This window comes from Xenopus laevis, chromosome 4S (assembly GCF_017654675.1).
Source record: "Xenopus laevis strain J_2021 chromosome 4S, Xenopus_laevis_v10.1, whole genome shotgun sequence".
In the NCBI taxonomy this organism is placed as follows: domain Eukaryota; kingdom Metazoa; phylum Chordata; class Amphibia; order Anura; family Pipidae; genus Xenopus; species Xenopus laevis.
In genome coordinates this window covers 92,775,303-92,829,761 of record NC_054378.1, presented here as the reverse complement: position 1 = coordinate 92,829,761, position 54,459 = coordinate 92,775,303, and the positions used below count along the sequence as shown (strand labels likewise).

At 38.7% G+C, this 54,459-nt stretch overlaps 2 protein-coding genes across 4 annotated transcripts; one reads left to right on the top strand and one right to left on the bottom strand.

The window, feature by feature from the left end:
* Positions 1-3,136: 3,136 nt before the first annotated feature.
* edem3.S (ER degradation enhancer, mannosidase alpha-like 3 S homeolog) lies at positions 3,137-32,907 on the bottom strand. Of its 2 annotated transcripts, XM_041561576.1 has the most exons (21): positions 32,529-32,907; positions 22,826-22,871; positions 21,935-22,035; positions 21,085-21,124; positions 20,190-20,302; positions 18,238-18,391; positions 17,053-17,187; positions 16,818-16,923; positions 16,593-16,690; positions 16,080-16,205; positions 15,472-15,555; positions 14,602-14,685; positions 13,072-13,196; positions 12,265-12,430; positions 11,900-12,054; positions 10,821-10,974; positions 9,930-10,124; positions 8,807-8,972; positions 8,291-8,476; positions 6,547-6,561; positions 3,137-3,980 (listed from the first exon to the last, which is right to left on the bottom strand). In XM_041561576.1, exons 1-21 carry the CDS (start codon positions 32,642-32,644, stop codon positions 3,592-3,594), a joined length of 2,754 nt encoding a protein of 917 aa, XP_041417510.1. In that variant the 5' UTR covers positions 32,645-32,907; the 3' UTR covers positions 3,137-3,591. The 2 variants fall into 2 exon arrangements, with proteins under 2 accessions (XP_041417510.1, XP_018116600.1); XM_018261111.2 differs by lacking the exon at positions 6,547-6,561 and having other exon boundaries at positions 32,529-32,904.
* Positions 32,908-39,277: 6,370 nt separating this feature from the next.
* On the top strand, positions 39,278-49,074 carry rnf2.S (ring finger protein 2 S homeolog). 2 transcript variants are annotated; one of them, XM_018261114.2, is made up of 7 exons: positions 39,278-39,431; positions 42,568-42,656; positions 42,746-42,906; positions 43,985-44,200; positions 45,151-45,423; positions 45,911-46,082; positions 47,512-49,074. In XM_018261114.2, the coding sequence occupies exons 2-7, from the start codon at positions 42,570-42,572 to the stop codon at positions 47,611-47,613; spliced, it is 1,011 nt and encodes a 336-aa protein (XP_018116603.1). In that variant the 5' UTR covers positions 39,278-39,431; positions 42,568-42,569; the 3' UTR covers positions 47,614-49,074. The 2 variants fall into 2 exon arrangements, with proteins under 2 accessions (XP_018116603.1, XP_041417509.1); XM_041561575.1 differs by having other exon boundaries at positions 39,306-39,465.
* The last annotated feature ends 5,385 nt before the right edge of the window (positions 49,075-54,459 follow it).

The window sequence follows — 54,459 nt, the reverse complement described above, 5'->3', positions numbered from 1 at the left end:
CAATAAAACATTACCTTTCCACTACAAAGTGGCAAAGTACAAAGCCAAAGTGTGTTTAAAGCATCCGAGTCACTGGGTAGTAGCAGTTGTGTGATCTACAACATGGCACATCTTAAGGAACAGTAAATTATAATGAATAAAATATAATGTACGGGTTTTCCTGCACTGGTAAAACAGAAGCACTCCTACAGTTACAGTATATAGTAGTATATCAATATGTTGCCGTGTTGGGGAAGCCATTCAGAAGAGAAAAGGCTCTGGTTACATTGCAGATACGCTCTCTGTGGAATAAAATGGTGTTATACAGAGCTTATCTGATGTCTGCTTTTTAACCTGTGTCATTTAGCCACACTTCATATTAGGGATGCACCGAATCCACTATTTTGGATTCGGCCGAACCCCCAAATCCTTTGTGAAAGATTCGGCCGAACACCGAACAGAATCCAACCCCTAATTTGCATATGCAAATCAGTGAGGGGGACTGAAAAATATTTTTTTACTTCCTTGTTTTGCGATGAAAAGTCAAGATTTTAAGGATTTGGTTCAGCCAGGCACAAGGATTTGGCCGAATCCAAATCCTGCTGAAAATGGCTGAATACCGAACCGATTCCTGGATTTGGTGCATCCATACTTCATATGCCTCCATTTGTACACAACAGCTTGTTTATATACATCAAAGCTCATCTGAAGCAAACGGGTCACATTTAGCAGTGCAGGGCAACGGTCCATTACATGTATTACTTTAAAATACTGTTTGTACGTGTTACTGTTCATTTAGGACTTTTAAAAGAATGGCAGAAATGATAAAATATCAGACTTGTTTATTTTCTTTGGAACACAATATGGGACAATTTGAGGATAAGCAAAAAGAAAGGTCCATTTGTCATGATTCACACCAACAGCCTGACTTGTTTTATACAAACACATTACAAGTGATAGAGGTAGTATTGAGACCAGTAATGAACTTCAATTCACAGTAACGTACCCTCAGAACTACAGCTATAGGCTCCTAATAATCAACATGGAGTTCCCCATGTCCAGCACACACAGCTGCTGCTCTTGCTTTAACTGCACCAACACGCAGCACCAACACGCAGCAGCACCAACACGCAGCAGCACCAACACGCAGCAGCACCAACACGCAGCAGCACCAACACGCAGCACTCAGTACATGAACATTGGGAGACTTGCACATTTCTTCCAAATCTTTTAGTCTTTCCGTCTGTCCAATTACATTGGAGATGAGAGAATAACCAATAAAACAAAGCAATTTGGTTAAAGAGAGCAGGAAAGGTAAGCCAATCTCAATTGTACAGTTACCAGCTGAACGTGAACATATAGATACAAACCTGTACAAAGGCACGTGCACTTACTCTGAACCTGGCTATTCCATCAATAAAATACAATGTTTTGTCCCATGAAAAATATTATAAAAGGGCAGTGACAAATAAAAAGTATTTCCCTTAAAGGGGTTGTTCACCTTTGAGTTAACCTTTAGTATGATGCAGAGATTGAGACAATTATGAGACAATTTGCAATTGGTTTTATTTTTTTTCTATTATTTCTGGTTTTTGAGTTATTCAGCTTTTTATTCAGCACTTTGCTATTTCAGCAATCTGGTTGCTAGGGTTCAAATTACCCTAGCAACCACGCACTGATTTGAATAAGAGACAGGAATATGAATAGGACAGGACCCGAATAGAAAGACGCGTAATAAAAGTAGCACATTTGTAGCCTTACAGAGCATTTGTTTTTCGATGGAAAGAATCAGAAGAAAATGGAAAATAATTTAAAAAAACTATACAAAATATATAATGAAGACCAATTGAAAAGTTGCTTACAACTGGCCATTCTACAACATACTAAAATTAACTGAAAGGTGAACCACCCCTTTAATTCAAATAAATTTAGAATGTTCCCCTTTTCTTTCTCAGTTTGGAGGTAAATTTACACAATAAGCACTTTTGTAGATTACTGTACACATATGTAGGATTCATGTGGTGGAGCCAATAAATGAATTTACAATAGAAGTAAAAAGTAGACCCCTTATCGTGATTAAAAAAAAACAAAAAAACAGGTTAAAAATAATTCAAAATAACTGAACCTTAACTGAAGCTCTAATAGCAGCAGACTGGGCAAGGTCAGGCAATGCTTGGTAATGGCGACCATTTCTGGTGACAATTCTGGAAGCTTCTGGGTGAAGTTGGCTTGAAGGGGGTGCGGGGGAAATCAATAAATAAGATTAAAGAATAAAATAAAGCAATAACATATAAATAACAATCATGCTGGCAGAATGTAATGAGAGTTCAAATTCAACCAAGAAGGAGTCCCTTTAATAACCACACATATTCCCAAGGCAGCTCATCCATGTCATAGAGTGTCATAAATAGAATACAGGTATGGGACCTGTTATCCAGAATGCTCGGGACCTGGGGGTTTTTCGGATAACTGATCTTTCTGTTATTTGGATCTTTTTGTACCTTAAGTCTACTAGAAAACTATTTAAATATTAAATAAGCCCACCAGGGTTGTTTTGCCTCCAAAAAGGATTAATTATATCTTAGTTTTGGAGCAAGTACAAGGTACTGTTTTATTATTACAGAGAAAAGGGAAATCATTTAAAAAATGTGAATTATTTGGATAAAATGGAGTCTATGGGAGACAACCTTCCTGTAATTCGGAACTTTTTGGATAACAGATTTCCAGATAATGGATCCCATACTTGTACCAAAAAATGATACTTTCCTTAGGGTCACTTGAAACAAATGTTTGATTACTTATAATAAAACCTAAAAACGTGCTTATGGCAAAGTCGAACATTGGATTTCATAATATAATTATAAAGACTTGCCCTGGTTTTACGTTATATCTTGTCTGCTCAAGTATTTCAATGTAGGAAATATGGCTTGACAAAGGAAGAAAGAGAAAAAAAAAAAGATGGTGTGTGTATTGCAGATTTAACTTGGATAAACTCGGCAGTAAACTGGCTGGTTTCTTGTAAAGGCTTTCATAAACATTTTTAAAAGAAAAACAGATTTGTCCAAAAATATTCATTTTTTTTATACATCCTGGACAGAAACACGTCTTGTTTAAAAAGAACAAAAAAAGAAACGTGGAAACGTTAAGATTACAGTTGACTAAAGAATGACTCAAAAACATTTCTCGACCGTGACCAGGAAGTCGGATGTTGATCTATTAAGATCTTCTAACTAAAAAATAATTTGAACCCGATTCAATAAATAAACTATTTTACCTCATTTTTTAGAGTATTAATGTTGATAAATTTGGAGAATCTCTAGGGCATTCGCCTCCCTAACCTCAAGATGTTCTTCATAGAGACTCGAGAAAAATAGAATTGATATATTTGTTCCTATTTTCTACTAACATTCCACACGGGATCCAAGAAAACATAAGGAGACAGACATGCCTTGGGTGTTGTGGAACCGCTGCAAATGTACAGCAAACGTTGTTAAATATTATCCTTCACAAATGCTGTTCATGAAGTGTGTAAACCTTTCAGAAAGGGCTGGACGCCTTTACGTGGTAGAGAAGAACAGATGGAGTCTTTATAAAAAAAACAAAAACGTTTGGTCATAGTTCATCCTTCTCCATCATTTCAAAGGCCTCAATGTCCTCTTTCCAGTTGGCCAATACCGACTCCATTGGCCGAACATCTTCCCGTTTCTCCTCTGTGGGGTCTTTAGAGTTTTCTGGTGGGGTCTGAAAATTGTCTTTAGGGCTGTGTGCAGACTCTTCAGTCGTATGTTCATGACTTGCTGGTTTAATGTCACTTTCTGAAGCTCGGTCACCACCAGATGGCGAGTCAGAACTTGGCACCTCTGGCTGAGAAACAGACATTTTTTTCTTATGCACTAGAATAAGTTCTGAAATTTCTTCTGGGGTCATAAAAAGATCGTCCAATGCCTGTTTCTGGGAATCATTTTCCACTGGCTTATGTTCTCCACTTTCACTTTCTAAATCTGTATAAAGGAAAGGACACACATCTCAATACAAGAACGTTCCTGTCCTTCTGTCATCGTTACGTTATATTTAAAGTTTTTTAGCAATAGAATAGCTTTTTTTAGCAATAATGGGAGCTTATCTGCAGGGTCAAACAGAAGCTTTAGAAACAACCAGAGCCAAAGGATCTGCTGTAATGACATATTGGCCGGGGAGTAGGGGAACTGCTAAACTACTGCCTGAAAATCTGTTTACACATTAAGGGGCAGATTTATCAAGGGTCGAATTGAAAATTAGAATTTTTGTATATTTAATTTAGAATTCGAATTTAAGTTTTTTTTATGGCCAAAACTGTCAAATTTGACTAGGGAATTTTTAAAATACAATTCAAGTTTTTTTTTAATAAAATTACATTTTTGAAATTTATCATACATTCGCCATCTTAAACCTGCTAAATTGCTGTTTTAGCCTATGTAGGACGTCCTGGGATCAATTTGGAGTTGTTTGCAGCCTTCCTGACATTTCAGGTTTTTTTCGGAGAAAAAACTCGAATTGAATTCGTTTTGAGTTTGTGGGTCGAGCCTATTCACCAGAGTTTGATTTTTTAAATAAATTTCAACTGGTCGAATTTTGAGTTCATGGGAGTTTTAAATAACTCCCATGAACTCGAAACTCGACCCTTGATAAAATCTGCCCCTAAGTAAAAGTTGAGTTTGGGTTGATTTTTTTGGGCTGCTTGTAATGAAATGAATTTGTAGCTTAGTCAAGTGAAACATTTTGCCTAGCAAAAACAGATGAAAAACGAATGATACAAATCTTAGTAAATCATTCCAAAATCTTCATTTTAGAAAACGCTTATGCTTATACTGAAATTCTCACAATGACTTGGTGTATTATCAAAAACAACAGGGAATTTAGATTTTTAGCTGCAGTTATTTTACACTTCTGTGAGTAAATATTGCACGTTTCTGTATGTTAAATATTCTAAAAACCACGTGCACATTGAAGTACATGGCACAAATGTAAATGGTTGTTGTGAACAAATCAGGGCCCTGCAAAAGGATAGGGTTCCATTAGCACATGGAGTTGGGGAGTGCTAGCTCTTGCACATGGAGTTGGGAGTGCTAGCTCTTACACATGGAGTTGGGAGTGCTAGTGCCAGGATCACATAAGTGGGAGTATAGAATTCTGCCCATAAATCTGTCAGGGGGCCCAAGTGTGAGTGATATACCAGGCACGAGAATGAAAGCAAAGGATAAAACTAGGGATGCACCGAATCCAGGATTCGGGTAGGGATTCGGGTAGGATTCGGCCTTTTTCAGCAGGATTCGGCCGAATCCTTCTGCCCGGCCTGAACCAAATCTGAATCCTAATTTCAAATTGTGACTTTTCGTCACAAAACAAGGAAGTAGAAAAATTTTCCCCTTCCAACCCCTAATTTGTATATATTCGGATTTGGTTCAGCCGAATCCAAAATAGTGGATACGGTGCATCCCTAAATAAAACAATGCCCCCGCTTCCTGCCCTGTTCCAGAACTGCATGTTCTATACAACTGTATTGTGCAAGGAACTGTGTTTATGTTGTGTACAATGATGACAAACATCAATTTCTCTCAGTTGTCGAATTAGCAAGTCATTAACACAGGTATGGGATCCGTTATCCGGAAACCCGGTATCCAGAAAGCTCCAAAGTATAGAAAGGTCGTCTGCCATAGACTCTATTTAAATCAAACAATCCAAATGATTAAAAGTGATTTAAATGATTTTCTAGTAGACGTAAGGTATAAAGATGCAAATTACAGAAAGATCTGTTATCTGGAAAACCCCAGGTCCGGAGGATAATAGGTCCCATACCTGTAGTATCCAATGTGATAGAATAACAAGGCACGCTCACATAAATAACTAAGGTCCCTAAAATTAATTATATTCTTTACTATGAGGAAAGGTCTTCTGTTGGAATTCATAAAGACACTATCTGAGAATCTCCCCAATACTTCTAGCCCTTATAAACAACTACACTGTAGCCACTAGACTAACATAGGGGAGGTCGGGATTCTGTTGCTGCACTTCAGGAACACAGAACTTTACACTACAAAGTAGCTGTTGCCTAAAAACATGGCAATCTTTTCAGGTTTCTTGACAGAAATGTTGGATGCAGAGTGATCATATTATATGGGCAGATTTATCAAGGGTCGATCCTATTCACCCACATTTCGATTGGTCGAATTTCGAGTTCATGGGAGTTTTAAATAACTCCCATGAACTCGAAATTTGACCCTTGATAAATCTGCCCCTAAATATTCTGGACCTTTCTACATAGGTATGCATTACCTTCAACCTTGCACACACTATCAGCCCAGTTTGTTGTGGACATTTGGGGGAAGGTTTATTTAAGATTATATATCTATCAATATATACAATACACAAGTGCTATGAAGTTTTTAAACTCATTATAAAGAAGGATCAGACTTTATATCCAAAGTTAACGTAGATAATAGGCCATATACTCTTGGCTGTGAAGCCAACTTGATTTTCCTTGGTGAATATACTTACTGCTATCAAAAACGTAGTTTGGGACTATTTTACCTTTAAAAATGGTTGCTGAAATTCCACAGAAGGCACAAATGAAATAGGAAAATATAGTGTAAGCATATATAAATAACATTTGCACAAGTCACGTATATTTTTATTTGGAATAATCTTATGAAACAAAAATAAAGAAGGTACTAAAGAATTTGTTACAACACCACAAACAGACACAGCTGCTGGACAAATGCTGCCAGTAGATATAAATGCAAGAAGCATGAAAGGTCCTTGGCAATTATTGCCTGAAATTGTTGTAGTTCACATTTTGGTGCAGCTGCAGTGGGCTTATAACAGTTTTCCCAACTGCAGTCGGATAGCAGCGACTTACTGTCATGGTCTAAACAAGCGTCATATAGAATATAGTATACAAGGAATATCGAGTAAATTATAACCTTATAATACACAAAAGCCATGAATATCTTGTAAATTATATCCTTCTAAACGGTGAGTTCTGATGTCATTTCTGTCACATGACTCACTGAAATTTGTGTATTACAGGTATGGGACCTGTTATCCAGAATGCTCGGGACTTGGGGTTTTCCAGATAATGGATCCTTCCGTAATTTGGGTCTTCATGCCTTAAGTCTACTAGAAAATCATTTAAACATTAAATAAACCCAATAGGCTGGTTTTGCTTCCAATAATGATTAATTATATATTAGTTGGGATCAAGTACAACCTACAGTTTTATTATTACAGAGAAAAAGGAAATCATTTTTAAAAATTTGGATTATTTCGATAAAATGGAGTCTATGGGACACAGCCATTCTATAATTCGGAGCTTTCTGGATATCGGGTTTCCGGATAAGCGATCCTATACCTGTACAATAAATAAAGTACCCCCAGTTGTAAAATATAAGGATATTAGAAGTTACCTCGGGAGTTATATGGTCATGAAACTCCTCGGTAACTTATAATATCCTTATATTTTACAAGAGGTGGTACTTTATTCACTATATAAACAGGGATGCACGAAATCCAGGATTCTGTCTTTTTCAGCAGGATTCAGATTCGGTCGAATCCAAGGGCCTGGCCAAACCAAATTTAAAAAAGCAAGTGATTTTTCGTCACACAAGGAAGGAAGTCATGATTTTGACCCCCATGTTGTAAAATAGGAGACTATTAGAACGGAGTTCCAGGACCTGTATAGTAGCACTTGGCCTTCAGCCTCATGACACTACTCGGTGACTTCAAGTATGCTTATATATCACAAAAAGAGACACATTATTCCCTATTTATATTTATAGAGAAGTGGCTATTTAAAATGGATTACGGGGGCAGCGTAGATAAAAGCTAACCCTTTGCCCAAAATATATTTATTATACTCAGCAATGACCACGTGTTATTACAGATTCCCAAACAACTGCAGTATGAAGTGGAATTTCCATAAAACTGTATTATTTACATTGCTAAAACAGAGGTAAATTGATCACTCTAATATTGGCTCACAACACAGAATTCCTTGCTGATTTTCTCTGTGTCTATCAATAAATGCTTCAAACTCTTGGGATTCACTAGGAATTGTAGGGAAATTTTCCTTCGCTATAGTTATAATGCTGATGAAACCATACCTTAGTTTGGGCATTGCCATTAGCTGGGCTAAGTTGAAGATACAGTCGTTTAACAAGCCTGTAGAAGCTTCAGGCACTTCTATAGTTTTAACGGAGGATGCTCCAAGTTGATGGAAGACTTCCCAGACTCAATTATGGTAAAGGAGGGAGGCCCATGAAAAGCAATCACTTACCTCGGTCTCTGGCTTTATCTGAAAGTAGAACCTCCACCTGCAGGTATTCACGAATTGCATCAAGAATGATATTTCCTTCCTTACTGAAGAGGAACAACATGGGGATGGTAATGTCATCTGTGTTCTTCCCATCTCCAGCCATTTGGAAGAGTGGGGCAGTGTCACTGCTGCTACTTTCATTGTCGTCTATAAAATAACAGAGGAACACTTTAACATAGTAGATACAAAAATATGGCAAGAAATAAAAATAACAATGAAAGCTTGAGCTGAGCATGTGCCCAAGTCAAGCAGAAATTCCTTAAACTTCCTCAGTATCTTTGACGTGGGGATATATGTGGTTTTCCAATGTATTAAGAGTTTTGCTGCATTCAGTAGCTGGGGTTCTAAACCAGAGTTAAAGTTTGCACTTGTAGAGGATCTGCAGGTATATTGACCCCTAGGATTTGACTAGAGAGTAAGCATAGCTCTTCTCAAAAAGTATCTTTGACTTTTCAGGCATTAAGTGCATGTACTTACCTATAACAATTCCTCCAATGGCCCCAGCTTTCTGCACATTGCGCGCCTTCTCAGCAAACATACACTGACCTCTCTGCATCAGTGCAATTTTGCCTTGTATTGCCTGTGCATTGGTGATATCAGAGCAGCCACTGTATGGCTCAGCTCTAGTTACCAAGCCTTGTGCCTGTGACAAGCAGAAATCAAGAGGTTAGTCCCACATTGCCCAAGCTCTTCAACAACATTAACGACAAACACAATCTGCTCTTGTAACATGCAAACTCATAACCATTAAATTGACAGTGTCTGCACTACGGTTCTTTTATGCGGATACTGTAGCCTTTACAGCTATCAACACTAAGTAGATTAACTATCCAAAACCAACGCTAGAAAAAGAATTTGAATCCTTGTATTTAAAGGAACAGTAACATCAATGCAAGTGTTTTAAAGTAATAAAAATATAATGCAGTGTTGCCCTGCATTGGTAAAACTGCTGTGTTTGCTTCAGAAACACTACTATTGTTTATATAAATAAGCTGCTGTGTAGCCATGGGGGCAGCCATTCAAAGGAGAAAAGGCTCAGGTTACACAGCAGATAAGCTCTGTAGAACATAATGGTGTTATCTGTTATCCACTATTTAACCTGTGCCATATAGCCTTTTTTCAATTTCAGCCAATTGTTACACAGCAGCTTGTTTATATGAATTATAGTACTGTTTCTGAAGCAAACACATCAGTTTTACCAGTGCAGGGCAACAGTACATGACATTTTCATAACTTGGTGTTACTGTTCCTTTAATAGATGCCAGAATCCGCTTTACCCATAATGCCCTGTGTGCGCCATTACCCGCAACCCATATTTTGGAAAATAGCACAGAGCAGTTACTAAATAATACAAAGTCAGGATAAATTGCTTTTCCAATTGTCATTCTTTAAAAAAAAGATGATACATCAATTAGGATGTGGAAGATGGAAGAGAGGGAAAATATAAGAGAGAGAATTGTTGGAGTTGGCTGATTGTGCTTTTATTCACTCTCCTTGTTTATCCCCAATGAAAATTTAATTCACTTACTAAATATAATACACTGCAAAAAGTTCCAGATTATAGCAAATGTCTTTGTCAGGACAAGGATCGACTACATACCCCTGCTAAATGTTTAGAAAGGTCCATTCCAAACTGAGCTGGTCCCGCAGTTAATACGACTCTGCCATAAAACGGGTGTGACACAATCTGCACGGCACGGGGAGGCAGCTGCTGCTCTTTCTGCTGTTGGCTAGAAAGCTCAATCATTTCTTGCATAAACCGAAGGCCATCCTCAGCATCAATAGAGCTTGCAGCCTGGAAAGGGATAGCTTCATTTATTTGTTCAAAGATACTTCTGTAACATGAAAGGGAGTCATGGCTTTTGTTTATTAAATACAGATATCTCTAGGCCAAGTTGGGGGTTGGGGAATAATCCTTTGACATATACAACAATAATAAATGAGTTACTGACAAATAAGAAAGGGTAAAATGTGTGTATATGTGAATATGTATATATATCTGCAGAAACGTTACCCTAGTGAGACATTTTTAACAGACCAACAGTTGCAGGAAACCAAAAATCTTTCTAAAGGGGTAACATAATAGCAGGTGTTATCCTTATCCCAAAGTCTTGTTTGTGCACCAGAATGAAGGACCTGATGTCCATCCCCATGCCCTGGCTACACAATTAAACGGTGAAGAGAGTGGGGGAATGTGGGGAGAGCAGTAACATCTAGGAAGTGCTGAATGGAAAGTGATTGTCCACCCCGCCTCTATGCCTAAGGTATAGAGGAGGGGCAGACAATATTTGATTGACAGCTGAGAGAGTTTTAAATGATCTTAAAACAGCTCTGAATGCTTTAATAACAAATAGATTTTGGATTTCATGTTTAATTTGCAAATTTTATTATACAGATTTTTGTGCCTGGGTGACAGGTCCACTTTAAAAGAGAAGGGAGAGTGTACAACAAAGTGGATTGTAATTCAAACAAATTGGATTAGAATTCTTACTTGGTTGGCATGTTGGACCAACTGAACACGGCCATCCTTGAGGTGAATCAGACTCACGCCCATCTTTTTCAGGATCTCTAAATGCTCTGAATTAGTGGCCATAAAATCCCGAGCCCGCAGCAGTGGCCTATTACCACTTCCAGAAACGTCATCCCTGCAAAGGGTGGAATAAAACAATAGGCAATTTAAATTACACAGATTGCTGGCATAATTGGTAACAATCAGGATAACTTTTTTCTGCTGGTAAAGATAAAAGAAAAAGGAGAGTTAATGAGATTTTTAAACATTGCACTGTAGCTTATTGTCCTATTATAAGTACCAACTATAACCCTTCTAGCAAACCTCCATTGGCTTTACACACATACTGGATCTTTGTCCATGCACAAAACTTTAAAAAAGTGTAGGAAGATGGGAAGTCATAAACACGATGAATAATTAGTACAGTTACACCAACGGTGGTAAATTGCTAAATACTTGCCTTCTCTTCAATGATAACTAAGCATTTCAAAAATATTATTGATTCTTTTTCCCCACAGACACAACAGAACTGCAGTGTTTGTGAAGCAAGGTGTGGTCTGGCAGTTCTGTGATTATCTATCCCTATTGCTATATCTCCTTTGTGACTGAAATGCCATCAGGGCTTCACTTACGTGTATACAGATCATCTTAAGGGTAAGGTCACACTAAGCGTTTCGGGGAGATTTAGTTGCCTGGCGACTAATCGCCTCATCTTTGCAGCAACCAATCTCCCCGAACGCCTTCCCTCACTCTGCGCTTGCTAAAATAAAAAATCGGCGGCACTAATCACATGCGGCGATTCGTTTGCCTCACAAGGAAACTTCGGAAAACGAATCACCACGTGTGATTAGCGCCGGCGATTTTTCATTTTAGCCAGCGAAGAGTGAGGGAAGGAGTTCGTGGAGATTGGTCGCCGCAAAGACGAGGCGATTAGTCGTCAGGCGACTAAACCTCCCCGAAACGCCTAGTGTGACCTTACCCAAAACGTCCTTCATGTAAAGAACAGCAAATAAATAAATAAAAAACAGAAAAAAATATGTATGTAAAGTTTTACATCTTACAGACGAGAAGGGCTCCGAGGGCAGTTCTTATCAACAACATTTTTCACAGGTTCCCGAATATTCTGTGCGTACATTGGATCATTACGGAAGAGGATCTGGGAGTTTGGGCAGGACCAATCAAAGTTACTATCATCTAGTTCAGTGTACGGAGTGGTCTGTAACACACAAATGAACAATAGTGTTATGATCACGTTCCTACTCTTTAAAACATGCATCTGCTGGGCATGGTGTATATTAAGAATAATTATCCTCAAACCTGCTGTTACATGAGCCACAATAGAATTTTGCTTTAGAAAGGAAACTGCAATACGGATAAAAATAAATGAAAGCGTTTTAGCTTTAATCGGGGAACAGAAAGGACTTACTGTGTTTTTCTTTGTGCTGCTCTGACTTGCAGTGGAAAGAGAGAGAGGTAGGAGATGGGCTTCTGTAGTGAATATATAATCTTCTATATCAAATATGAGATCTTCCCTTTCTGAGAACAGCAAATAGAGATACTTAAACATCTCTGCCAAGAAAAAGGAATCCATTCTTAAAGAGGAAAGAAAGAAAAACATCAGCAAGGTTAATGCTTTAAAGGACTCAAAATAAAATGACACTATATCAACATAAGAAACCAGGACAGCGTGCCCAGTTCTAGTTATCAATGGTCCCATTAGTTCAAATAGCATAAATTTTATTTACAAAATTAGCAATCACTCAAAAATATCTTCATTCTTATGTTATTAAAGCAAAAATACATTACTCCTGATGGTCTTGATTCAGTTGTCAACTATAATATAATTGTATATGTATCAGAAGTAGAAACTAATTTATGTTGCCTTTTGCTTCACAAATGCGTTTGTCTAATTTCACTAGTGGAGTTAACCATAGCAACCAATCAGATTTTTGCCTTCATTTTCTAAACTGTAATAGGCTAAGGAAAACTAGATGCGCTGGTAATAAACCAGACTCATATTTTGTACAAATACCTTTCTACTTGTGTACAGTTTAACAGGCAATTTTTGGCTCACAAGTAGACTGCTTTCCAGCATAATGTCCAGTCTTCATATTAACTCAAGCCAGAAAGCAGATACATTATACTGTGCAACCTCAGTTTATTTTTGTTCCAACACTACTGCATCTACTATGGGGCAGCAAGAAAGGATGAAAAAAGTTTTTGCTGGACTTACCGGTCTTCATGGCTTCCGGTTCGCACATCTTTAACAGCAGCAAATCCACATGGCACCCGAGCATATTTATTCAGATTATCTATCAGAGTTTTTCCCACTTCGAGGTAGTAAGGGTCACCAGTGGCCTGGAACAAAGATACACATGCTTACCAATATATTTAAAAGGCAGAAAGCCATAGAATATTATATTTATTTCATGCACCCAAAGCTAACAAACATCATCAGTAGAAAGCAACAGTACAGGCTGTCTAAGGCTTTAGTTCTACAAGATGAGAACTGCTGCCTGCAGCTGAACTGTAGTAACTTGAAATATATTTTATATTTGCAGTATATTGAAGCTGGCCAACTACCTGCAACTCACTTGCTTTCAAGGATAAAATTCCCTAACATGGTTGCCCTTTTATTGGCCACCACTGGGATCACCTGACTATAGCTGGGAAGGGTGGGAGCTACAACATGGAGCTGGCCACTGCTTCTGTATAAACTATAAAAAACAAGGGAAAGTTGTGCTCACCAATAATTATTAAACCATTAAAGGAACAGTTCAGTGTGAAAATAAAAACTGGGTAAAAAGATAGGCTGTGCAAAATAAAAAATGTTTCTAATATAGTTATTACAAGCAGGAAGTAGTGTTTTGGCTATTATGTTACACACAGTCACTCCAGCCTTTATACATTACATTTTTGCCTAACTAACTATATTAGAAACATTTTTTATTTTGCACAGTCTATCTATTTAGCCAGTATTTATACTGAACAATTCCTTTAAAGGAGAAGGAAAGGCTAAAATGAAGTAAGCTTTATCAGAAAGGTCTATATAAATATACCAGTAAACCATCAAAGTAATTCTGCTCTGAGTCCTCTGTCAAAAGAAACACAGCATTTCTTTCCTTTTATTGTGTAGACATGGGCTTCTATATCAGACTTCCTATTTTCAGTTTAAACCTCCAGGGCAGGGCTTGAGCATGCTCAGTTTGCTCCTCTCCCCCTCCCTCCTCCCATCCCTGCTGTAATCTGAGCAGGGAGAGACTCAGGCAGGAAGTGATGTCACACCAAGATTATATGGCAGCGTCTATCCTAAACAAACAGAGGCAGTGTCTAGAGCTGTTTACTCAGGTATAGTAAATCATTCTGCAGAATAAATATAGTGTTCTAGCTTGCATTATTGTGGCTAATCTGTTGGCAATAAACTGTCTTGGAGCTTTCCTTCTCCTTTAAGCGGGGTAGCAATGAGGTTGTGACCACAAAATTCATACAGACAAATACAAGAGGTCCTCTGCACTCATTGTTATCAATATATTTAAGACATTGAGCTTACCCTTTAAACAAAACAGGTATTGTTTGTCCATTTATTGCAATGGTTGCTAACAGGTGGAATTATATACATACAAATAAAACACTTTAAGAGAACATAGCAATCAAATACATGTCTAGTTATTACAGCAAAAGTGATGCATAAGACACACCTTTAAAGTGACATCTCAGTGAGGTGCAAGTGTTAACATTCATAAATAATGATTATTAATCTTACTTTATAGAGAAAATAAGTACTTTCAGCAAATTCTGGTCTCAAAGGGTGCTGGGCCCAGTGAACCCTGAAATCAGTTGTGAAGGCCTAGAAAATAAAAACCAGACAGTCAATATAAACAGAACACTTACACAGTTATATGAAATTTTTTTACGTATATAAAGCTTAGGCATTTTGTAAAAAATGTGGTTAATCTATTAAATACCTGCTGTCTCTGACCTGATATCTAGTTACATAGATGTGCTAGACACCACATGTGTGGTTAACAGTGTCAAAATGGGTAATTTCAGGTTTCATTCTATCCATTCAATAAACGTGACTGTAGTAAAGCATGCATGAACTAATATTTCATCTTCCAACAGAGCAAATCCTGCATCAGTTGGACTTTATTGGCATGTGCATGGGTCCAAAATCGGTCTGAATAAAGCCAGATAGCCGCAAGTTATATGTTTTACTCTTGGTGATCCAAAGGTGAAGGTATTTTCAGGAGATTTGTCACCCATAGTAGCACAGATTTACCAATGGTGACAAGTCTCCTTGTGTGCCAGTACCTTTATGATTGTTGTGTGTTATTTGTGAGATCCCATATCAAACATCCCATATCAAACACTAATGTTATCTTTGTCAGGACATGGCAGAGATTATAAATTTGCCATCCCAAAGAATCTTAAGAAAGCAAGGAAAAATACACCGTGAACACAGATACCAGAATAATAATTTGTGTAGAAATACTTTTAAAAGTCCCTAAACACACTCACTGCAAAAATAAGCTGATCTCCTACTGAAGAACATGGCAACTTGGGAATACTGTAGTAAAAACAAAAAAAAAAATCATTTTCCATGAAGCTAGCACGCATTAATAAAGAAGCATACCTCTGGCAGGAAATTGTGCTTTTTTATCACTTGGTAAAGCATCTCATGAGTCTCAATTGCAGGCCTGATATCCCCCTTTAACACCTAGTAGAAAAACAATATAAGCACAGTCATTATTATTAGCACATTAGTGCATAATAAGCAGTGCTGTAAAACAGAAGGGTGTATACATTACGGAATAAAATATCCCATGGAGTCAGATTAAATACCGGTATGTCTGCATCAAGTTGAGGAAAAAAACAATAGGAAAAACTTGGTTAAACCAATGTAAAAAGTGTATTCAGCTGATCATCTACTTACAACACTCCAGACAACCAGGACACATAGTTCAAAAGCTGAATTGGGCTGGAAACCATTTTTTATTTTCAAAAGGACTGTATTTTTTGAAAAACCCATCAAGAAAAAGGAAAACCTTACATTTTCTAATAAGCAATCCTTATATTAATCATAACTGTGATGTACAGTCAACATGTATATTTTTCTATATTAGTTTACTAGACTGAACCTGACCCGGATAAGATCCATTTTGGGACTGTATAACGAATAACCATTAATTATTTCTGCTTTGGAGTTTGCATTCTTTTACATATATATTATATGGGCCTTACCTGGAGACCAGGAAAAAATGCAAGTAGCGAGTCCATCCATGTCCGTGCTGTAAGCATTGGTTTGTGGATATGTACATCAAGCAGGAGTGGAGGCTGGCTAATATATCGCATAATGGCATCATAGTGCTACAGGATTGCAAAAATGCTTGATCAGTGTTAAATAAATGATTATTTAATCTAAAGACAGCTAATGATCTAAGTCAGGAAGTTATAATATATGGTGATGCAAAAGCAGAAAGCACCAAAATCTCCTCCCACTGACTTGCTTGTTAATTGCTTAAAAACACCCACCCACATTTTCAGCCATTTCACATGAATGTTTATTTGGGTGGTTTGGGTGTCTTGGAGCTGCATTTTTTTAAACATAATGTAACAGTCAAAACTATTTATATCACAAAAGATAACGATCAGTAACTATTATAGGCAGAGTTCACATCAAACTATAAATATATCTATATCCACACCCAACTGCTGGAAAGTGAATGAACTGTTAAAGGTTAGCCATCAACCTACTGTATTGAATCTTTCCAGATAGCTGTCATCCCCCAGGAGAACATAGGCCTTCAGTAAATATTCATAGTAAGAATCTATTCCTGCTCCCACTCCGCTGTCTTCATGAGAGAGAAAAAAAAACATTGTAAGCAAAGGATGCAACTGGGTGGTGAAATAAAACCCAATAACAGAGCAAAGAGTAATGCATATTCAGATTCTTAATGTCACATGTATAAGAATACTTACCTTTGCGTACCCAGTCCCCTGTATGGATATTAATTGTCACACCGACCAGGTTACTGCTGCGTTGCCTCTTCTCCCAGAGAAAATCTAAGGCTTTCCGAGCATGTTCCTGTTCAGAGACATGAATATGTTGCAGGAAAACTGAAACCATTTACCTCAAGCTTATACCACTTCAACATGCAAGCCATTTGTACTGCCAAATGCAACAAATCAATGCCCAAATAGGAGCAAAACAAACCTCAAATACTGATATTCCAGTAAAGCGGCTCAGTGCAGCGAATTCCAAGATCATTGTTCCTGCACAAGCAGTACATGTATCAGTCTCTGTCCCCGTCCGAGCCTCTGGGCTTCTGATGCCAAATTTTAAGTTAATCTAAAGGAAATATGTAAGGAAAGGGTTTGAATGACATTCATCATTCTTTGGAATCACAAAATAGTAGCATAAATAAGGGGATAGATTATATGTCAGTCTTGTATTAAGGCAAATTAAAAAGTGAAGCCTTAGCTGTGCCTTGTGTGTGAGAGAAGAGATATAAATGTACAAGGCTGCTGGAAACTTCTAACACTTTCAGGCTAAGGATCGGCATAGAGTTCTAGTTGCTGCAGTATATATAAACAGGGAGCTGTAAGGTCATGGGGAAGCTATTTAAAGGAAAATAATGGGTTAAATCTCGGGGGGGGGGGGGCAATGTTAGGCACTTCCCAGTGAATCATTTACCCAATACCCCGAGACATGCACAGCAGATCAAAGAAGGTGGCTTTTTGCTTAATGTTCAGCTTTTCACTCTACTGCACATGCTCACCCAGTGAAAAGAAGGAAGAAACAGAAGGAAGTTGGTTCTGTGATGCTCACAGGACAAATCCATTTTCTGCTAACTGTAACACTGGCCCAGGGTGTCTGTCAGGGGATTATAATCACAAGGGTGCCTAAAACTTGGCACTCCCTGGTGATTTCACCTTTTCTTTTCCTTTAAGGTGAAACTAGCCTATAGGGCACACGATTAAATAGCAGAAAACCGATAAGCTTTGTCAAATTAATGGGTGAAATGTCATTCACAGATCTCTACAGAACTATAGGATGGAAGCCTAATGCATAAAAAACAGGACATTGTACTTGCAAGTGCTAGATAAACAACAACACATTGTAAATGCAAGAAATCTATTTTCACTGTATTGTGTTTCGCACGTTTCTATTGAATTGAAATGAATATATATTGGGTCAAAAATGCTGTAATCTGGTTCTTTAAAGAGATGACCCATTAGTCAACAGTTTACAGTTCATAAAGAAGCTAACAGAATGTGTATTATGCCTATGTACCAATGTAAATTCGTACAGTAAGCTTGTGCCCCCAAGATCTTGGGGAAGCAGGAAATAACATGATTTTACCAGGCAATAACATTAACTAAACATTCTGTAACATACTCTGGGGTAGGGAAGGCCACTGGTAGTGTTGAACGCTGGAAGGAGCTTATAGCCAAGCTCCTTAGCCATGTGCAAGAGTTCATCATTGTACCACTGCATACGATCCCCATTTTCTTTCAGCATGATGGCAACGGAGTGTCCACCAAGGAGGCCACTGCAAGCAAGCACAATGTTATTTATTTAGAAATAATAAAGAACAAAACATTTTACATTTTAGAAGGAGGCCACTATACAAACAATTGCAAATAGAGGTCTTGTGAAAAAAAAGTGATTACCCACCTGGATTGAATCATTGTTTTTATGCATATTTATTAATAAATTATTTACTGTGTTTCCTGGCGGCCAGTGTTTTAGAGAATTATATGTAAGTAATAAATTGTGCATTTTTTAACATACTGGCCTCATAATCCACCTTCTATTTGTTTTTCTTTATATTGAATTCTATCCTCAATAGGACCTTGGGGATTGAAGGTGTGCATTCCTGATCAGTAGAATAATTTTCCCTTTTCCTGTTAAGAATGATATAGGAACTGTTCCTTGGTTGTGACGTATGCTTGTAGATTGACAAAAAAAAAAAAAAAGCTCCTTGGCAGCTGTAAGAGCCCCCCAAAATTAATTGGATTGATCTCACCAGATTCTCTGTTCCGGTTTTTCCTCGAGGGCACAGCCGGGTTGGAACTCTTAGCAATCTCAAGCCTGTTTCACGATTTCACCGAGATGGCGCTCAGTCTGTTATAGTGCGTGCGTTTCACAGTGGAACGCAACCTCTGGATCTTTTTCACGATTTTACACTGCTTCACTGATTTCACGTTCTTCACGAACTAGCAGATCACAAAGTACCGGCAAGGTACAGATTTTCACGTTTTTTTTGTTGTTTGAAATATACTGCAATGTGTTTCGTCACACTAGGGCTTTCTCAAGCAGTTAGGGCTTGAGAACTGCTAGAAAGCCCTAGTGTGGCTTGAGATTGCTGAGAGTTCAAACCCGGCTGTGCCCTCAAGGAAAAACCGCAACAGAGAATCTGGTGAGATCAATCCAATTATTTTTGGGGGGCTCTTACAGCTGGCAAGGAGGAGGGAGTGGAGGACGCCCCAACAAAGCTCCTAGAAAATTGGCTCTCTATCCATAGCCATTCATCTATCTGCCTGTTAATCCACTAAAATAAGCACTCTGCATATTTCACTGCTTTATCATATGGGAAAAAAATTTTTTTGATCTATATCTCCAATTGAAATAACCTTTCTATCTTGCTGAACTACAACTCACAGATGTTTTTTTATCAATCTACAAGCATACATCACAACCAAGGAACAGTTACTATATCATTCCTCACAGGAAAAGTGATTACCTACCTGGATTGAATCAGTAATTGTTTTTATGCATATTTATTAATATTTTATTTACTGTGTTTCCTGGCCGGCCAGTGTTTTAGAGAATTATATGTAAGTAATACATTGTGCATTTTTTAACATACTGGCCTCATAATCCACCTTCTATTTGTTTTTCTTTATTTTAGAAGGAGGCCCTAGTTCTTAACAGGACATTGTGACTAGAAGGCAAAACTTGTCTAAAGCTGGACTGGTTTAAACAGACTCCATTACTGGTGCCAGTTGGTACCCGTATTGCTGCTTGAAAAACCTATGCTGTCTAGATAGCTCTGCTTTTATAAAAAAAGCACTCGTTTTTAAGTAGGTCCTGTACACAAACATGTTAAAACTAAACTTTCTGCCTACTTCCCTACAAATATGTATACATTACAGGGGTGGTATATACAGTGCTCAGTATGGTTAATGAAATAACACATTCTTCTTTGGATGGTTATATTACTTGGCAGAAAACGTTGTAGGAACTGCAAATGGCAGTCACATTATAGGAGTAGAACTGTGGAAAATCACTCTACACTCCCCAATTCAGAATTTTGAGTTTATATGTGTTTATGTGTAACCACTTACCCCAAGACTCGGATATTTGTCTCAAAGACAGACACCACTATATCATTGCCTAAATTGACATCAGTTATCACTTTTTGGACTGCATCTTCAAACTCCTTGGTTTTGTTCAACACCTACAAAAAATTACAGTTCATTATTTTTTAGCTGGCCACATATGGGAAGATATTGAACAAATTTGCCAATTTTTCGTAACTATTTATATTTTTATTCTGCAGCTATCAGGCTTGGACTTTAAATTTCTATATGGCTGCTATGGGTTCATTATTCCAGTGAACAGGGAGCACTCTAGATATCCAAAAAGGAAGATAACCAATAGATGCCAGAAATGGGTGGGAGCCCTTAGCAAATCAGCACGAGATCCTCAAACACTATGGCACATCAGCAATGGCATGGCACAACAAATAATGTGGGCATAGAACTGGACACCAACATATTCAGCTGCTCACATTAAATCAACAAGAAGTATAAATATCTGTGTGCTGTAAACAAATAACTGGCATTAAAAGCGAGTTCATCTTAAAATGTACCTTTAGACTCATATAGACAATAGAATTCTATGGCAATCTGTAAATTTTTTTATATTTGCATTTGACTTCTGTTACCTGTTGCTTATCAGTTTGGAAATGTAAATGCCATTCTTTTGCTAGGCTAAACTATCCTTTTTTAGGGCAATGGCACAAGTAGGAGATCTAGTTTGTTTTGTTGCCTGAGTGATTTCCAGTACTAGTGGGCTGAACTGACTTTTGTATAAATCCGTATGCATGAACAGGATACCATGGCGTAAAAGACAGATGGAGTTGTCATGACTCACAAAGGAGAAATAAAGCAGGAATTCATTTAATATCAAAACAATAAACTTGAAGAGATTCCTATGTCAGAATATAGATATACCTACCACAAGAGTGTCCAATGTGTCAATTAACGTTAACGAAAATCTGGAAAATGAAAAAAAATTCAGAGAAATCATAGTTTACACCAGAAGTGAAATTTGTGCAAAGGATGTTTGGAATGCTGTGGAAAGGGAAGTAAACTGCTAGAGTGGTGCCGAGACCATTTCTTCCACAGGCCAGTGCAAAATCACTGGCCTGGAGAAAAAAAAATAGCAATGTATTAGACAGGAGGTTTGCAGGAACTTGGATGAAGCAGCGCACACTCTCCTCACAGTTTGATAGTTTGAGCCCGGTGCACAGTGTAGAGGGCACGGCAACCCCCAGGAATACGTACTAAGCAAACAGAATCACTGGCACACGTGGCAATTCAGGTGCCGGGTTACCCCGTGCTCTTTATTGTGCGGACGTGCAACGTTTCGGGGTGACAACCCCTTTATCAAGCATGCTTGATAAAGGGTTGTCACCCCGAAACGTTGCACGTCCGCACAATAAAGAGCACGGGGTAACCCGGCACCTGAATTGCCACGTGTGCCAGTGATTCTGTTTGCTTAGACAGGAGGTTGCCATTTTAGGTATTTTGCCTTTAGGTATCAGTTTATTGTGAATTTATGCAAAACCTTAAACACGCTGCCCCTGAAATATCAACAAGATCATGTATACTACTTGCCCAATAAAGTGAGGTTTCTGTGCTTTTGCACAAGTAGTTAATGCACAACCTTTACAGAGCAGTGGAAATTTATACAGAAATATGTAGAAGAAACAGCCAGTGCAGAACAAACCAGATTGGATAAAGAAGAGAACTTTTACGGCTGTAAACATAAGCTAAAACTCTACAAACAGATTTTTACAGCTTACTTTCCCAAAGCGTCATCAACATCCCCTCTGCTTGGTTCCTGGCCACGTATCCTTCCACGGCAGGTTAAAGGCATGAGTTCATCAGCTGGGTAAGCGTGTTGCTAGTTGGGAGACACAGAATGTTACATGAAAATGTGTCCTGTGGATATAATACAAAGCTTCACAAACAGCATAACCCATACAGCAAAGGCTGATACAGGGTCCAGTAGTCACAAATTTATCAAAGGGCTACTTTATACATCTAAAATGTTATTTTACTGGGATTTATATAAGAACTCCATATAAGAAACAAGACAGTAAAGGTCCTATAACAGGTATGTGGGTGTAGGGGAAGATACAGGGAGCTATTGGGTGTATTTAAGTGACAGAAAGAGGCTTAATGGGGATAGAAAAATAAAAAGTCTTAGAAAGGAAAAGAGAAATATCAAATGACCATTTGCTCATTTAAGGTTTTATTTGTATTATTTGCTGTGTAGACATGTGCTTTTTGCCATTATCAGCTTAAATGGCTGCCCCCATGGCTACATAGTCATTTATTTGTGCAAACTGTAGTTTCTGAAACTAACACACACTTTTTTACCAGTGTATCAGTACATTATATTTCAATATTGTAATGTTTTGGTATTGCTAGTTTTACTTAAAAAATTTATGCATTAAGAACTGGGGAACAGGAGACAGTGTGGAAATCTTATGGGCTGAGAATTCAGTTGAACATAAGATAGCAAAGAAGGTTAGCATGGCTGCTGCAGTTCAATAACAGATGCCTTACTGTCTTTCATGTGGATATCCTGCTACTAGAATTCCAATACCCGGAGTTACTAATCCCACCCCCCTAAAATATGACCATGTGAAAATATTCCTCTACAACTAAAAGTAGGCATGTTTACAAACCATATAACTTCCATATGCATGATCGAACATCTCCAGCACTTGAATCCTGCAGAAAGAAAAAAATAATAAATATATATATATATAAAACTAGAGAATGTATATTTATTTATTACAGTTCATTTATTAAATCAGGCATACCAAACCTACTGCTGTAGATAAACCTTATAGCTCAGTTGAAATGCTGACATCTCAGGGAATCAACAGCAATTAAAGCAGATTAAAAATGCTGATGGAAAAGATGTAAAGAAAGAAAGAAAAGCAAACACTCTAGCATAAAGGGAATGCCAACCACTTAATATAGTAGTTAGTTCGGTATTCGGACAGATTTCTGCCTATTTCAGCAGGACTTGGATTCAGCTGCCTGGCTAAACCGAATCCTTAAAAATCACACAACTTTTCCGGCACAGCTCACGGTTCTCTCTTCCCCCCTGATTTGCATATGCAAATTAGGATTTGGCCAAATCTTTGACGAAAATACAAATTCCAAAATTCGTGCGTTCGGTGCATCCCTACAAAATATATTTTCACATATTGAAAGAAAATAATGAAACAATGTAGCAGTAGTCCGTTCTCTTCCACGTCTGATTATCAGCTGCCCTCTGTTACATTGTTTCAGCAGAATATAAACAGCAAAAAATTACATTTACAAATAACTTTAAAACCACTGTTTAATTAATTTATCTGGGAAAGCTGCTTAAAATTACGTGTTCTTACATAATGCAAATAACTTTTTGAATGGAGGGCCCCTTTAAAGAGGAAGTATATAGAGTTAGAATACACAAGAGCCATGAATATCCTGTAAGTTATATCCTTATAAACGATGAGTTCTGATGTCATCAGTTATAAACGGAGAGTTCTGATGTCATTTCTGTCACATGACTCACTGAAGCTTGTGTATTATAATAAATAAAGTACCCCCAGTTGCCTTCGGCCTTTTTATATGTTCATGAAACTCCTCGGTAACTTATAATATCCTTATATTTTACAAGAGGGGGTACTTTATTCACTATATATTCAACAAGAGTACAATATATGTATTTCAAGGCTCCAATTCAGATGAATGGGAAAACCACCTCCACAAACTGACCCAAAAAAAGCCTTTATTGAATACAGATGTTTTCCAAATAAATATCATGCTTCCTAAAAATTTTATAAATGAATGGTCAACCACTAGAAGAAAGGGAAGGTAACAATAGCTATACATTTCATACACCTAACACAGCAAGTGGTATATCAGTTGGAAGGGGCCCTGGATGCAGTGACACAGCTACTAAAAATGAAATGAAGATAAAAACTGTTTGCACATTCCAGCCATCTGTTGCTGCAAGGGATAAACTTGTCAGGCAACAGGAGGGGGGGGGTGGAAGATTTCTAAAAAAGTAAAAGGAAGTGTAAATGAAATGAGAATTATGTAGTCTTGGTACAGTAAATATTGCTGTAGGAATGTTACAAGAATGCCTTCAGATTAGGTTTGTTCTGTATATTGAGCTGTGTACAAGGAACCTTAGCACATTCTTTTAGACTGGTCAGGGAACGATCATAAAAATTAAAATGTAAAATAACCCTTATGTGGTGGAAAGACATTTTTTTTTAAACTCTTGTATAATCATTTAACAATTCTGTAACATTTCTAATTAAGTTACTCATCACTATCTTGTACTCAGCAATCTGTCTCCCTTCAGGAAGGAGTTGAAGTCAGATTTTGATTGGATAGGCCAAAAACATTGGTGTGTGTTCCCTTGCAACAGAAGACGTATTAGAGCTGTCTTCAGAGAGGCAGACTGGTGCAAGGTGACAATGAAGAACAATTAGTTTAATTACAAAATGGCACAAGATGTTTAACTGATTAGATTTACAAAGTTTCTTATTTTCACAAGATGCATTTTATATTAAAATTTCCCCTTTTAAACGTCTGAGGCACACAGAGCTTTCCACTGTAGCAATTACATGGATAATTATTGCCTAAAAATGCATATTTCTGTATTACTTTAGCTAAAATCCCAGGTTCAGAAGACTTCTAAAGTTCATGTCACTTACAGTACAAGCATCCTTTTGAATACAAACAGTCAGGGTATCACTTCATGATTATGTTTATTTCAGCAAGCACTGCTTCGGGTAAATAAATTACTAAACTTGTGCAACAGGCCCCTTAGATACTCATACATACTAAATCAGTTACACGTGAATTGTGAAGATACTCACAAAGAATCAAGACATTCCTTGCTCACAAGTAATTTTTTCTATAAGCCAATTACAATAAGGCCAGCCTCATGTGATTCACGTGAACCTTAATTACAATGTAATTCTCCTACCGCACACCTGTAGTTCACCAATCCTGCAAGCTGGTGGTGCGTTCCTTCCGTTGACCCAACCAGGTCCCTTAGCAACCAATGTGTAAAAGAAACGGATCCGCACACGCACCGATTTGTGCAGTCGGGGAATATCCCCTTTTATTCAGCCACCAAACATCAATGTTTCGGGGGGGGGGGGAACACCCACCCTTCATCAGGATACAATTATTTGAGCAGTCACCCATTTAAACCCAACTTCCCACGCCTTCTTTTCCCATCATGCAGTTTGCCACAAAAATTAACCCTTATGTGGGATACATATAGGTCGGATTTCCTGTATCCCACATAAGGGTTAATTTTTGTTGCAAACTGCATGATGGGAAAAGAAGGCGTGGGAAGTTGGGTTTAAATGGGTGACTGCACAAATAATTGTATCCTGATGAAGGGTGGGTGTTCCCCCCCGAAACATTGATGTTTGGTGGCTGAATAAATGGGGATATTCCCCTACTGCACTAATCGGTGTGTGTGCGGATCCGTTTCTTTTACACATTGATTCATGTGAACCTGCCACTCACCAGTCAGCAGAAAATTGCATAAAAATGCAGACAGACACCATTTATCGTTAAAAATTATTTTACCTTCACGTCTTTCCACAATATGTAATGATAAAGTAGGGACTTTAAATCACGTAATAAGGTGACAAGAAAGGGACTTTAAATCACGTAATAAGGTGACAAGAAAACTATCTTTCTTCTCTTCCTCCATTCCCTAATTTGCATATGAAGATGCAGTTCCGATTTGGCCAAATCTATCCTGAAAGATGAATTCCTAAAATAGGTATATGGTGCATCACCCGACATCTGCCAGAAGCAGTAAGAAACAGTCATGGCCAGAATTTTCTGACAAAATAAACGGTAAGAGAATAATGTGTACATCAGAATACAGTATTTGCTAAGCTAGCTGAGTTTTAGCATGCCTTGCATTCATTTTATTTGCTTTTCCAATTTCACTCCATAACCCACCACTTAGATGAACATGAATACATAACTGGTTTTGTGTCATTGTTCAAATATGTTTAACATACAAACAAAGTGTAAACAACAACGGAGGGAGCTCATTTACAAGGAACAGTGTGCAGACCCATCCAAACTACAAACTATAACTTCACAAGCTCAGGCAATATAGTTAAAGAATAACAGATGCAGATTTATAACACGCACATAACTGTGCTACTTGTACTCTCGATATCGTCAATCGTCTTATATGATGGACACACCTAAAATATTGTATACTTCTGTGCATCAAATTTTGTTGGATAAACAAAAGAAAAACATGAAACTAGTTTGGGGTCATTTCATTCTGTGTGTTTAGAAAGAAAATCTGCCATAAAACTAAATAATGTTATCTTGCCCTTAAAATGAACAGACACACAATCAATAGCAATTCAGGAAGACTTCAGTTAAAGAGGATGAACACCATACGTGGCACTACAATTACTACAAATAAAGTAACTATATGTTATGGATTTTTTTTGTTTCATTTCTGCAGTGTAACCTTTGTATCACAGCTCCTCAAATTTTGGAAGTAAAGGCATAAAAAGGATTAGAATAATAATGAAGCATCCTATATACAGTACTTCATAGAACTTCGTGAAATGACCACATAGGACAAGCTGTATTGCAGTTTAACTCACAGCTCCCCAACTTTCCTCATCCTTTCCCAGTGCCCAGCAGGACTGGCTTGCTTATTTACCAGGGAGAGTAGAGTAATTTTAAGACATAGATCATCAATCACTGTGCAATTTGCAATATAGAGCAATATTCTGCCTGTTAGTTTGCCTTCATATATGTATGTGGTTCTGCAATGTAATGTGCAAAGTTCTTATCACCTATAACAACCAATCAGCAGGTAGCCTTTCCTGGTCACCCATTTAAAAGCAAACTACACTTTTGAGTTCCTGCACCTGGGCAAATTTGGGCCTTTTATTAGGGGGCTAGAGCCTAAAGTTGGGAACATATATTCACATTCAATTGCTACACAATGTAATACACGTGTAATACAAGCGGCTTCCCACCTTGGTGCTTTGCAGAACTGTTCATTGGGCCCCTAGGCCAACAATGGGGTCACAATGAGGCATCTGCAGACTTGTCAGAGGACCCAATGTCGGCCCAAGCAGACCACCTAAACACCTATAGATTCCTCATTTGGCTTACCTCTTTAAAAGTGAAAGTTGGGAAGTATGCAAAAAGCTCCCTTTGAAGACAAAGGTGTAATTTCTTGGCCTGGGTTACCAAGTCACCATATGTACACACCTGACTGACAAACCACCATTCTAGGGGTTCTTAGTGGACCAGGGTCTTCTCAACTAATTTCATATAAAACATCAACAAGATGACCACGTCATTCACGTACTAAATAAGTGCAGAAATGTACTCAAATAAATTCTGTCCCACAAAACAAGGGGTCTGTTTGACAAGTTTCCATGTAACTGCAGATAAAGAGTTTCTCCCTGTCTCTGCTGGTCCTGATCTACTTGTACCACAAAGAAGCAAATTGCAGTGACCAACACATGTGGCAATGGAGCAGTGTGGTGTTACCATGAAGAACCTCAGTGGTCAAAATACCCTTAAAGGGGTTATTCTGTTCACCTTCCAAACACTTTTTTTCAGTTCAGTTGTCTTAAAATTGTTCAAGATAAACAAATAATTTTTTCAATTGCTTTCCATCTTTTATTTTTTATCGTTTTGCAAAATTTGAAGTTTAAAATTAAAATGTTTGTGTCTTTAGTGTTTCAGTCTGGCAGCTCAGTGATCCAGGATAGTGATGTGCGGGTCGGGATTTTCCTGACCCGCACCTGCCCGCAACCCGCCCTCCACCAGCGCCCATCCCGAGCCAGACTGCCGGGCTCCTTATATTGACCCACAACGACCTGCTCCGATGATGACGTCACAAAAAGGGATGGGGTGCACAGGCGCGCGTCTATAAAAGTTCAACCAGGAAGTCGGAAGATGGCATTTGTAGGGTTGAGGGCAGGGAGAGCAGTCAGAAGAGCTCAACCCGCACATGCCCGCAACCCGGAAAGAGGAGTGCGAGGTGGGCCCGCACGTCACTAATCCAGGAGCATCTGAACTGTTACAATTTGCTACATTTAGTTGATACATTTCTCAGCAGTATCTGTGGAAAAGAGCTGCTTTAGAATGTAAAACATTAAACTTAACACTTCAATGTTATGAAAACTGTCAAAAATATAAAGTAAATGGAAAAATTCTTTATTTCTGGTGAACAATCTGACATCAACTGAACTGAAAAAAGTGTTTGAAGAGGAGCAACCCTTTTAATACCCTGTTTCACTGCTCCTGGCCCTTATGTCTATCTTCAGGACAAACATGTTCCTTTACACAGTGTGGAACAAGCTTGCGGCTGCCATATTAGCTATTTGAGGTCAACAATAATTTGCAGAATAATATTGTGGTATGCACGTCTTTGCCAACTCCAGAACTTTGCAGGATTCTGTGACAATATATAGGTTTTAAGTGTGAGGCACATCATGTTGGGCAGTGATGAAAATAAGTGAATTGTGCCTTATCCATTACAGTTATAGTGGCTTGACCACTTGACACCAGTAACAAAGCAGAACTTTGCAAGGAGAAAAGTGGATATACATTGTGTAAAATGATGGGTAATGGCACATGTTACGTTTTGTTGGCTGCTCTTAATCTCCTCTATTCAAATTTCATATGTACAGTTGTGTTCAGAATAATAGTGAAAAGAAACATCCCCATATTATGATGTGTATGCCACCTTGCTTCACAGTGTACTGTGACTTGAATTTAGTTTTTGGGGGTCATCCTGCCGATATCTTGGCTTCACATAGGCATCTTCTAATTGTAACAGTACTTACAGGTAACTTTATACCTTCTTTGATCTTCCTGAGGCTGATCATTGGCACAGGCTTTGCCATTTTGCCTATTCTTCTATCAATTTGAATGGTAGTTTTCCGTTTTCTTCCACATCTTTGTTTCCATTTTAAAGCATTTGAGATCATTTTAGCTGAGCAGCCTATCATTTTCTGCACTTCTTTTTTATGTTTTCCCCTCTCCAATCAACTTTTTAATCAAAGTGTGCTGTTCTTCTGAACAATGTCTGGAACAACCCATTTTACTCAGATTTTCAGAGAGAAACACACTATTACCAGCATGCACAATACTTGCTGCCTTCCTTAAATAAGGGCTGCAATCGACACCTGTTTTTTTTACAGAATGAATGACCTCACTAATTGAACTTCACACTGCTATTATTTTGAACAAGCCTCAGTTAATAATTCAACTACACAGAATCAGTGGCATGTATGGCATGTCTGTTCATTCTATAACTTTTCAACGCCTACTAGTAAATTATTGGCCATGTAGAAATGTATTTTCTACCAAAAACAGTGATTGATCATGTTGGACTGCTATCATTCACAACTGTACATTTCTCCAGAACTAGCACAAACTGATGCAGGGCCAAAAAAAGTGCTGTTGCTTGTCAGGAAAATGTGAACTGGCCAGCAGTCAAACATGTTACACAACACCTGTGTATGCTGCATACACCTACAAGTCAAATGTTTAATCATTTACGGAAATAGGGGACATGGATAAAGTGTTGACATAAATCTTGTAAAGAAAGCACGCAAGGGCTGCAGAGATTCTAATTAAAGGGGTTGTTCACCTTCCAACACTTTTTTCAGTTCAGTTGGTTTCAGATAGTTCACCAGAAATAAAGTATTTTTCCAATTATTTTCCATGTTCTATGTGTGCCCATGTTTCTAATTGTTTAGTGTAAAGGGTATTTTTTTACCTTCTAAAGCTGCTCTGGGAAGGGTGGGTCTCCGACCCAGTAAACCATTCTAAAACAATAAATGTCTTATCTTTTTCCCTGCTGAGCAAAACCCCTGAGTTTCATTAAAGGAAAACTATACCCCCAAAATGAATACTTAAGCAACAGATAGTTTATATCAAATTGAATGACATATTAAAGAATCTTACCAAACTGGAATATATATTTACATAAATATTTGCCTTTTACATCTCTTGCCTTGAACCACCATTTCGTGACTGTATCTGTGCTGCCTCAGAGATCACCTGACCAGAAATACTACAACACTAACTGTAACAGGAAGAAGTGAGGAAGCAAAAGGCAGAACTCTGGCTGTTAATTGGCTCATGTGACCTTACATGTGGTTTGTATGTGTGCACAGTGAATCTTACGATCTCAGGGGGCGGCCCTTATTTTTTAAAATGGCAATTTTCTATTTATGATTACCCAATGGCACATACTACTAAAAAAGTATATTATTATGATAATGGTTCATTTACATGAAGCAGGGTTTTACACATGAGCTGTTTTACTCAGTATCTTTTAATAGAGACCTACATTGTTTGGGGGGTATAGTTTTCCTTTAAAGGGGAACACCGGCTTCCAAACCTAAATTTGATAAAAGAGGCCCACATAACACAGAAACCCCTAATATACCCCCCATCACAGTTACCTGTTTCTTCAAAAAGTATGAAAAAATGCTGAAATCCAGCTGTTTAACAGTTCTTCTATTTCTGCATCATTTGAAATCCTGGCAGGGAAGGAGGGACTAAACACTGATGTTACAAATTGTAACAATTTCTCCACAGCTTACAGACAGCATGCAGGAACTACATAACCCACAATGCAATGGAAGGTGATGTCCCTTTAAAGAACATGTAACAGTTAATCATTTTGATTGAAAGCCTGATGGGGCAGCAAAGTTCCTTCATTAGTCTTTTACATTTAGCACTTCATTTTTACTTTAACTGTATACGATAATCTGTGCTACTGTGAGCAGTAATGAGTCGCTGGGGGGTAAAAACCTAGGAACGTGACTAGGGACAGGCAGACGGCCCTTCTGGAATGTGGTTTATTAGGGTTGCTGCTGTTAGACACCTAACGCGTTTCGGGAATGTATTCCTTAGTGATACACCTAACGCGTTTTGGGAATGTATCCCTTAGCCTATGACTAAGGGATACATTCCCGAAACGCGCTAGGTGTCTAACAGCAGCAGCAACCCTAAAAAAAAACACATTCCAGAAGTGCCGTCTGCCTGTCTGAGTTATATGTACCTACAGTGGGGACACTGTCAATTGAGCACCTGGAGGAGGACACACACACACAAAGGACTGGGGGGCAATTTATTAGACATTACCCTTCAGTAATTCTAATAGCTAACCTGTTAGTCTGGAGAAGATGACGATGTGTCGCTCAGAAGAAAGTTTCTCAGGTCAGTATACGTATTTATTTTCAGATAAGAGCATCTGCCTGGATCACTTTCCTGTAAGGCACTGCCATCTTATTTCTGCACTCCCATGCATTCCTTGCTCTGCCCTGGGAAGCACATGCACAAAACAGCAGATCTAAGCTGATTTCAGTACTTTGCATGTGCCCAGCTCCAGCAGGAGCAAGGGATGTCTAGCAAAGATGATGAAGATGGTGAGGTTGTGCATAAAAGAAGGAACCCTGGGACAGTGAAAGAGGAGTGCTGGGCCAAAATAGCAGATTAGAGATTAGCATCACTGAGGGGTGTCCAACACATTGGTTTACTTCTGCCTTAAGAGTGGTAATTACTGACAATACAAGAAAAGTAATGACTGCAAAAATATAAATTCATATATTAAAAAAAAAAGCAATCCAGAGGAAGATTTGGGTATAATTATGCGGAAAGTCTTCTAAACCCAAACAGCCGCAGTTTAAAAGAGAGAAGGGAGAAACATCGTATTATAGAAATGTTAAAAAACATGGGGGTAGATTTATCAAAAAGTGAAATTCGTTCGTATTTATCAGTGGGTGAAACTTTATCCTTTGATAAATACGACTTTCAAAATCCCGTAGAAATGAATGGAGAGTGGCGGAATTTCATTGTAGAAGACTGAGGCAATCTCTAACTTCACATTTTGATAAATCATTTGAATTTGGTGAAGCGGAAAGATGGAAAAGGGAAATGTCACCTCAGAATGCAAAAGTTAAAAGCTGAGAGATGCACTGAACGAAGACTGTCACATAATTCAACCTGGGGGCTTTATAACCCTGAGATCTGATGTGTATGTGGCCAGGAGCCAGATTAAAGGGCACATGCAATGACAAGTGATACATTGATTTACACTGACAGCAGGGACCTGACATGAGCATAAGACCCTTTATCCCCCTGCAGCTATTGTTCTACCACTCCCAGCAACCCTGGCAGCTGAGGGGACTTGTAGCAATTCCACACGAGGCTGGAGCAAGGAAATGAACAATACAACACTCTCGCTCAACTACAATTCCCAACATGCTCTCCCCAATGTTACCAGGTGAGAGTAAGAGCTGTGCAGCAGATGGAGAGACAAATGACATATCTATTAATTACCGTAAATGAGCCTTCTCCTCCTTGGTCACAGCAGCATGTCCCTGTCCCAGCAGACAGAAGGCCACCACCAGCCACATGTCACCCCAGCGGCGGGGCTCTACTACTGGGCAGCCCATACCAAGCACGGGAGGACTAAGGAAGCCTCCTACAGACGAAGTAAATACATCCTAGAAAGCCACAATAGGAAAGCGATGCCAAGGCCTGTCAACTCCTGTACCGCGCCGGCAGATGTTAACCCCTGAGACTGCTCAGTAGGCAGATACCTCAGCTGGCACTAAGCTTGTTCCGGCTTTCTGCAACTGGATGACGCGCTGGCATGGACACGCACACATTAGCCAATCATTGCTTCACCCCCGTGTGTGACGTCAAGCACGTGACGTGAACCGGAAATCCGGGGGCAGGGCTAGCTTTAGGCTGGAAGTTGTAGCTAAGCAGCAGGTTTTCAACTGCTCGGTTTTTGTGTTTTTCCCCCAGAAATAAGCTGTGTAGTCACAAACTAATACGTTTTTTTTCTATGAACCAGTACTATTCTCAGTGGTAAAGCCAGGGCTTTAAAGGAATTGTTCAGTGTAAAAATAAAAACTGGGTAAATAGATAGGCTGTGCAAAATAAAAAATGTTTCTAATATAGTTAGTTAGCCAAAAATGTAATGTAGAAAGGCTGGAGTGATTTGATGTATAACATGTCAGTCAGATCACTACTTCCTGCTTTTCAGCTCTGGTTACCCTGGCTACCAGGCAGTAACCAATCAGAGACTTGAGGTGGGGCCACGTGGGTCATATCTGTTGCTTTTGAATCTGAGCTGAATGCTGAGGATCAATTACAAACTCACTGAACAGAAATGTACCATGTGGCCCCCCTTCAAGTCGCTGACTAACTCAGAGTTATAGAGCTGAAAAGCAGGAAGTTGGATTCTGGCTGTTTTATTAGACGTCTGTTCACTCCAGCCTTTATATATTACATTTTTGGCTAACTAACTATATTAGAAACTTTTTTTTTATTTTGCACAGCCTATCTATTTACACAGTTTTTATTTTCACACTGAACTGTTTCTTTAATATGACATTGATGTTCCCTTTGCTGCTACAGAGCCTGGACTCTTCTGGGTGGCCTTGTACTATATTAGGGTTTCCCAGATTGTGGGGATGAGACACTGACAACCCGTCACCCTGTTTTGCACCCACTTCACAGGTCAACACTCACCTGCTCCCTGTAATCTGCACCCACATTAAAGGGGTTGTTCATCTTTAACTTTTAGTAGAATGTAGGAGAGATATTGAGACAATTTGCAATTGCCTTTCCTTTTTTTATTATTTGTGTTTTTTGAATTATTTGGTTGTTATTCAGCAGCTCTCATGTTTGAAGTTTCAGCAATCTGGTTGCTAGTTTCCAAATTACCCTGCATTGGTTTAAATAAGAGACTGGAATAGGAGAGGCCTGAATAGAAAGATGGGTAATAAAAAGTACCAATAACAATACATGTGTAGCCTTACAGAGCATATGCTTCTTAGATGGGGTCAGTGACCCCCATTTGAAAGCTGGAAAGTGTCAGAAGAAGAGTCAGAAGTAGAAGGCAAATAATTAAAAAAAAACAGTAACAGGAAAAAATGAAGGCCATTTGAAAAGCTGCTTAGAATTAGCCATTCTATAACATGCTAAAAGTTAACTTAAAGGAGAAGCAAACTATAACGTTAAAAAACCCCTACAACCCTAGACTACATAGACCCCCTCCCCCCCAGCCTAGCTGCAACCCTTGGGAAAAGTCTTTACTTACCCCTCGGTGCAGATTTTGTCCAGTGGAGTTCATGGGCGCCATCTTCAGCTTCTTTCAGTAATCTTCGGGTCTTCTCCTGGTGCTTCGGAAATTCCAGTGAATTTCGCCACATGCGCAGTTGTCACGAAATAGAAAATTGCTCCAACTGCGCATGCACCGATACCGCACTTACATCCCAAAGATTACCGAAGAGAACAAGATGACACCCGTGAACTCCGCTGGACAGAATCTGCACAGAGGGGTAAGTAAAGACTTAGGGGCATTTGCCCCGGGTAGCAGCTAGGCTGGAGGGAGGGGGGTCTATGAAGGGTAGGGGGGTAAGGTTTTTTAACTTTAGGGTTTGCTTCTCCTTTAAATGTGAACCACCTCTTTAACAAAAACAAGTTGCATTGAACAGAGCTGGGGGCGTGATTGGGGTGTCTCCAAGGCTTGACGCCCCTGAATTATAAAAATTCTGAGTTAGTGTCTTGAGACATTTAGGTTAGGAAATGGGGAATGTGTCTATTTGCTCTCCTACATACCTCTGAAAGTTCAGTAATTTAGGTTAATTTTTTTGGTAAATAGTTATTTCATGTCATAGATGCTTATTTATCAATGCATTCAGTTATCTCTAACCTTGTTATAAGTTGAGGGGGACAAGACTGTCACCACCACAGGGAGCTTGAACCAACCTGACAACCATTTCACTAGATGTTGCAAAATGTGCTGCCATTCAGCCAAAAGAGCTAATGTTTGGTATCAGGCTTGGCTCCCAGTCATTGGCAGATTACAATAAGTGTAAAGATGGCCATAGACACAAAGAAATAGTTGTATCAATGGAAGGAGTACAGCCCTTGGCTGAAGCCATTATTAATTCACTACTGATTTCAGCCAGCATGCCAGAACATCCCACAGTTGTTCTGTTGGCTTGAGGCTGGATGGGATCAGAGCTTTGTGCAAGACAGTAGAATTTTGCCCCATTAACATTACCACATTTCCTATGTAGGCATTTAAGGATAGCTTATTTATACACAGCAATGTGGAATATTTGCACCGTTGTTTGACTTCTAATTTTTTCTCAAAGTCTTATTGCTATCCCCACTTAGTTCTCTCTTTCAATGTATTTCTATTCAGTATATTAGAATGTGTCTTGGTCTCCTATTACCTGTAGATGCTCGGAAATGTTAATATATTTTCTTTGTGGAAAATAAAAAATTTTGGAAAAGTCTTATCGATCCTCTTGACGTGGATGTTGGTTCATCCATAATGGAGGGTTGGATCAAACTGTATTGATATCAAAATGTTGAACATCTAATTTAACTAAATCAATGTGGTTTCTGAGAACAAACCATTTTAGTGGTGGGTTTAGCATGTGCTGCTAGTGTGATATAGTTTGTGAATACTACTTATGTCTGTCACTTTGTAAAGCCATGTAAAGACTACTGAGTGAGAAATATTACAGTTTCAAACAGATGAATTTCATGTAGGGGTGTTGTATCCCACACAAGAGGTTACCAACCTCTAATTTGCATATTCAGATATGCTCAAAAGCAAAACAGAAAAACAAATTGTCAACTTTATTCATTATTCACGTTATCTATTGCATACCTTGTTCTTTTTGTGGCACAGATTTACATACCCATATAGTCTCAGATGTTTTTCAATGTCCTGTTTTCTTGAAAGATCAGATTAGAAGAAAGGAGGTTCCGGCTAAATATTCTGAAGGGGTTTTTTTTACAGTGAGAGCTGTGAAGATGTGGAATTCTCTCCAAGGGTGCTGCTGCAATAAGGCAAGTACAGAAACTCACCTCAGACAGCAGCAGCAGCAGCAGCCCACAAGTAAGTTTAAAGGAAAACTATACCCCCAAAATGAATACTTAAGCAACAGATAGTTTATATCAAATTGAATGACATATTAAAGAATCTTACCAAACTGGAATATATATTTACATAAATATTGCCCTTTTACATCTCTTGCCTTGAACCACCATTTCGTGACTCTATCTGTGCTGCCTCAGAGATCACCTGACCAGAAATACTACAACTCTAACTGTAACAGGAAGAAGTGAGGAAGCAAAAGGCAGAACTCTGTCTGTTAATTGGCTCATGTGACCTTACATGTGGTTTGTATGTATGCAAAGTGAATCTTACGATCTCAGGGGGCGGCCCTTATTTTTTAAAATGGCCATTTTCTATTTATGATTACCCAATGGCACATACTACTAATAAAGTATATTATGATGATAATGGTTTATTTAGATGAAGCAGGGTTTTACACATGAGCTGTTTTACTCAGTGTCTTTTAATAGAGACCTACATTGTTTTGGGGGTATAGTTTTCCTTTAAGAACACAAAATTTGGGCTGTGATACAGTGTAGAGAGCGCAATTGCGGGGCCCCAAGATGATTTTTGGCTGGGGGCCCACTGGTATTATTGACTGGGCTGGGGGGCCCTGGGTTGGTGCAGGGGGCCCTGAAGTGGTAGCTCCGGTGGGCCAAGACCCCCCACAGTCTGACACTGCCAGGGCACAAAATGGTATGTGCCCTGTGTGAGGCATCAGAAAGGACAGCCTGATTCTCTCCCTGAATCAGTCGCATTAGCTGATACATAAGATAAGGAGTTGGATGGCTTTTTAGCAAGTGAGGGAATACAGGGTTATAGAAGATAGCTCATAGTACAAGGTGCTCCAGGGACTAGTCCGATTGCCAGGGACTAGTCCGATTGCCATCTCGTCAGGAAGGTATTTTTCCTCCTATAAGGAAAATTGGAGAGGTTTCAAATGGTTTTTTTTCCCTTCCTCTGGATCAACTAGCAGGTTTTATATTGACTTAAAAGGTTGAACATGATGGATTTGTGCCTTTTTTTCAACCTAACCTACTATGGCTTTTTAGCAAGTGAAGGAATACAGGGTTATAGAAGATAGCTCATAGTACAAGTGCTCCAGGGACTAGTCCGATTGCCAGGGACTAGTCTGATTGCCATCTCGTCAGGAAGGTATTTTTCCTCCTATAAGGAAAATTGGAGAGGTTTCAAATGTTTTTTTTCCCTTCCTCTGGATCAACTAGTAGGTTTTATATTGACTTAAAAGGTTGAACATGATGGATTTGTGCCTTTTTTTCAACCTAACCTACTATGACACCACTCTCTATACCAGGGATCCCCAACCTTTTGAACCCGTGAGCAACATTCAGAAGTAAAAGGAGTTGGGGAGCAACATATGAATGAAAAATGTTCTTGGGCTGCCAAATAAGTGCAGTGATTGGCCATTTGGTAGCCCCTTTGTGGATTGTCAACCTACATTGAGGCTCTGTTTGGCAGTACACCTGGTTTTTATGCACCAAAACTTGCCTCCAAGTCTGGAATTCTAAATAAGCACCTACTTTGAGGCCACTGGGAGCAACATCCAAGGGGTTGGAGAGCAACATGTTGCTCACGAGCTACTGGTTGGGGATCACTGCTCTATACTATATAAAGCCCAACAAAAACAAAGACTGCTCAGTAAATTTTACTACTTTTAGTAGTAAACCCTCTTAAAGGAAAACTATACCCCCCAAACAATGTAGGTCTCTATAAAAAGATATTGTATAAAACAGCTCATATGTAAAACCCTGCTTCATGTAAATAAACCATTTCAATAATAATATACCTTTCTAGTAGTATGTGCCATTGGGTAATCATAAATAGAAACTTGCCATTTTAAAAAATAAGGGCAGCACCCTGGGATCGTACGATTCACTGTGCATACAAACTAACCAAACTAAACTTCTTAGGTGAGGTCACATGAGCCAATTAGACAGAGTTGTGTCTTTTGCTTCAACACGTCTTCCTGTTACAGTTAGAGCTGCAATATTTCTGGTCAGGTGATCTCTGAGGCAGCACACAGACCATCACAAAATAGTGGCTCAAGGCAAGAGATGTAAAAGGGAAATATTTACTTAAATATATACATGGATGTATATATTTCAAGATTACATGCAAAAAGAACCAGTAACTGATACAAGATGCAAAAAGAAAACTGCCCAAAACAGCTTACGATCTATAAGGGTGCAAATATTGTGGAGAAACATACTGATACAGTTACCTCAGTGTCTGACTGAGCATTAAAAAATCCTAAAAAAAAGGTCCACTCTGAAAAGGTTATGGATAGGTTTTAATTAAAAAAGGGCCCTAGTGGCCCAGGCCCATTTGCTGTTGCCATGACAGTCCAGTCTCAGTGTGATTCTAGAGGGAAAGAAGAACAATGTATGACTGTAATGCTGTCATATTAGTAAATATTTCCCAGAGGCTGGTATTGCGCTTTTTGCTCTCATTTGCCACTTAAAGGGGGACTGGGAGTTGTGTTGTGAGGGAGTTAAGGTGGCCATAGACGCACAGATAATATTGTACGAAACGAATTTTAGTCCGATATTCGGTGCGTTTATGGTGGAAAAAGAGCCGACTGATATTGGCAGAAGACTTGGATATCAGTCAGCCCGTCGATCGGGCTGGACAGAAAATTTTGATCGGGTGCCTTTGAAGGGACCCAAACATCGGCCATTGTTAGTGCTGAATCGTCAGATACAGGTAGAATTCTATTGTTATTTCCCGTATATCTACCTGTATATCTGACGATTCAGCTCTACACGTGTGTATTGAAACGAACGATCTTTCTTGGAAAGATCTTTTCCAAGAAAGATCGTAATTGTTACGTCTATGGCCAGCTTTACTGAACACTTCATGGAGTTGTACAGCTGGGGGATGTGGGGGATGTCTGGAATATATCACTTACTAATCATAATAATAGGAATAGAAATGCTGGTTTCACCTCTCTAACAATAATACAGCCTCCCCCTTCTTTCACCCACCTTCCCCGGCGCTCCCCCAAGTCCTGCACTTCATTTACCCTTACCTCCCTCCTGTACTCTTCATCCCTCTGCTATCGTTTCACTCTCCGTGGCTGCTCTCTCTCTTTCTGCCTTCCCTCTTTCAGCTCGCCCCCTCCTTCCCTTCCACTCCCCTTCCTCACACGGCGCAGTCTCTTCCCGAGCTCCATTGCGGAGGTTGTTGGGCCTGCGCCATATTGGGCAGCCCGAGCACAGGAGTAGAACACACAGCGCGTCTCTATCGCAAACATCAATCGGAGCAGGTCGGACACAGGGTACAGTGAGACGGTGAGTGCGGCCATTGGCTGCCATGAGTTGGCGTGTACGTGCTCTCTGCTGCTTATTCTACTCTACAGGGAGGAACAGCACAATGGGGGACGCGCACAACAACAATTATTGTTGTCGTTAACGTTGTTGTTGTTGTTTCCCTTTAAGACACTAGCAAGGATTCAGTGGTAAAACAACAAAGAAACGGAATAATGCCATTTATGCAGGGGCGTCCGGGCTCCCGCTGTGCATTGGACTATACCACTACCAGCCGTGAGGGGGGGAGGATAGGTAACAAAACAGCTTAGCAATAGTCCTTGGAAAATACACAACAAACGTTTTGGTGTCAGACTCAGTACTGGATATTTATGGCAATCCAGGTGCAAAGGCATGGGCTGAATAATGTGAGGTGACAGAGCCCGTTTAGTCTGTAACCTATAAACATTCCTGGTTGGGCTGCATTTAGGACAAAGATGGCCCCCTACAATGTAGTGTATTTCTTCGTAATTCCAGCCTAATTGTGACAGGGTGCTCTGAGTTTGGTGGAAGGGAGTGCAATGCATTGAAGTGTCTCAGGCATGCTGAACATTTGGGATGGCATCATTTGCATGGCTAGGGGGCAGATTTATCAAGGGCCGAAGTGAATTTGAGGGAATTTTCGAAGTAAAAAAATTAGAAATTCAAAGTCTTTTTTTTTTTGAATACTTCGACCATCGAATAGGATACTACGACTTTGAATTTACTTCGATTCGAAGTAAAAATCGTTCGACCATTCGATAATCGAAGTACTGTCTCTTTTAAAAAAACTTCGACTTCAATACTTCGCCAACTTAAACCTGCCGAAGTGCTATGTTAGCCTATAGGGACCTTTCAGAGCGTATTTCTAAGTTTTTTGTATTCAAAGCAAAATCGTATGACCATACAATAAAATCATACGATCGAAATACGATCGTACGATGAAAAAAATCCTATGAATTCGACTACGAATTTCGTAGTATTCAATTCGATGGTCGAATTTCAAAAGTATTTTCCACTTCGAAATTCGACCCTTGATTAATCTGCCCCTAGGTGTCAAAATCATGCCAGCGTCCGTCTAGACTACTACTCCATGAATATCAATTCTATATAGCTGACCAGTTAATAAGAGCTGCTGATTTGACTACCAGAAATGTGACAAATATATTATACCCATAGTTGCATTATTGGGTGCGAGCTTGGTGTGCCCATTGATATGACACGCTGCGGGAAACCTGGTACTGCCACCAGTTTAAGGATTCCCCGGCCCTAATAGGGGCAGTTGTGCGCCATTCATCAGAAGAAGCAGAATGAAGATATGTGGAAGTGCAGTGGATACAAGTGTCTGAAAGGGGATGTTCGCCTTCCAAACACTTTTCTCTGTTCAATTGTTTTTAGATTTAGAATAGTGATGTGCCGGCCGACCCGATACCCGCAGGTCAGGCGGGTTCGGGTCGACCTCGCAGTGCTCCTCGCGGGTGGCGGGCGAGTGCGGGTTTGATCTCTTCTCCTGCTCTCCCCACACGCCACCTTCAAATGCCAGCATCCGACTTCCGGTTTTATAGTGTTGTGTCTGCTCGCCCTGCCCCTTTTGTGACGTCATTGCAACGTCATCAGCGGGTCTATAAAAGAACCCCCAGAAGCGGGTGAGGGTGGGCGCGGGTATTAGCAGGTTGGGTGTGGGTCAGGGAAACCCTGACCCGCACATCACTAATTAGACTCTAAACTGTTACAATTTTGCAACATTTAGTTGATACATTTCTCAGCAGCATCTCTGGAGTATTAGCAACTATTGTATCAATTCTAACAGCTGCCTTCAAAGGGGAAGTAAAGTGTAAAATAGAATAAGGCCAGAAATGCTGTATTTTGTATACTAAACATAAACATGAACTTACTGCACCTCAAGCCCAATCAAACAAATGATTTATGCTTTCAAAGTTGGCCACAGGGGGTCACCATCTTGTAACTTTGTTAAACATCTTTGCAAGACCAAGACTGTGCACATGCTCAGTGTGGCCTGGGCTGCATAGGGATCGTCATAAATGATCAAAACAGCACAAGTCACATAATATCTGCCAGAAGCCAATACAGCAAGACTGATTAATAATCAGAATATACAGACTGCACTGGGTCCTGTGTTGTCATGTAACCAAATGTGTATTTTATAGTTTTTATATTGTTTAATACAAACTTTCTCCAACTCTGCAGAACCAGTGGCTGCAGCAAAATAATCCTCCAAATATAATCCCAGTTTATCTGTTTAAATCTGGCTCCATGATCTTTGTCCCTGCAGCTGGAGTTGCAAACAATAAAGGGGATGTAAAGGCAAAAATAAAATCCAATACAAATCTCTACAGTTTTCGACTGCTCTACAGGGAAACAAACAAAGCTGCTTGGGTTCTGCATGGCTGGGAAGTAAGACGGGGACTCCCCCTGCTGTTCATAAGTATGATTGTTTCCCTGCAGAGCAGTTAGGGACTGTCTGACAATTCCTATCCACAGCAGTAAATGAAGGGAGAATTTCACTGCATACAGTCAGGTTTCTTATAAAAACGCTACACATTTTTAATTAAAGTTTATTGGAAATAGTTTTCTTTTTCATTAAAGAAAGTAAAAATGGGATTTTATTTTTTCGCCTTTACATGCCCTTTAATGAAACTCTGGGATTCTGCTCATCAGGGACAAAGATAACAAATGTTTCAACTAAATGTATCAATGTATCTAACAGCTGCCTTTAATGAAACCCAGGGAGTCTGCTCAGCAGGGACAAAGTTAGGAAATGTATCAATTTAGAACAGTTTACAGGGTCGGCGACCCCACCTTCCCAGAGCTTTAGAAGATGAAAATGAAACTTTATGCTAAAATATTAGAAAAATGGCCACACATAGAAAATAGAATGTAACTGGAAAAAGTCTTTATTTCTGGTGAACAATCTGAAACCAACTGAACTGAAAAAAGTGTTGGAAGGTGAACAAGCCCTTTATTGAATTGCATGCATTCTCCCTTGAGTCCATTTTTAAGCTCTCACATGGGTATTATTTGGGATATTTAGGCCAATCAAGCTATAACAGCACAATTATTGCATTAGTTTGGGACATGTCAAATATTCACAAAAAGTAAACTTATTTTTGTAAACTTTTAGAAATGACGCAGGCAGTGCAGATTAACGGTGCCCAGCCACTGAGCAAGACATGGGAGCTCAGTCTGTACGAGCTGCAGAGGACACCACAGGTAAATCCGCATCAGCAATGTGTTCTGCTGTTCTACTATGAGAACTCCAGCACCTCTTACTGAAATCTGTTGTTTGCCTTTATGAATAGGAAGCAATAACTGATGGGCTGGAAATTGTGGTGTCCCCTCGAAGTCTGCACAGTGAACTGATGTGTCCCATTTGCCTGGACATGCTGAAGAACACAATGACAACAAAGGAATGTTTGCATCGATTTTGTGCTGACTGCATCATAACAGCCCTCAGAAGTGGGTAAGTGAAGGACTGCAGGATATTTTGGTTTGGGTTTCAGCAAATTCAAGAAAACATCAGTCCAGTGTGAGACTGGGCCACCAGGATACCAGGAAAACTCCTGTGGAGATCCAATGATTCAGGGTTTCTCAAACAGCCCCATGTGCCATAACCCTCATGGAAGAAATACAGTACAAGTAATTTCCCACTTGATTGATCAAAGCAGATGTATCAGTTACGTCTAATCTATGTGTAACTTGCTCACTGCTACAGCTGGTGACATTACATAAAGCCCAGCAATAAATGTCACAAGATGGCCATAGTGCTGAGGCATCCATAGACAGGGCTTCTTTATTGTTAATTCAAGTCTAATGGAATAATGAGTTACAGTTAGGTCCATAAATATTTGGACAGACAACTTTTTATCTGCTTAATTGATAATGACATAACGAAGGAACTGACCACATCTGCCCATGAAATAGCCTTTGAGTCAATTGTCCAATTCCTTTTGAGCCCCTGAAATGAAGTGATTGTGTTAAAAAAAGGCTTTAGTTCCTCACATTTTTATGCAATCTTTTTGTTCAACCCACTGAATTAAAGCTGAAAGTCTGCAGTTCAACTGCATCTGAGTTGTTTCATTTAAAATTCATTGTGGTAATGTACAGAACCAAAATTAGAAAAAAGGTGTCTCTGTCCAAAGATTTATGGACCTAACTGTATGTATATAGCAAATTTGCTACAGTAAACCCCCCATTTTACCCTTTTCAGGGGACCTGAAAAGGGTAAAATCCAGGAAAATGTAAAATGAGGTAAATGTATTATGCATAATATTGTATATAGATGGGACCACAAAACAACAATGTAAAATTAGGAAAATTTTAAAATCAGGGGATGTAAAATGGGGGTTCTACGGTATTATGTTTCTAGGTTATTATGTAAATAAAGATAACATCTTACCTGTCTCCTGACATCATTTTTGTAACAGTCTGTTCCACTTGGCTTCATTAGCATCAATGGATATATATGTCCCTGTGTGTGTTATTGTGAAAGTAAAATATATATGTTTTTTAAAACTTGGCGTTAATATTTTTTTTCACAGAAACAAAGAGTGCCCTACTTGTAGGAAGAAACTAGTTTCCAAAAGATCACTACGGCCAGATCCGAACTTTGACGCTCTGATAAGCAAAATCTATCCAAGTCGGGATGAGTATGAAGCTCACCAGGAGAGAGTATTAGCCAGGATTAATAAGCATAACAACCAGCAGGCTCTTAGTCACAGTATTGAGGAAGGATTGAAGATACAAGCCCTGAACAGGTAAAGAGGAAGGATTGAATATATATATATATATATATATATATATATATATATAAATACATACATATACTGTATATATATATATATATATATATATATATATATATATATATAATATATATATATATATATATATATATATATAAAATTATTCAGTAAAAAACGTCCGCACTCTCAGGATTTAAAAATTAAATAATGTTTTATTAACAAAAGACTAACGTTTCGGCCTCTCCGAGGGCCTTTCTCAAAGTAACAACAGACAATGAAAAATGCATTTAATACCCATGATGGCGGGAAAAGTTAATTGGCTGACATGTCATCCTTGTCATCATCTCAATGTATCCAAAAGCATAACTCAAAATACATCAATACTAAACATTAAGAGATAACTAAGAAATACATTTGCATTTTTCTTTGTCTGTTGTTACTTTGAGAAAGGCCTCGGAGAGGCCGAAACGTTAGTCTTTTGTTAATAAAACATTATTTAATTTTTAAGTCCTGAGAGTGCGGACCATATTTACTGAATAATTATTTCCAAAATTTTGGACACTGCACCCAGGCAAGTTGAACCTAGTGACGAGAGTGCCGACTCCCCAAAAGTTCTTTTTATATATATATATATATATATATATATATATATATATATATATATATATATATATATATATATATATATATAACCCTGAACAGGTTAATGTTTAAAGTGTTCTATTTGGTGCTTTGTCTCAAACAACTCCCCCCTGCATAATTGGGAAATCCATTATCATGTTAACTTGATCTGTGCAGGAATAAGTTTCCCCTAAATTCTTCTTTACATGTCTTAACACAGTTAAGGTGGTCTTTAAAGGAATACTGTCCAGTTCCAACCCCCTGAGTGTTATCATTGGCCAAGATCGCTTGATAAACAGACTGATCATCACCTAGTAACGGACTTCTTTTTTTACTAATAGGTTACCAAGAGGTAAGAAGCCACAGGTAGAAAACGGAAGTGGAGCCGAAGACAATGCGGACAGTTCCCACTGCAGTAACGCTTCTGTCCATAGTAACCAGGAAGCAGGGCCCAGTAACAAGAGGACCAAAACTTCAGATGATTCAGGGCTAGAGCTGGACACAAACAATGAGACTGTATCCATGGATTCTGTTTTGGAAGGAGGCAGTGAGATTGAGTTGGTCTTTAGACCTCACCCAACACTGATGGAAAAAGATGACAGTGCACAGACTCGGTAAGTGTTTTTGTCTTAATATAAAAGCAAAATGACTTGTGAAATGTCATACGTTTCCACGATTTATAAATAGGCCTCTAAGTAATGATCAGCATTTGAATGTTGATGCTTCTAAAAAAACATTCTTTTTATGTTACATGCCAAATGTGTGTACTAGAATTTATCAGTTTCTTACTAGATACATCTTTCATGGAGCTAGGATTGGACTTTTCCATTCTGTCAGATGTGGTTGCCAGATCAAGAAAGTTGCAGTAAGATTGAGAACAATGGAGTGACATGCAAGGCTGAAATTGTTACACCAACCCTAAGCCAGAGAAATAAACCATTGGGAAATAATATACATTTCCTTCTTACTGCAGCTATGACAAGTTCTAAATAAAAATGTAAAGGAAGTTTAATTGCCATTCTTAATATCTAAGATCCGCTGAGATTTGATATAAACGTATGTTATTTGAACTCTGGTAAAACATTATTTCTAACTACACAGATTCATAAAGACTTCAGGCAATGCCACAGTGGATCACTTATCAAAATATTTAGCTGTGAGGTTGGCCTTAGAAGAATTTCGAAGCAAAGGAGAGAACAATGAGATGAGCCTCAATGCTGCGAGTGAGAAACAGTACACTATATACATTGCTACAGCAAACGGACAATTCACTGTAAGTATTACCGTCTCTTTCTAGTTAAAGGAACAGTAACACCAAAAAATGAAAGTATTTTTAAGTAAATGAAATATTTACTTAAAACCGATATGCTTGCTTCAGAAACAAGACTATATTTCATATAAACTGAAGCTGCTGTGTAGCAATAGCAGAAATTTAAAAAAGGCTATACGGCGCAGAATTAATAGTGGATAACATATGTTTTACAGAACGTATCTGCTGTGTAACCTGAGCCTTTTCTCCTTTGAATGTCTGCCCCCGTTGCTACATAGCAACACCAGTTTTACCAGTGCAGGGCAACACTTCATTATATTTTTATTACTGTTCCTTTAAGCCAACTGCCATATCTAACATCCATAGTGAAAACACAAATTAAATGTGGGAATGACATCTGCCTACCTTTTAGGTGACTGGATAGGAAAACAGAAATATAGTAGCAAGTAAAAGCTTCAAAAAACAACAACCCTCTAGCCAGTAATGGTAATAGGCCTCGTCTTTTGTTTGCCAAAGTATCTGTTTTAACCTGGGACTTTTTCTTGCTTTTAGAACATATAAGAAAGCACATGAATTGTTAATGTGCCTGTACACAGGCAAACATTGACTGTTGATCTGAAATGACACTTTATTTACTTGGAACACGTAATGTTGAGTTCCAAACGGTCTCTGAAAGCCACACTAGCACAAAAACTATTTGTAGGGAGCATGGGTTTTTTATGGGTGATCAGAGGCAAACAAACCTTACAGCATCATGTGCAATGCCAAGAGTTGGCTGGAGTGATGCAAGAGTTATCACTATTGGACTGAGAAGTGGAAATGAGTCCTCTGAAGTGATAAATTACATTTTAACGGCCTGCTAGTTTATGTATATGGTTCCTGTTGACCTGAAGCATGAACAGGTTTGCCCACTAAATTGAGCAAAGATGTGTTGGTGACGTGGCCAAACCAGCTGATCTTCCAGCATATAGATAGAAGTAATCAAATTCACTTGTTAGCTGGCCTCTAGCAGTCCATATTCTTTTTCTGACCCCTGTTTTCTAGCTGCTGTGCTTTAATAGAAAATCCCTATAGCAGACAATAATTAAAAGCTCATAGGACAATCCTGTATTATGATAGTAACAGTACATGGAAAACATAGTTGATTTGTTTATATGCTTCATAATTACAAATTTTGTCTTTAAGAGATTGTTGCCTTTTTATAGGATGGGTAGGTATAACCTGTGGCCTTCCAGCTGTTGTACTTCAGCATGTTTTGGCTATGATTGAGCATATAGTCTGTATATGTATCATTTGTGCGGTAATATGTGCTAGTAAACTGAGAAGCAGAACAGCAAAGCTAAAACACTTAACTGAAACAGCTCTAGTGGTTGTTCTGTTAACAACTCTTGTCTGGTTTCAAATGCACACTGACTGGATATCTTCTTTATAGGTGCTGAATGGTTCATTTTCCTTGGAACTAGTCAGTGAGAAATACTGGAAGGTAAACAAACCAATGGAATTATACTACGCACCCACCAAGGAGCACAAATAATGAGTTGGACCTTCCTTTTTATAAGCAGATTTGTTATATTCAGAACTCACTTGCAAACAACGCACTTTTTAAAACCATGTATAACCGGTTCGACACTTGGATATTACAATTTTTACCACCATGTACAAACTCTTTTTTGCAGTTTTTCATTAAACAGTGCTTAAAGGTAAGTTTTTAGCAGCAACAAATCACAGGTGTATCAAATTTGTAATATCTGCGTGGTTTGATGGGGGAGTGATGAAGTGGCAAGCTGACCCACCCAACTCTCTAAGGTGACTGCACAACTGGAGAAATCTCAGCTCTCAATCTCAGTTTACACCCCCACCTCAGGTGTAGCAGTAGTTATCAAACATTGAGTAACTGAGAGAAAGCCAAAGAGGCAGTGCTAGCTGCTGCAAAAGTGTTTAATCACACAACATGTTTCGGGCTCTAGACCCTTTATCAAGTGACACTTTCGGGCTCTAGACCGTTTATAAAGGGCCTAGAGCCCAAACATGTTGTGTGATGAAACACTTTTGGAGCAGCTCGCACTGCCTCTTTGGATTTCTCTGTTACTCAACGTTTGATTATTTGGAACATATAGTAGAAAGTATCAGGAGCGCTCGCGGATATATTAATAGGTGAATTTATTGAAACTTTACAAAATCCCCCACATCAACATGTTTTGGTTCTATCCAGTAGTCACTTTGAAGTGGGGGATTTTGTAAAATTTCAATAAATTCACCTATTCATATATCCGCGAACGCTCATTATACTTTCTGCTTTCTCTCTTCTAAATATATATATCTGCAGTAAAACTATTAATAATACCCATAATAAATGCAGTATTGGCAGGCCCTATGCATTCAACCAATTACCAGTTCTTTGGGGCAGGATTTACCATGTCCCATGTAAGTCTTTCAGGGATTTTTAACCCTTGTGAGTGCATAGCCTTGTTAGATCACATTCACTATTATTTCAGAAATGTTTATGAAAGGAATTGTGTACAAAAGAACATTTTTAACTCATTGCCAATTCAGTGTTATTGAGTTATTTTTGAGTACTTTTAGTAATTACATTATATACTCCTACTAGTTGTAAAATTATAAACGGAAATAAATCCGCTTTGGGTGATCTGGTGGGTGACCTGGAGCCCAGGTTCTGATGGCGAACACTGCTGTCTGTTGTTGTTAATTCTTTGGTTCATCTTCTTGAACACTCTCGCTTTTAAGCAAGAGTCATTAGAATTAACCAAGAATATTGAGTGTTGTTAAATCTGGTGAAAACAGGGAGTGTAAGCTTGCTACATTAAAATCTGTACAGTGCAACATGTATTTATACTTCAATTTCCTGTAGGCATGTAAATGTTTGTGTCTTTTTCTGGTTCTAGTTGGCAGCAAAGGCAAAATTAACTAGGTGACTTGCGTGAATAATCCTTATGCTACAGGAGACTTCTTTGTTGTAAATAAAATATTTTCAGTTTACAAATCTCTGCTTTGTGATTGGATTAATGCTTTAATTTTTTCCATTAAAATAAGTTCTATTTGAAGCAATTCAAATGTATTTAAAAAGGCTGCCCAATACATGACTACACTATCAGACTATAATTATGCTCTGGTCATTATGTGATAAGAGACGGAGTCAGATTATCGGTCAGGGCAGACTGAGACATCCCATTGGCAAAGAGCTGCTCAAATACTGTACCCCACAGTCTATATAGAAAATAAACTCAACCATTGTTGGTAGGCTATTAGGGTAACATAGTTACATAGTTAAGTTGGTTTTAAAAAGACCAAAGTCCATCAAGTTCAACCTCTCCAAATGAAACCCAGCATACATACATACATACATACATACATACATACATACATACATACATACATACACACACGTACACCAACCCCACGATGCACTCTCATAAGCTATAAAGAAGTGCAGAAAATGATAGGCTGCTCAGCTAAAACTATCTCAAATGCTTTAAAATGGCAACCAAACCCTGGAAGATGTGGAAGAAAACAGAAAACTACCATTCTAATGGATAGAAGAATAGCCAAACTGGCAAAGACTCGGCCAATGATCAGCTCCAGGAAGATCAAAGAAGGACTAAAGCTACCTGTGAGTACTGACACCATTAGAAGACGTCAAGTTATCGGCAAGAAGCCCCCGTGAAGTCCCATTGTTGGAGAAATGGCGCAACATTTTGTGGACTGATGCGGTGTAGGGGCCGCAGACAGTTTGTCAGACGACCCCCAAACACTGAATTCAAGCCACAGTACAGTGTGAAGACTGTGAAACATGGTGGCACAAGCATCATGATATGTGCATGTTTCTCATACTATGGTGTTGGGCCTTTTTATCACATACCAGGGATCATGTATCGGTTTCAATACATCAAAATACTTGAAGAGGTCACGTTGCTTTAAGCCGAAGAGGAAATGCCCTTGAAATGAGTGTTTCAACAAGACAATGACCCCAAACACACCAGTAAACAAAAAGCATCTTGCTTCCAGACCAACAAGATTGACGTCATGATTTGAGAATCCTGTGGTAGCTATCTTTCACCACCTTCCAAAAGTACACAAACCTGATAGGCCCCCAAGAGGTAGACCTATAGTGGCAGTTATAGGAATTCTTAGCGAACCGCTCTTTGAACTTATTGATACTTACCTTCTACCTCTTGTACTTCATCTACCAGGTTACGTTAAAAATAGTGGACAGGTACTCTACACCATGAGTTGGCATAGGGATTTCAATTGGGCCACAATAGATGTTTGTTCGTTATACTCATGCATTCTCCATACCCTACGGCTAAAAGCAATATCCTTCCATCTTGACCAATATAGTAATTATGATCGTCCTTTTAAGATTTCATATTGGAGGCGATACAGTTCTTACGGACATAATTTTTTTCATTATTATGGACGCTACATAATGACCTCCTTCTTATTTGGAAGTGGGATCAAGCGTCATTTAATGAATTTGTTGAACAACTTAATGATTTGAATTTACGTTTCACTTCTGAGTTTCAGGACACAAAGATCAGCTTTTTAGACATTAGCCTGGGGGGGCCAATGTGATCACATCTTTACATCGAAAACATTGTGCTGCTAATACGTTATGTGCCACCTCTTCCCACACAAAACATCTTATTAAGAACATACCCGTGGGCCAATTCCTACGCCTTAAGCATCTTTGCTCTGATTTTAATAATTTTTTAACAGAAGCATGTAATCTGAGGGATAGATTACTACATAGGGAGTACAACATAAATGTGTAAAAGGAGGCCTTTAGGAAGGCCCTCATTACCCCTAGGGTAAGTCTTCAGAAAGGGGATCACTCTGAATAACATGCTGTCACCCAGCATGATTCAGACTAAGAAATAGAGGGACCCCACTTGGATGGCGACCAAAGGCAACGTCAAATGTGGGGAGTGAGGCGTTGTGTTATCTGCCCAAATATGAACAAAGGTGACACTTTTGTGGCCTCGTGAATAAAAAAAGTAAAAAAGACAACTCTTAACTCCCTAAATAAACAAGATCTCAATTGTTCTACACGAGGACTGACAACTGTCAGAAAATCAAATGTACTTAAAAATATATGGAGATTTTCGCCTTGAGAAAGCTTGTAAGCGAAACGCGCGTTGGCGAGTCGCTCAATCCTTGAGATTCTTTTAAAAGATTTTTTTCCTGGTACTTTTGTTGGGTTGGATCTGATTCCTTATTGCTGCGGTTTTCTTTTATCTTAATCAATCTTCCTTCCTTTCTAAGGGGCCGGTGATTTGTGGTTTATTAGGGTTAATCTAGTCTCTATAAGATCAGGGCAAGTTAATATACCAAGGCCACAGTCTCGGTTACCCTGTCCTGGCTTCCTCTTTGTGGTGTCCCAGTCTAGAAAACAACAGGCAGTCAGTTTTGGGACAGCTCCACCTTCTTATATTTCATTATATCCTCTCTCTATTCTACTGACCGCAGTATTTGGTTTTAGTTTTTAATCCTAATTTGGTCATTTTTTAACTTAACGAGATCTTGTAATTAATTTAATCTCCAGCAATCATCATATATACAATAGTGATTAATTCAATATATTCCTTTTGGTTTCAATAATTTTCACCTAATTTAATTTTTTACACAATTAATTGCACTTTAGAAGAACCTTATCATTTTTTTCTTATCTTCGTTGGTTTAGACTAACCGTGAATTTTTTATTGGGCATGATAATTGACTAAACTACTTATGGATATCACGCACTAATTGGCACTTTATAGAATTTTATCAATTAACTTAAAAGTAAGTAGCTGTACAATTGATTAATTTATTTGGAGACAATTACTGCACTTTAATCTATTTATTGAATTAACTTATTTAATCTTAAGAGCCTATTGCATGCTGGTTATTGATTAGGTTGTTACCCACGGGGTATCCTTTTCTCCATATATTTTTAAGTACTTTTGTGGCCTCAACAGATGGTAAAACCTAATATATTAATTCTAACACCAAGAACTTAATCTATCTTATTACATGTCCGAGATGCAAGACCCAGTATGTAGGACAAACCATAAGAAAATTAAAAGAAAATATCAGGAAATACTTATGATATTAACATACATAAAGACACCAATGTCTCAAAACATTTCCACTCCTGTAACTCTGGGGATGTTCGATTTTGTAGTGTACAGTTTGGGCAATCGAGGAGGAGATTTGCCCAAAATACTTGATTTTCTGAATACTTAACTTTAATACACAGATACCATTGAGCATGTTAGATATTTCATGTGACTATTGAGATACAGTATATAAATATGCCTGAACTTCTTTATAATGTGCAATTTCTCACTATAATCAGGTATGGTTGTGTTTTTTTTTTTTTTTTTTGGAATAGTTTTATCTTTAGTTTTACTTCTTTTTTTCATCTAAATCATTTCTGACTGGCTGTTTTCTGTATAAAAGCTAATTTCCTGTGGATGGGATTTTAGCCCATGACTAAGTACCATGCAGGTATGAAACGCTTTTATATTTTTACTTATGATCAATAAACTTTTTTTTTTAACCTACACTTCAACCCTCCGAGTGCCGGGTAGCCCTATATTCTCGCTCTGTATATAGTTATGGAGTGGCCAGCCCAATCCCCAGACCTTAGTCCAGTAGAAAACTTGTGGGGTGACATCAAAAATGCTGTTTGAGGCAAAAGCAAGAAATGCAGAAGAATTGTGGAAAGTAACAGGTGCCAGAAGTTGGTGGACTCCATGTAACATAGGTGTGTTAGTTCAGTGATTCAAAGGAAAGCAAAATCTTGAAATATTTTTCAGTTTATACAGTAAATGTTTGAGTTTGTAAAGAAGAATGCAAATACTGCTATTTTTTCTTTACTTTCTGTAAAGGAATAACACAGATTTTGATACATTTTTCTTCATGTTTTGATTTGCATTTGTATGTATGGAAATAAAACTAAGTATTTTGAGCTTTTCTCACTTTTTTTAAACACACTGCTATTATTCTGAACACAACTGTACATACCAATATCTATACTGATTGTAGATTTTATACAATAGCCTAGGATATTATGCTTTTCCAAGAAGTCATCCAAGCCCTTCTTTAAGGCATTAACAGATCGGCCATCACATCACCCGGCAGTGCATTCCACAACCTCACTGTGAAGACCAGCGGCTGTGGTAGTCCTGCGTATCTTTACAGGCTAAGAGAAATGCTCTTGCTTCATTGATTTGAGTTCGATAAGCCTGTTTGCAGTCACACACACACATATGCGGAGGTCAGACCAGATACTGACTTCAGTGTCAGCTCCTCTGTGTGTGACTTCACACAGGCTGATCTGATTCAAATCAATAAAGCTCAGACACTGAGCAGATGTGTGCTCATTGTCTTAAGGGGGCGGCCTCTAGTGCTGTGATCATCTTTATGGGTAAAAAGGTCCCCTGCTATTTGTCTATAATGTCCTCTAATGTACTTGTAAAGTGTAATCATGTCCCCTCGCAAACCCAACCATCATAATTTAAATCTTCCATCCCTGGACTGGAGCCCTCCAGATGAGGTCTTACCAGGGACCTATAAAGAGGCATAATTATGTTTTCATCCCTTCAGTTTATGCCCTTTCTTAAGCAAGACATGTGTGTGTGTGCTCATGTGATAGGAAAAATACACAACTCTACTGGGACATGAATTAAAAGCAGTGATAAACAGACAGTGTAAAGCTCTGTATATCAACGCTGTTTAAATAAAGGGGAATAGCTTCACCCATGACTTTTGGTTTTACTTTTTTTTTTTAAAAACCAACAAATCTTTTTTCCATTTAATTTTAACTATTTTCAGAACAGTTGTGCAGATTTGCACTTCCTTAATGGTCATATCATCTGACAAGCGCTGACACCAGCTCTCTTTCCAGCTATTGACCATGACACACAGGACACTATCACCCCCAAAACTCTACATTTGTTGCCTTCATCATTTTTGAGCATTTATGCAATTTAAGCAGAGACAATTCTCAGTATTATCTTTGGTAAAGTGTCCTGTAGCCTGACAAAAAGCAGGCAACAAATATAACCGTGAATCACTGCCCTAAGAATGAGACCGGCAAAGCAGCACATTCGTAGTTGGAAAAATTTTCTGTTTCGCAACAACTGCGCATGTGCCCAAACTCACAAATTGTCGAAGCGCCGGTCTCATTCTGAAGATTAGCAAAGTGCCTGAAGATGGCGCTCGTGAACTCCGCTGGACAGAATCTGCACTGAGGAGTAAGTAAATAGTTAGGGGCATTTGCCTGTGGGGGGGAGGAGGGTCTATGTAGGGTAGGGTTTTTTTTTACACTAAAAAAACCTACCTTTTAAAATATTAATGTACATTAAAAGTTACCTAT

Bases quoted from the DNA above. Each gene is read 5' to 3' on its own strand.
- edem3.S (XM_041561576.1), bottom strand. From the start codon at position 32,644: ATGGGCTGCCCAGTAGTAGAGCCCCGCCGCTGGGGTGACATGTGGCTG. The intron at 16,691-16,817 runs GTAAGTATTCTT...TCTCTCATGAAG, and splicing joins AGGGGACTGGGTACGCAAAG to ACAGCGGAGTGGGAGCAGGA. The intron at 13,197-14,601 runs GTAAGATTAATA...TCTTTGTTCCAG, and splicing joins GTACTTATTTTCTCTATAAA to GCCACTGGTGACCCTTACTA.
- rnf2.S (XM_018261114.2), top strand. From the start codon at position 42,570: ATGACGCAGGCAGTGCAGATTAACGGTGCCCAGCCACTGAGCAAGACA. The intron at 42,657-42,745 runs GTAAATCCGCAT...CTTTATGAATAG, and splicing joins AGCTGCAGAGGACACCACAG to GAAGCAATAACTGATGGGCT. The intron at 42,907-43,984 runs GTAAGTGAAGGA...TTTTTTTCACAG, and splicing joins ATAACAGCCCTCAGAAGTGG to AAACAAAGAGTGCCCTACTT.